This window comes from Macaca mulatta, chromosome 5, assembly GCF_049350105.2.
Source record: "Macaca mulatta isolate MMU2019108-1 chromosome 5, T2T-MMU8v2.0, whole genome shotgun sequence".
Lineage (NCBI taxonomy): Eukaryota > Metazoa > Chordata > Mammalia > Primates > Cercopithecidae > Macaca > Macaca mulatta.
Genome location: NC_133410.1, coordinates 44,870,713 through 44,942,801, shown reverse-complemented (window position 1 = coordinate 44,942,801; position 72,089 = coordinate 44,870,713). Strand labels below are relative to the sequence as shown.

General features: G+C 35.2%; 1 non-coding gene across 1 annotated transcript; it reads right to left on the bottom strand.

Moving 5' to 3' along the window:
• Window positions 1–40,066: 40,066 nt before the first annotated feature.
• On the bottom strand, window positions 40,067–40,173 carry LOC114678496 (U6 spliceosomal RNA). The gene has a single exon (XR_003729941.2). It is a non-coding gene; the product is annotated as a U6 spliceosomal RNA (small nuclear RNA).
• Between the last annotated feature and the right edge of the window lie 31,916 nt (window positions 40,174–72,089).

Genomic DNA, 72,089 nt, shown 5'->3' with positions numbered 1-72,089 from the left:
TTCCTTCTGACAGCAATTTACTCCTACCTTTAACTCAGCCTGCATATAATGATCTAATCTTCCAGAGCACCCTCTTTACCTTCCTATTTACTCTTTGCCTATCTATCCCTCCTGCTTCCTTGGATACGTCATACAATCACCCCTCCCATTCCACTAGCTCCTAATTACCTTCACAAGACTCTCAACTTAACCCACTCTCTGTTAAACCAGTCCAGTCCTTCCCTGGCAAATGACTGTTGGATTTTCATCTCTCTATCAACCTCTGCTTATATTGTCACTCCTACTCCTTCAAAAAATTGGGTCTTTACCAACTTAACCTACCATTCTCGTTATGAAGGAAAGAACCCTTTTGACTTCTAAATATGCAATCATTAGCTGACTTCCCCATCTCTGATAGGACCAATAATACCCTAACAGGACGTGCAATTCACCTTTTACATTCTTACATTTCCAGCCTCACCTATTACACAAGCAATGAAAATTCCATACACAGCCCTGTAACTATGAATACCATCTTAAGTTTTCAAGCCCCTTTATCCATCCAGTGCAACCTGTTATCAGCCCTGCCCCTAGGGCATCTTCTACCCCATCTGTGTAATTACACCCTACAACTTCAAGCCCCAACTGTTCATTGAAACTTCTGAGTCACCCAAACAGCTCCATTCAGATGGCTTGTCTGCTTCTCAGTGGCCCCCAAAATCATCACCTCCTCCTTGCTTAACAAACAGTCCATGTTCTGTAATGACAAACATACTCCCTGTATGACCATTCACCCCTGAACTCCCTGTAGCAGTGTTCCCAACACTAGTTAATGACTTCTCATCCCCTCTTTCAATCACTCTCTCAAACAGTTCCTAGTAGATACAATTTTTCTTTCTTTTTTTTTTTTTTTTTTTTTTTTCCTCCAATGGGAAAATAGAACACAGGGAGCTACTCAGTTTGCTCCCAACACCCCTTTCCAGCCGCTCACCAGAGCTACCTTTGTAAGTACTCTAGGAGTATGGGAAAATGAAAACAGCAAACTCACACACCTTTTTAACATGCACAACCAGTTCTGCCTACTCAGCCAAGTTATATTCTTCCTATGTGGAATGTCGACCTATATCTACCTCCCCACTAACTGGACAGGCACCTGCACCTTACTCTTTCTAAGTCCCAACATTAACAATGCCCCAGGAAATCAGACCCTATCAGTACCCTTCAAAGCTCAAGTCTGTCAGCGCAGAGCCATACAACTAATACCCCTACTTATAGGGTTAGGAATGGCTGCTGCTACAGGAACCAGAATAGCCAGTTTATCTACTTCATTATCCCACTACCACACGCTCTCAAAGGATTTCTCAGACAGTTTGCAAGAAATAACGAAATCTATCTTTACTCTACAATCCCAAATAGACTCTTTGGCAGCAGTGACTCTCCAAAACCACCGAGGCCTAGACCTCCTCACTGCTGAGAAAGGAAGACTCTACACCTTCTCAGGGGAAGAGTGTTGCTTTTACACTAACCCGTGAAGGATAGTATGAGATGCCATCTGGCATTTACAGGAAAAGGTATCTGAAATCAGACAATGCCTTTCAAACTCTTATACCAACCTCTGGAGTTGGGCAACATGGCTTCTCCTCTTTCTAGGTCCTGTGGCAGCCATCTTGCTATTACTCGCCTTTGGGCCCTGTATTTTTAACCTCCTTGTCAAATTTGTTTCCTCTGGGATTGAGGCCATCAAGCTTCAGACAGTCTTACAAATGGAACCCCAAATGAGCTAAACTAACAACTTCTACCAAAGACCCCTGCACCAATCCACTGGCCCTTTCACTGGCCTAAAGAATTCCCCTCTGGAGGACACTACAACTGCAGGGCCCCTTCTTCACCCCTATCCAGCAAGAAGTAGCTAGAGTGGTCATCGCCCAATTCCCCCCCTCTGTTTAGAGGGGGGATTGAGAGGTAAAGCTGACTGGGTTTCTGGGATGGGTGGGAACTTGGATAACTTTTCTGTCTAGCGAAAGGATTGTAAACGCACCAATCAGCGCTCTGTAAAAACACACCAATCAGTGCTCTGTGTCTAACTAAAGGTTTGTAAACCCACCAATCAACACACTGTAAAAACTCACCAATCAGTACTCTGTAAAATGGACCAGTCAGCACTCTGTAAAATGGATCAATCATCAGGACATGGGAATAAAAGCTGGCCACCCAAGCCAGCAGTGGCAACCCACTCAGTTCCCCTTCCATGTTGTGGAAGCTTTGTTCTTTTGCTTTTCACAGTAAATCTTGCTGCTGCTCACTCTTTGGGTGCACACTACCTTTATGAGCTGTAACACTCACTGCAAAGGTCTGTAGCTTCACTCCTGAAGTCAAGTGAGACCACGAACCCATTGGAAGGAACAAACTCCAGATGTGCCACCTTTAAGAGTTGTAACACTCACTGCAAAGGTCTGCGGCTTCACTCCTGAAGTCAAGAGATACCACAAACCCACCAGAAGGAAGAAACTCCAGGCACATCTGAAGGAACAAACTCCGGACACACCATCTTTAAGAACTATAACACTCACTGCGAGGGTCTGCGGCTTCATTCCTGAAGTCAGCGAGACCAAGAATCCACCAGAAGGAACCAATTCCAGGCACAGTATTGGAAGTGCTGGCCAGGGCAATCAGGCAAGAGAAATAAATAAAGGATATTCAATCATTTCTGTTTTCGTGCTCAAATGTTGCATTTCCCAAGACCACCCTGGCCCACCATGCCCCCATCCTATACCTATAAAAAATGCTGAGACTCTAGCAGGCACAGACACAGGTGGCTGGGTGTTGAGAGGACCACACCAGCAGAACAGCACACAGGCAACTAGATGTTGAGAAGAGCAGAAGAACACACTGACAGGCACCAGCAGACACTGCAGGCCATCGAACTGCAGAACGACCTGAATGCCGAGGGGTATCTGGCCTGGGTGGTTGGAGGAGAGTCAAGCTGCAGCAGCTGGACTCCAGGGGAAAATGACCTTCCCACTCTATCCCCCTTCTGGCTCCCTATCCATCTGCTGAGAGCTACTTCCACCATTTACTGAAATTTCGCACTCATTCTCCAAGCCCACATGTGATCCAATTTTTTCAGTACACCAAGGCAAAACCCAGGATACAATTATCCCTCCATTTTTGCAATAAAGCACAGCGTCTAAGTGAACTGATTAACACAAGCCACCTACAAATGGCAAAACTGGAAGAGCACATTGTAACACAGGCACACTGGGGCTTCAGGAGCTATAAGCATTCACCCCTACATGCTGCCCTGGGGTTGGAGCCCCACAACCTGCCCATCTGCATGCTCCCCTTATAGGTTTGAACAGCAGGGCACTGAAATTATGAGCCAGCCCCCCAGCACACTCCCTGCCAGGGGGATAAGGGAGCTTTACCTGTTTTGTTAGTTTATTAGTTTCCTCGTTTTAATAAGAAATTCAATTTCTGGGTCTGAGAGTGATGTCTCATCACTTTGGGAGGCTGAGGTGGGTGGATTGCCTGAGATCAGGAGTTCGAGACCAGCCTGGACAACACGGTGAAACCCCATCTCTACTAAAATACAAGAAAAAAAAAATTAGCTGGACTTAGCAGCATGCTCTTGTAATCCTAGCTACTTGGGAGGCTGAGGCAAGAGAATCACTTCAACATGAGAGGCAGACGTTTCAATGAGCCAAGATTATGCCATTGCACTGCAGCCTGGGTGGCATAATTACACTCTGTCAAAAAAAAAAAAAATCAATTTCTGATAGTATCTGTTTAACAACATTTATTTAGATTGACAATTCCTATGTCTGAGGATGTGATTTTATAAAATGATAAGGGTAAAATATGTAAACAAGCAGAATTAGATTATTTATTCCCAGATATACATTTCTGTGAATATGAGTATATTCCACATATTGTTCATTTTTTATTTTTTATATCTTTTTGTTGCTGTTGTTAGAGACAAAGTCTTTCTCTGTTCCCCAGGCTGGAGTGCAGTGGCACAATCATAACTCACTGCAGTCTTGAACTCCTAGTCTGAAGCAGTCTTCTCCCCTTCGACTCCTGAGTGGCTGAGATTGCAGGCACAAGCCACCATGCCTAGACACATACTGTTCTTTATAATTTGTTCTCTCTTCTTAGAATCAAACTTGAGTATGATAGACTAGGGTTAGGGTCAGGACGTGTAAATGTACACAATGACTACTTCCTCTGATATTTCCTTTGAGTGTGCTAACGGGTTCAATATTCATATTTTAAATATAGCATTTAAGGTGTATGTGTATCATAGAAGTATTTAATAGCTGTGCATTTTTCTTGCTCAAATATGTAAATCTGTAAATGCCTAAATGCCTGTTCATATTGCTCCAGACAATTCAGGGCATTTAATTCATTAATTACATTTAGGCACTAACAGTTAAATGTGTGTTTCAAACAGATGCATAGGAATTAAACTGACAATAAATTTTCTATTTGAAGTAGCATGGGCTAGTTTTTCAAACTCTTGTCTTAAAAATAGGGCTGTGATAACCCAGGGTCAAAAAGGAAGAAGTTTAAGATATATTGCCGTATTGCCGTCAGCCTCTTACCTTGACTTTTTTCTTTACTTTAAAAAATATCATTTCTCACTCTTGCAAGGGAACAAGAAGCGACAATAAAATATGATCTGAAGCAATGACAAGTAAAGGTCATATATATTCTGTAAAGAAATATCTACAATTTCCATAAATCAATTTATATAGGTTCCTGCCACAAAGACAATTGATGGTAAATTTTTTTAAAATTATTTTAAAAGCATCATTTGATATGGTAGAAAAAATATCAGAGAATCTAAGACAAGATGAATAATAACATCATTCTAGTTCCACACAATAAAAATGCACAACATGATTTATTTGCCAGAAAGGATATACAAATACAGTTAAATCACTTTATATTTCCCAGATGACGGAGGAGTTAGAATTATACCAAAATCTCACATCTAAAGCCTGTCAGAAAAACTAAAACAATAATGGCAAGAATTTTATAGGTATTCTATTTTATTATTTTCTGATAACTAACTGGAACTAAACTAACAAAACCTTTTTCTGTAGAAGTCTTAGGTGACTTGATTTCATAATGAGAATAGAATGATACATATTTATGATAAACATATTATGAGAAACTTAGAAAGGGTGATATTTTAGCAGACTTATTTATAATCCAGGTACCCATCTGTCCAGTGTATTTGTAGTGGTGATTTAGATTCATATATTTAATGTGTATTTATAGGTGCTTTAGGCATTAATTGACAACATATTAACTGCTTACTATAAACTGCAAGCAAGCTAAGTTCTGCCTAAACTTTTAAATGTTCAATATGACTAATAAATTCTCTCTTGAACTCTCAAGAAGGTATCTAGAAAGGATCTAAATTTGGATTCATTTGGTTTTTGCACAGACTCCAATGTCACTCTACCCTGAGGTCTGACATTGACCCTAAATTGTGTATGAGGTTTCTTAGATCACAGTAATTCCATTGGAAGAAGGTGTAGAAGTATTGACTGAATCACAAGCATAAAATTACATGTGTTAAATGTGTACATGTAAACCTGATAAATCTCATAGTGCTCATAATGCAGTATTGGAATGGCTAAAACATGGGGCCTGGTGGAGGTATAAAATTATGTTTTTTTCCCTCAGTGAATGTAGTGGAAAGCCCTTCAAATAAGGGATTAAATCTGATACTAACCCTTCAATAAATTAAATGAAATCAATAAAGTTTTGAAAGAAAGTGAAAATCCTGCATGAATCATTATCTGTTTTCTACATGTCAAAGGCTGAGAGATTCACAAGCCCCAGAGAACAATAATTCATGTAGACTTACAGACAATATATTAGATGCAAACTATTATATAAACCTACAGATGTAAATTCAGTTAATAGCACACACAGAAGACATGAAGAACACTTCACCAAGGACCATCATAATCAAATTGCTTGGCACTATAATCAAATTACTAAAATAAATTTTTAGCAGAAACCATGAAGGTGAAAAGACAGTGGAAAACATCTTTAAACTATGGAATGATGAATTCTGTCAACCTAGAATTTTCTCCTGGTAAAATACTGTCCAAAAAATTGAAGACAAAATAAATACATTTTGATATGCACAAAAGCTGAAGGAATTCATCACCAGCAGAACTGTGCTGTAAGAAATGTAAAGAGGAGTCCTTCGGGCACAAGGAAAAACATAGATAAAAAGCTGAATCTACACAAAGGAATTAAAAAAAAAAAAAACAAAAAACAGCAACTACAAGGTAACTAAATATATTTTTAAATTTAATATTTTCAAAATAAAATTAGCTATTAAAAATAGAAGTGAAGTGTTTATAAAATATGTTAATGTTTAAAAGTATGACAGTAGTAGCACAGATGCCAGGAGGGGAAAAATAAAAGTATACTATTATTGTAAGAATCATCTTTATATGTGAAGTAGTACAATACCACATGAAGGTAGATTGTGGTAAGTTAGAAATATATACCATGACTGTTAAGTAACCATAAATTAAACAATGTATTCTAGATAGTAAGCCACCCAACGAGATATAATAGAATCATGATATACAGTCAATTAAGATGAAAAAAGGTCAAAAAGAAAAGAAAGCTAGATAGAACAGATAAAATGAATAGAAAACAATTTCAAGATGATATACTTAAACCAAAGCATAACAGTTACCATCATAAATGAATAAATAAATGAATGTATGTATGTATATATATTTATATTTTTATATATTGGTGTTTGTGCATATATAAATAATATATGTCTATATATTTATACATATATATTTTAAAATATATATAAATTATATGAATGTATATTTAAAATATATATTTCTAAATAAATATATCACATATATGTATATTTTTAAAATATATAAAATAAATATATACATTTTTTATATACAAATAAATACATACACACACTTCATACACACACACACACCAATTAAAAGACAGACATTGTCAGAGTGGATAGAAAAGCAGGACCCAACTATTTGCTGGGGACAGCATATAGTCTGTAAAGCATATTTTCTATAAAAAGACTTGTACAATAAAAGTGAAAACATGAAAAACATTCTAAGATGAAGCAAAGAAAAGTAGCAGTGGCTATATTAAAATCTTACACAAGGTAGAACTAAAAAAGAAATTAATGATAACAATGAATTCATCAAAGGTACATATAATCTTCATCATTCATACACCTAGTATTGAAGCTTCCAAATACATGAAGCAAAAACTGATAAAGCATCAAAGAGAAAGAAGCAAATACAAGATTATAGTATTTGCTTACATTTACTGTTTAAATTCCCCCCTCTCAATAATTGGTAGAAAAAAAAAATAATAAATGGTAAGAATTTAGAGCTTGTAAACAATATTGTCAAACAAGTCAACCTACCTGAGATTTGCAGAATGTTCTATCCATTGACGGAAGACAAGTGTTCTTTCTCAAATGTATGCAGAATTTTTACCAATAATGACAAAACCTATCAAAATCTTTGGTATAAAGCAAAGGCAGTGCTAACAGTAAAGTTTAGTAGCCTTAAATGCCTACATCAAAATGTGTAAATGAGCATAAATAAATAATCTAAGATCACACCTCAAGGAACCAGAGAAACAAGAACAAACCAAACCCAAACTCAGGAGAAGAAAAGAACAAACCAAGGTAAGAGCAGAGCTAAATGAAATTCAAACAACAACAAAAATACAAAATAGAAATGAAACAAAAAGCTTGTTCTTTGAAAAGATAAATAAAATTGATAGAACATTAGAGATTAACCAAAAAAAGAAGACAGAAGATCCAAATAAGCTCAATTAGAAATGAAACGGGAGCTATTACAACCAACACCACATAAATACAGGCGATCATTCAAGGTTACTACAAAGACCTTTACACACAAAAACTGGAAAACCTAGAGGAGATGGATAAATTTATGGAAATATGAATATATAACCCCCTTAGCTTAAGCAGGGGAGAATTAGAAACCCTAAACAGACTAATAACAAGCAGCGAGATTAAAATGGTAAGGAAAAAAATTGCCAACACCAACAAAAACATCGAGGACAATAAAGATTCACAGCAGAATTCTACCAGACATTCAAAAAAGAATTTGTATCAATTCTATTAACATTATTCCACAAGATAGAGAACGAGGGAATGCCCCCTATATCATTCTATGAAGCCAGCATCACCCTAACATTCAAACCAGGAAAGGACATAAGAAAAAAATAAAACTACAAACCAATATCTCTGATAAGTATAGATGAAAAAATTTATGACAAAATTCATTAACTAGCTAACCAAATCCAACAACATATCAAAAAGATAACTCACCATGATCAAGTGGGTTTCATACCAGGGATGCAGGGATGGTATAACATCAGCAAGTCAATAATTGTGATACACCACAAAAAGAGAATTAAAAACAAAAATCACATGATCATCTCAATAGATGCAGAAAAAGCATTTGACAAAATCCAGCATCCTTCTATGATTAAACCCCTTGGCAAAATCAACATGGAAGGGACATAATGTAACATAATAAAAGCTGTCTATGACAAACATACAGCCAACATAATAATGATTGTGGAAATGTTGAAAGCATTCCCTCTGAGAATTTGAACAAGTAAGGATGCCCACTCTCAATGCTTCTATTCAACGTAGTACTGGAAGTCTTAACCAGAGCAATCAGACAAGAGAACAAAATAAAGGGCATCAAAATCGGTAGAGGAAGTTGAACAGTCGCTGTATGCTGATGATATGATTATATACCTAAAAAACTCTAAAGAGTCCTCCAAAAAACTCCTAGAATTGAAAAATGAATTCAGCAAAATTTCTGGATACAAAATGAATGTACACAAACCAGTAGCTCTTCTATACACCAACAGTGACCAAACTGAGAATCAAATCAATAACTCAACCACTTTTACAGTAACAACAATAAAATAAAATAAAATAAAATAAAATAAAATAAAATAAAATAAAATAAAATACAATACAATACTTAGGAGTATACCTAACCAAGGAGGTGAAAGACTTTTACAAGAGAAACTACAAAACACTGCTCAAAGAAATCACAGATGACACAAACAAAGGGAAACACATCTCATGCCCATGGATGGGTAGAATCAATGTCATGAAAATGACCATACTGTCAAAAGCAGTCTACAAATTCAATGCAATTCCCATCAAAATACCACATCATTATTCACAAAACTAGAAAAGACAATCCTAACAATTATATGGAATTGAAACAGAGCACACATAGTCAAAGCAAGACTAAGAAAAAAAAAAAAAATCTGGAGACATCCCATTACCTGATTTCAAACTATACTATAAGGCCATAGTCACCAAAACAGAATGGTTCTGGTATAAAAATCGACATATAGACCAATGGAACAGAATAGATAACCCGGAAGTAAAGTGAAGTGCTTACAGTCAACTGATCTTCGACACAGTAAACAAAAACATAAACTGGGGAAAGGACACCCTATTCAACAAATGATGTTGGGATAATTGGCATGCCACACGTAGAAGAATGAAACTTAATCCTCATCCCTTACCTTACACAAAAATTAACTCAAAAAGGATAAAGGACTTAAATCTAAAACCTAAACCCATAAAATTATAAAAAAAATAACATCAAAAAACACTTACAGACATTGACCTAGGCAAAGACTTCATGGCCAAGAACCCAAAATAAAGTACGACAAAAACAATGATGAATAATTTGGACTTAATTACACTAAAAGGTTTCTGCACAACAAAAGAAACAGTCACCAGAGTAAACAGATAACCCAAAGATCGGGAGAAAATATTTACAATCTCTGCATCCAACAAAGAAATAAATTCCAGAATATATAAGGAACTCAGATTAGCAAGAGAAATCAAACAATCTCATCAAAAAAATGGATGAAGGACATGAATAAACAATTCTCAAAAGAAGGTATATAAATGACAAACATATGGAAAAATGTTCAACGCCACTGATGATCAGGGAAATGCAAATGAAAACCACAATTCAATACCAGCTTACTCCTGCAAGAATGGACAGAAACAAAAAATTAAAAAATAATAGATGTTGGCAGGGATGTGGTGAAAAGGGAACTCTCTTACACTGCTCATGGGGATGTAAACTAGGACACCACTATGGAAAACAGTGTGGAGATTTTTTTAAAAAAAACTAAAAGTAGAGCTAACATTTGATCCCGCAATCCCACTACTGAGTAGCCAGAGCTAAAGAAGTCCTTACATGAAAAAATACCTGCACATGCATATTTTTAGCAGCACAATCTGCAAGTGCAAAAATATAGATTATATGTAAATGTATAATGAAATACTATTTAGCCATTAAAAAGGAATGGAATAATGGTATTTCAGCAACCTGGGTGGAACTGGAGACTATTATTCTAAGTGCAGTAACTCAGGAATGGAAAACCAAACATTGTATGTTCTCACTCATAAAGTGGGAGCTAAGCTATGAGGATGCAGATGCCTAAGAATGATACAATGGACTTTGGGGACTTGAGGGTAAGGATAGCAGAGGGGTGAGTGATAAAAGACTGCAAATTTGGTACAGTGTATACTGCTTGAGTGAGTGATGGGTACACCAAAATCTCACAAATCACCACTAAAGAACTTACTCATGTAACTAGTAACTAAACACCACGTGTTCCCCAAAAACCAATGGAAATTTTTTAAAAATGAAGAGCATAGAAATAGTAAAACTTGTCTTATCAATCATCATATTAAGTACAAATGTATTAAATACCCTAATTAAGATAGAAAGTGGCTGAATGCATAAAGCAAACAAAAAATCCAACAGTATTGAAAGACTTGTTGTCTTTCAGTATTGAAAGTGAAAAGATGAAAACACATATTCAACGCAAATAGTAACCAAAAGAGAGGAGGAGTATCTTTACTTATTTTTTATTTTTGTGTATTTTCAGACAGGGTCTCACTTTCTCCCCTGGGCTGGAGTGCAGTGGTGTAATTGCAGCTCACTGCAGCCTTGATTTCCTGGGCCCAAGCAATCCTCCCACCTCAGCCTCCCAAGTAGCTGGGACTATAGGCACATGTCACCAAGCCTGGCTAATTTTTTGGTACGGTTTGCAGAGATGGCATGTCATCATGTTGCCCAGGCTGGTCTTGATCTCCTAGACTCACGCAATCCAACTGCCTTGGCCTCCCAAATTGCTGGGATTATAGGCATGAGCCACCACACCAGCTACCTATACTTATATCAAACAAATTGAGCTGCATGTCAAAAACTGTCACACACACACACAAAAAAGAGATTTCAAATAAATAACCTAACTTTACACAAGGAACTAGAAAAAGAGGAAACTAAGAGCAAAGTTAATAGAATAAAGATAATAGTAAAGATTAGAGCAAAACTTAATAAAATAGAAAAATGATAGAAAAAAACAAAACCAAGAGGTGTTTCTTTGAAAAAATAAATAAAATGGGCAGGACTTCGCTAACCCTTACCTAATTTAAAAATGAGAGAGATGCTTCAAATAATTAGAAGCAGAAATGAAACAGAAAACATTACAACTGATACCACAGATATAAGAAGGATCATAAAATACTATTACAAAATCATAGGTTAACAAACTGGATAACCTAGAAGAAATACATAAATTTCTAAAAACCTATCCATACTAAATTATGAAAAAACAGAAAGTCTGAAAAGATCTGTAACCAGTACCGCAATTCACACTGTATTTAAGAGTCTTGTGACAAATAAAATCCCAGAACCAGACGGCTTCCCTGGTGAATTCAACCAAACATATAAAGAAAGATTGAAGCCTATTCTTCTCAACCTCTTCAAAAAGCAAAGAGGAGGAAACACTTCTAAAGTCACTTTATAAGGCCAGCATTTTTCTCATACCAAAGTCAGACAAATACATCACAAGATTAAAAAAAAAAACAACTGATTAATATTGTGACTTAAATAGGTGCAAAAACCCTCAATATCATACTAGTAAGCGAAATCCAACAACACATTAAAAGAATTATACACCATGACCAAGTGCGACTTATCCTTGGCATGCAAGCATGAAAGGATGGTTCAACATATGTATATCAGTTAATCTGATTAATCATCATGTCAACACAATATAATATAAAAATCACATAACTGTGTCTACAGATGCAGAAAAAGATATTTCAACAAGCTTTCATAGTAACAATTCTTATCAAATTATAAATGAAAATGAATTACCTCAAAATAATAGAGGCCATATATGAAAAGCACACAGTCAACATACTCAACTGTGAAAATTTGAAAACCTTTCCACCAAACTCAAGAATAAGGCAAAGATGTGCACCCTTGCTATTTATATTCAACACAGCCCTAGAAGTCCTAGGCAAAATAATTAAGCAAGAAAAGAAGACAAAAGGCCGCCAAATTGTAGAGGAAGTAAAATTGTTCCTGTTTGCAGTTGTCGTGATCTTATGTAAAGAAAACCCTAAAGACTCCATTAACAATTTTGAAAACCTGTTAAAATTAATGAACAAATTCATTAAAAGTACAGAATATAAAATCAACATACAAATTTAGTGGCATTTCTATACACAAGCAACAAACTATCTTAAAAGGAAATTAGGAAAACAATCTCATTTATAATAACATAAAAAGCATTAAAAACCTAGAAATACACTTAACTAAAAGTGAAAAACTTACTAAAAAATGTAAAATATTCATGAAATAAATTAATGAAGACACAAAAATGGAAAGACATTACATTTTCATGGATTGAAGCTTTTATATAGTTAAGAATGTCTAACCACCCAAAGAGATTCACAGAATCAATACAGTTTCTTTCTTTCTTTTTTTTTTTTTTTCTTTTTTTGAGACGAGTCTCACTCTGCCACCGAGGCTTGAGCCCAGTGGCGACATCTTGGCTCACTACAAGCTCCACCTACCTGGTTCACGCCATTCTCCTGCCTCAGCCTCCCAAGTAGCTGGGACTATAGGCACCTGCCACTATGTCCGGCTAATTTTTTTTTTTTTTTTTTTTTTTTTTTTGTATTTTCAGTAGAGACGGGGTTTCACCGTATTAGCTAGAATGGTCTCAATCTCCTGACCTTGTGATCCGCCCACCTCGGTCTCCCAAAGTGCTGAGATTACAGGCTTGAGCCACCGCGCCTAGCCTACAGTTTCCTTCAAAATCCCAATAACATTTTTATTAAAATAGAAACAGCTACTTTTCATTTCATATGAATCCACAAAAGGCAACAGAGCTAAACCAATTTTGAGAAAGAACGAAGTTGGAGACAACACACTTCCTGATTTTAAGATACATAAAATTACAGTAATAAAAACAGTATGGCACTGGCATAAAGACAGGTATAAACAAATGGAACAGAGTAGAGTACAAAAATAAATTCACACATATAAGTTTATAATCTTTGACAAGAGCGGCAAGAATTCACAGTAATAAAAGTATTGTCTCCTCAAGAGATGGTGCTGAGAAAACTGTATTTTCACATGCAATAGAATAAAATGTGACTCCTATCTTACAGCATACACAAAAATCAACTCAGGAAGGAGTTAAAGACTTGATCACAACATCTGAAACTACAGAGCTAGAAGAAAACATAAGAGTGAGGCTTCATGACACTGGTCTTGGCAGTGATTTCATGGATATGACAACTAAAACAAAAATAAACAAATTGGACTACACCAACTAAAAATCTTCCCCGAAGTGATATAAACAATCAACAGAGTGAGGAGGCAACCTACAAAATGAGAGAAAATATTTGCAAATTATATACTTAATAAGAGGCAAATATCCAAAACGTATAAGAAACCCCTACAATTTAATACCAAAAAATACTATCTCAAACAATCAGCTAGATCTTGAATAGACATTTATGTAAAGAAGGCATGCAAATGAATAATGAGTAAACGAAAAAATACTCAATATCACCAGTCATCAGGTTAATACAAATCAAAACCATAAGGAAATATAACGTTACAACTGTCACAATGGCTATTATCAAAAAACCAAAAAGACTCTAAGAGCTGATGAGGATGTGGAGAAACTAGAATCTTGTACACTGTTAGTGGGAATGCAAAATTATGCAGCTGCTCTGGAAAACATAATGGAGTTATTCAAAAATTAAAAATAGAACTACCATATTCAGCAGTCTCATTTTGCATATTTATCCATCACTTGAAATTATGATTCTCAAGAAATATCAGCACTCCTGTGTTTATTGCAGCAGCATTCCCAATAGCCAAGATGTGGAAACAACCTAAATATCTCTCAACAGATGAATGGATGAAGAAAATGTGTTACATGTATACAACAGAATACAGCTCATCCTTAAGAAAGAAAGAAATTCTGCAATATGTGACAAGTAGATGAAACTTGAGGACATTATGCTAAATGGACTAAGCCAGTCACAGAAAGGTAAATATTCCATGATTCCACTTTCATGAGGTATCTAAAATGTCAAATTCATAATTTCAAGGCAGAATGATAGTGATCAGCGGCTGGGACAAGGGAAAATTGAGAGTTACTAATCAATGTGTATAAACTTTCAGTTAAACAAGATGAATAAGCTTTAGATATATGCTAATACAATATTGTACCTGTAGTCAACAACAATGTATTTTATACTTAAAATTTGGTAATAGGGTAGATCTCATGTTAAGTGTTCTTACCACAGTAAAATAAAATTTATAGAAGACACCCCTTCCTCATCCACCCAAAATACATATAGAATTTTTAAAAATGTATAAAGTGGGTTATTTTGAAAATTATGAATATACTTTATTTTTTCTGAGTTTAAGATGATTCCTTGATGACACTGGTAATTCCTCTGATTTGTTATAAAAATAATGAAAACAATGGCTATAGTAATTGTTTCTACAAAATGAGATAATATCATTTCAAAAATATTCATGAATTGCTTATTTGCTAAATTTGCTAATTTTAAAAAATTCTTTACCTTCTTTGCCATTCTGCAATTTAGCATCTAGCAATCTTACTTGAAGCCATATAAACACAGAGCTTTCTAGAAGGCAGAGGAAATATCTTTAATTAATTATGGCTTTAGTAAGGCAAAATAAAGCAGGATATAATAAGAGAGAGTAAACTTAAGGCCCATTTCATTGGTGACCGAAAGTTATTTTGCAAATGAGATGTATAATAAGCAGAATTGGATAAGTTCTTTTAAGTGTCTTTTAAAATTTATTAAAATATTGGAATAATTATTTATAACTCCCTCATAGGCATGCTGAAAAGATTAAATTGCATTATGTGGCTTACACTCTCAAATATACATAACACATAAAAACTAAATTAATATTAGCTTGTATATTAGTATTATAACTTTCTATCCATCATAATATAAGTATATGTGGGTGAATACTCACTCATTCAACAAATATTCCTTGAGTTTCCACATTGTGTACATTGCTGTGTATGCATATAAACAAATGCTTTTTAGAAGCCATATTATGTGATGATAGGTTATTAAATTCCTTTACAGTATTGTATGAGACAGGTAGCATATGAAGTGTTTTATTAAGATATCTAGAAATGACGAAACATGAGCCAGACAATGAGGTGCTTACATTTTACTGAAAAGTGAAATGCCAGGGAAACATGAGTGAGGAAAATAGGAGTGTGAGGCAGAGAAGGAGATGCTACAAACAAAGAACCAGTTACAAAACTGTCCACAGATTTAGGACAAGAGTGTTTGATTACCAAGATACAATGGATGTCTTTAGAGATACTGTATGGAAGAAAAGAGAATTTCTTTGCTATCTTTCTTCTATCATCTGTCCTTCACTGGTCAAAGTTTACCTTAATTTAATTGACTCCCCTGGAGGGTTGTCACTTGGATTACTTGGACCCTTCAGCAACCACTGGGGAAGTTGTGGAGTGTGACAGTTTCCTTCAGATGTTTGTGATGCTGGGCCCTTACTCTAGTGGAATTTATACAAGGAAACTAGCAGAGTGTCATTATTAAGAGCAACCATTTTTTACTTAAAAATATATGAATTGAGAAGCTGTGTAAGCCTTTATATCTGTTCAACTTTGGACAAATTGCTTAACTTCCCTATTTCCTGGGATACACATTTTAAAATAGGAATGATAACTGTGCTTGATGCATAGATTTATGGTAAGAATTAAATCCACTCTCAGTACTTCACCCAGGCTGCTACACAGTAAACTCACAATAAGATTTGCTGATATTGTATTGTGGTACTCTAATATGCTATTATTGTAATGTATCCTATATAAGAACTCTAGGATAAATGGAAAACATATATAATGTCAGTAATGAGTGTGTCTTTTATAAGGGTATATTTGGAGCTTTAAACAGTTTCTTTGAAGGTATAATGATAGCACTTTGCAAAACTTCATATGCTGATGAGTTATCATCTTACCCCAGTCAGAATGGCTATTATTAAAAAGACAAAAAATAACAGATGTTGGAGAGGATGCAGAGAAAAAGGAACTCATACACTCTTGGTGAGAATATAAATTAGTACATCCTCTATGGAAAACGATATGGAGATTTCTCAAATAACTAAAAATGGAACTATCATTCAGTCCTGCAGTCTCACTACTGGGTACATACTGAGAGAAAATCAGTATATCAAAAAGATACCTGTACTCACCTTTATTGTAGCACTATTCAAAATAGCAAAGATACAGAATAAGCTTGTGTCCATCAATGGATCAATGATAAAATGTCACATATATACACAATGGAATATTATTCAGCCATAAGAAGGCATGAAATCATGTCCTTTGAAGCAACAAAGATGGAACCGGAGATCATTATTTTAAGTGAAACAAGCCAGGCACAGAAAGTCAAATATCACATGTTCTCATTCATAAATGGGTGCTAAAATATGTGTACACATAGATGGGCAAAAAGAGTGGAATGATATAGAATGGAAACTCCAAATAGTGCAAAGGTGGGAATGAGGTGGATGGTGAGAAATCAGTTAATTGGTGCAATGTGCATTATTTGGGTAATGGATACCCTTAAAGCTCTGCCTTAATCAATATGCAATCTACCCATACATTTGTACACATAAAAATATATAATATGATCCAAAAAATAATAATAAATACCAGCATGTGAAAAACAAACAAACAAACAAAAAAACTACCTTGACATGCTGAAGAAAAAGCTTCAACCTGGCTGTACATCTATAGTCCTGGCTTCCCTACTTTTAACATCACTTCATCTATTTGTTGAAACCTTTTTGGAAAGCACTAAAGTAATAAAAAAAAAAAAACCCTTCTTGTTCAGATAAAACTCTACCACAGATTAAATAAGAATGAGCTGCTTTTGAATTTTCCCTGTGAAATTGTTTTTATGTACTTCAAGTCAGTGACTGTTATAGTAAATATTGGGCCAAAATTAGGTAAAGTATAGCCTCATGGAAAGTCTTTAATATTTATAGGAGTTTTAAATCTCATTTCCTTTCCAAAAGAAACCTTCTTTAAAGTAACTATTTATTATAGATATAATAATGTGATTTTCATACACATCGAATTTAATTTGACTTGGTTTTCTGAGGAAATACTAAGGTAATTAATCCTGAGACTTACAACAAAATAATTGAAAGAGAACACTGTAGCTGTACCTTATTATTCTTTTCATGGGAGATGATATTTTATGCATAAATGATTACAAAATGCTGGAGATTCTGAAGGGAGTCACCCAATATAATAAATAGTTTTCGTGTCATAATTCTGAACAGATAATACATGAAGAAGTACAGAATGAAGTCCAGAATGTCCCCTTTATCACTGATAAAGACAGCAGTATTAAGAAGACTCCCGTGAGAATTAAATAGGCTTTCACACCTAATCCCTACAACGTGGGTTGGGGTTTACTTTTTCTTTTCTTTTTTATACTCTTTTTAAAATTATTATTATTATACTTTAAGTTCTAGGGTACATGTGCATAACGTTCAAGTTTGTTACATATGTATACTTATGCCATGTTGGTGTGCTGCACCCATCAACTCGTCAGCACCCATCAACTCATCATTTACATCAGGTAAAAGGATTATAAATCATGCTGTTATAAATCATGCTGCTATAAGGGGTTTACTTTTCATGTAGTGAGAGATAACATGTCCCTGGAGGCAACATGCATAACCTGTTACTTTTCCCCAAACTTACCAATCAGAAAATGTCTCTCGCTGTTTTCATAGGCATCATGAGTAAGAGGAAGAGGAGGGAGATGAAATGTTCCAGTGAAATCTCTCCACATCTTTCTAGAGAAATCAGGAATAGGGAACAAATACTACCCTCTAATACACATTATCCATAATGCATTGGGATCCGTGCTAAAAGTATATTTTAAGTAAAATCCTTTATGACTGCAAAGCTGTAGTAGTTTCCCCACAATTTGGAAATTGCAAGCAAACCAAACCAAAACAAAAACAAAACCCAAATCTTAGAAAAATGGCGAGGAAAAAATCTCCCCACAGCAGTTTCAAGATTTATTGATAGTTTTTATCAAAGTATATTTTTCAAAACCTTATAAATATGACTCTAACACAAATATAGAGTGACCATGGGAAACATTTAGATCATAAATGAATGACAGAAACTGCATAATAGTACTTTGGTTCAGAAGAAATGTTTAGCAGATTACGTATATAAAGATACTGAAAAAAATTCTAGAGACAGATCAGTAATTTAGATACAAACTTAGTTAATACGATTATAAGACAATGAAACTATTACTTTTGGGATTGTGTAATGCACTGCATAGAAATAATTTGTATCTCTACCAGACACAAATTGACAAAGTATTATGATATTTTAGAAAGTCTGATTCCAAACTAATGGTAAATAGAAAATGAATAAAAGTCACGTTTCCTTATTAATTAATTATTAGATGTACCTGTTAAGACTTCACTTTCACCTAAAAAGACATGCAGTCATCATTTTGCCTAATTTTTAATTTCTGCCTAACCTTTTAAGAGTTTCTGCAATGCGTTACTTCTTAAAGGGGTTAAATTGAAAATAACATGAAGTAGAACGCATAAGTGGTAGGAGAGAAAATAAGACCCTTGAATTGCAAAGCCAGTACCCTCTCAAATATATTACAAGCCTTATAAGCAACTTTCCAGCAATATCATCCTGAAGATAAAAGTATCTAATTCTTAATGTCAAGTAGGCAAGAGCCAGTGTTTAAACCTTAAAGAGAAGAGGAATCAAGAATTCTATTATTATCATAGTCATAGTTAAAATCAATGTTTTAGAATCCCAAGTCATTGTTAATTATTTAGTATTTACCTTTGATCAAGTACAGAAAAATCAGATTTTATTTTTAATTATAAAAAGTAAAAATGAGTTACTAACATATTTGAATTAAGACAGTGTTGTAGGATGCAGTGAAAAGAATATATGCAATAGCACCTAGTGTGTGGGGACACACTAGGAAATTGATGGATGAAGGCTCTGGGCTTAAGTTAGTTAACATGTGAGAATTATGTATGTGAAATTTTCTGCTAGAAATTATTTATATATAAACGAATTTGTATAAGTATAAGCATACTCGGGATGTTTTTAAAAATGGGTGCATTTATGCACTCTGCTATATAACCTTTTAATATGCCAGATGGGACATTTTAATTCAAGGATCCACTCCCTGAAAGCACCAACAGTAAGTACCTATTCAACACAGTATCCGTAGTTTTAAACGTTTACTGAGATGATTTTTAAAGACTGCTCAGTTTACTCTAATTTATGATGAGATTTGAGAATCATCAGGAGAGGATGTCATATCACATTGCATCCTCTAAAAACCTTGTAGACATTATTCTTAAAAAGGTCTGAAGTCCCCTTAGAAACATCTGCCTCTTCAGGGCATTTTCACGGTATTCTGAAAAGATAACAGAGACACATTCTCAGATATTCAGGGAGAAACATAACAAGCTCATCTTGGAGGAAATTTTATAATTTCAACTCTATTAATATTTCAAGGACAGTAGGTTACATTCTAGGGAGCTGCAGAGCTTAAGCTTAAATGCTGCAATTTATATTGCAAGTACAATAATAAAAAATCTATTAGTTTATTGAACACTTGTTCTTCATGTGAGAATAAAATGCTTCCCAATTACATGATTTCGAGTCACTTAAAACATTCATATATTGACCAAATGAAGTCATAGTGAATTTATTTAAATGTTTTTTGGTAGAGTATTAATTGGGATTTAGCTCTCAATATATTATTGGCAAAGTTGAGAGTGAAAACTTCTATAGAGTGAACTGTGTGGCTTTCAAAATGAAGGACAAAGTATTTTGAAAACTAGGTTAACACATACCAGTGGTTTTTCAAAAGGTTTCATGAAACCCATAGTGTTTTACGTTGATGTATCAGGATTTTTGCATTGTATAATTCAAATTTAAATATAAAATGTATTTTTTTCTTGAAGTATAAGAAGAGTTGAAATTTAAATTAACTTATATTAAAACAATATATTATAGATAATAAAAGTGTAAACGAGCTACAAAATCAACTCAGAATAAAACTTTTCTAGTTATCTCTGAGACTATATTCAAACTTCTTGTAAATGCCTCACTGATTTGAAAGGTTACAGCTCTGCAATTGTCTATTATTAAAAATGAGGTCTGGATACGTCCATTCATATACAGTTTTACAGACAGCACCCTGGTAGGGCAAAACTCTGTTTATTCAAATAACTGGAACAATTTAGATGCATGTTATTGAAGTATGTGTTTACCACGGTTGCATCAAAACTCATGTAATGACAAGATCATATTATAGATATATAAACCATTTAAGTTTTGTGCATTTATCATTTGGCTTTCATGGTTACAACAATTCTGATAAAGTTTTATGTATTTTATTTGCCTGTTTCTAATATATTCTACTATTGATACAAGAGTCTGACTAGTTTAACTGCAAATTAGCCTGAAGTTGCAAGATAGGGCATTAAAAATGAGTGGTTTTCAGTTTCATGTGATTTTTCACATAAATTAGCAAAATATGAACAAAAAGTAGTCACTCTGCTTTCTACCAATTTATAGGCTGTTCACATAGAGTCATCTCTGACCTTCTGCCATGTGCTTCATTATTCCTAGTTTATTCTCAATCCATAACTCAAGTAGCCGTTCTATTAAGTGCCTCAGATTACCCTATGTACAGGTTTATTTTCTTCATAACAGATACATTATCTGAAATTAACTAAGTATCTATTTGTTTCTGTGACTTTTGTCTATCTAAATTTGTTTTGCTATAATTCCCATGAGGGCAAGGATTTTGTTTATCTTATTCAAGTGCCTGGAATTAAATATGCTAGGAAGAAAAAATAAGGAGATGAGGACAATAAGCAATGACACACCAGATACTGTCTTCCTGTTATCTTATAGACACTGAAAGGAATTTGACTTTCACCAGGAAAGAGATTGAAAGTCACTGGAAAGTGTGATGCTATTCATGTTTCAAAGCGTTGATTTTGCCTTTTTTTTTTTTTTTTTCTGAGAAAGTTTGTGGACAAGCAAAAATGGACAGACACAGGAAAAACCACTTAGAATTATGAAAGCATAATAATTGTGATTTTATTTACACTGATTGTGTTTAGTTTCTGTCTTCACCATTATAATCATTGTTTGTGGAAGTAAAATTGGCAAAAAAAAAAAAAACTCATAAAGATATTAAAATGTCCCTGAAATGTTAGTAGGCTACAAGACTATGACCTTTTCTTGACTAGTTTATTATACACATTCTGTTTCACAGTTCAAGTTATATACACTACAGGTATCATAGTATATGTCAAAAATGATATTCTCACTAATAACCAGTGTGATAAATTTAATCCATCAATAATTCAGAGTAAGTTCCCAAATCATTGGCTGTAAAGCGCTGTGTGCTTAGTGTTGTAGTCCCTAAAGATGGACTTTTCTTAGCCACATATCTATCCTGCCCTTACTGTGCTTAATGCTATGACTGCTTGTCTCATCTTACTCATCTTACTATACTTACTACACATTTTACATCTTACTCATCTTACTATACTTACATCTTACATCTTACATCTTACTCATCTTACTATACTTTTTGTCAATAAGACATATTATAATTACAAATATTTATCTGTGGAATGTATGCAAAAAGCATGATAGTTTGTTGAATGTCTGCATTTTGTCAGACACTTGCCAGGCACTGCACAACCCAACAACAGGAGTTCCTCTCTTATTTACAAATGAGGAACACTAGATCCATAGGAATTAAAGCGTGTGTGCATAGCCATTCAACTAGCAAAATTTGAGGGATTTTAATATATTCTCTCTGACCTCAAATTTAATGATATTTGTTTATTTTTTCTATATAATATTGACCAACCTCAAATGATTAAAAGAAAAAAAAAACTTAAAATGGCTCATTGGCTGGTGAAAATAGACAAAGTCAATATTTATATTCTTGGATCTCCTCAGTTTTCTAGTCTGAGGTGAGGAATAATTTATAAATTTAAAACAAATAACTATGAATTGTCTGGATGCTTCTTGCAAACACATGTCATTTTTCTTCATGCTCTAAGTTACAAAAAGCAGATATTTCCAAGTGCTACCATAGAAACAAAACTACGGAATAAAATAGGGTTTTAAAACTAATAAAAAGTCATAATCACATACTTATTATAAATAATTTAAAAACTATTTGCTTTGGTTTTCTTCAGAAAAAAAGCTAAGGATTTAAATTGACTTAAGAAAGTTACTTTGAAAAAAGACAAAGAAAAATTATATTTAATCCCTTTATTGATAAAAGGAATTTCAAAGTAAATCCATTCAACTCAATTCAATCTGAGTCTCAATGCTTTTATTTTTTGTTTTACTTATCCTTAAAAGGATAGTTCATTAACTTCTCATGAACCCCTTAAGTAAAATCATATAGATTATAGAAAGTTACTATCAGTGTGTCTGTTATGTGTGTGTGCATGCTGCAAAATGCTTCTGAACATGTATTTTCCTCTAATTCTAATGTTGTTTTTCACCTTTTAAATATATAGAGATATATTTTTGTCAAGATTGTGATCTCTCGTCTCTCTAAAGTGAAATGTTTGGGATAGATTTTGAAAAATTTCATAAAAATGAGATTGTTATGAGATATAGGGTATAGGGTATGGGCTGTCAATATGTAGGCAAAATTTTCTTTTATATACCATTCTGCAAAGTTATATACTTTGATCATTCTGTGTCAATCTATAACAAAGTATTTATTCTATTTCCTAGTTTTAATTTTCTAATGTGACATACTTTACATATACTCAAGTGTAAAGATCTTAAGGGCTTAGGTTAATAAAATTTATCACCCCGAATAAAATTGAAAAATAAATTCAATCATCCCAGTAAGTTCCCTTGTTCTCTTTATAGCTTCTGCCATCAGGCAGACAAAACTTTTTCCTGGTTTCTGAGATGTTGAGTAATTTTTAATTTTTAATAGTTCATACAGATGGAATTTTATGCATTCAGTTGACTTTTGAGGAACATGGATTTGAACTGTGGGTGTCCACATATTTGTGAATGTTCTTCTGCCTCCACCACCCCAGTGAAAGCAAGACTACCCACTTCTCTTTCTCCTCCTCCTTAGCCTACTCAATGTGAAGTTGATGAGGATTCAGACATTTATGATGATCTACTTCCTAAATGAATAGTTAATATATTTTCTCCTCCTAATGATTTTCTTAATAACATTTTCATTTCTCCAGCTTACTTTTATTGTAAAAATATAGCATACCGTAGTTATAACATAAAAATTATGTGTTAATCAACTATTTATGTTATCAGTAAGGCTTCTGATCGACAGTAGGCTATTAATACTCAAGTTTTTACGGACTCAAAAGTTGTATTCATATTTTTGACTGTGCAGGGGTTCAGTGCCCCTAACCCCATGCTGTTCAAGGCTGAACCTGGTGCGTCTGAGTATATACATGTATATACAACATTTTGTGTCTAATTTATTTTGCTCAGCACAATGGTTTCCAGATAGATCCATGTTTTAGAATATATGAATCAATAATTTGTTACTTATTAGATATGAGCATAGCTTTCTTTAATTCATTTTTTAAAATGATTTTGACTATTTCTAGCTTTAGCCTTGACAGAATAAGGTGATTAAGAACATTTCTTTACATATTTTTGTAAGAAATATTTTTAATTCTTTTTGACAAGTAGAAAGGAGAGAAAATGCAGAATTAAAGATGCATTTTTAATGTTTTAAGAAAATGTCAAACCATAGTTCAATGTGGCTGTAATATTTTATACTTGTACAGAATGAATTATCAGTCATTTTGTTTTGAGAATTCTACACTGTGAAATAATTTATTTTTGTTTTATTTTAGATTTTTCTGATTAAAAATGTTAAATGCCATTTTATGTATACATATATGTGGTGTATATGATATTAGAGTATCATCTTTTGAGAAATATTTATTCATTGTTTGGCCAAATTTTAATTTGTTGGGTTTTTTTTAATTGCAGATCAATATGCATTTCTCATGTATTAAAGATTAAATCTTATTTCAGATTTATGTATTGTAAATATTTTCTATTCCAGCTTGTTAATTGCCTATTTATTTTGAGTAATGTTTTGGGAGATAATAAAATTTCAATTTTTATAAAATTCTATTTATTCTTTTTGAAGTGATTCATGATTTGTAGAATTAGTCTTTAAAAAATCTTTGCTTACTCTAAACATGTAAAATTATTTTTCTATATGTTCTTCTAAAATTTTGAAGGCTTTGATTTAACACCTATGTCTGCTTTATTTAACACCTATGTCTGTTCAGAATTGGTTTCAATTGCTTAATTTTTCTCCCCATTATGAATCACCTTTCACTATATTTTTGCATGGCTGGCAATTTGTTTTAGTGCCAGAGATTTAATTTGACTTTGTTGAATGCTGGATACTTTTGTGTTTCCCATGAATACTCTTCATATTTACTTTAGGATGCAGTTATGTTACTTGGAAAGTGTTTCATCTTTTCCAGTCTTGCATTTGTTTCGTTAAATAGAGCCAACATTGGGGTTCCAATACTTTCTTTCAGGCTTAAGATTGATCTCAAATTATTTGTCATGTATAGGGTTATAAAGAGGCTAAATTTTACTTTCTCTATATAGATGTCCAATTATCCAGTAAAATTTTTAGGAAGTATGTACTTTCTTTGATAATTTATTGCCTCTGTTTTATCATCAACTGCTTCTTCATGGAGCCTGATATGGTAAGGCTTTTTGACCCCACCCAAATCTCATCTTGAATTATTGCCCCATAATCTCAGTAAGCCCCACATGTCAAGGGAGAGACCAGATAGAGGGAACTGGATCATGGGGGCGCTTTCCCCCATAATAGTCTCGTGATAATGAATGTGTTCTCATGAGATCTGATGATTATATAAGGGGTTCTTCCCCCTTACCTCCACACTTCTCCTTTCTGCTGTCTTGTGAAGAAGGTGCCTTGTTTCCCCTTCATCTTCTACCATGATTGTAAGTTTCCTGAGGCTGCCCCAGCCATCCTGAACCATGAGTCAATTAAACTTCTTTCATTTTTAAATTACCCAGTCTCACACATTTCTTTATAGCAGTATAGAAATGGGCTAATGCAAAGCACTTGTTCATTTTACTGGGGAGTTTTGTTTAGATGTTAATATTTGGTTCTATAGAGGCTCATTGCTCCTGAGAAGTCATTGTTACTAGACCATCTCAGTAAATAGAAGAAAGAGATACAAGAAAACTATTGCATGATCTTGGTAGCAGGGGGTGGAGGAAATGAGGAGATGGAGGTAAAAGTGTACAAAGCTACAGTTATGCAGGATGCATGAGTCTAGAGATCTAATGTGTAGCATGAGGACTGTAATTAGTACTATTGTATCATAGATAGGACATTTGCTAAAGGAAGAAATTTTAGGTACTTTTACCCTACCCACATAAAAGGTCTATGTGAGATATTGGATATATTCCCATGTTTGAATGAAGTAATCATTTAGCTATGTTCATGTATATAAAAACATCATGTGTACCTTAAATATATACAGTATAATCAAATATAGATTATATATTTGAAATAAATATATGAGCTATATCTAATAACTTTATAATAAAACATTTTTTATCAATTATTATGTAAGAAATACTACTGCTATTTTAGTAATAATGTCATTACTTACTTTATGTTTAATTACAGAATAAGAAGTACAAAAATAGTTAGAAAGAATAAATAAGACCCAGAATTTGCTAGCATGATAGGGTGACTATAGTGAAAAATAATTTAATCATACATTTAAAAATAACTAAAAGAGTATAATTGAATTGTTTGCAATGCAAAGGATGACTGCTCGAGGTGATAGATACCCCATTTACCCTCATGTAATTATTACACATTGCATGCCTGTGTCAAAATATCTCATGTTGCTTATAAACATATACACATATTATGTACACACCAAAAGTAAAAATTTTTTAAATAAAAAATAAATAAAATATGAATTTAAAAAAGAAAGAAACTATTATATGCAATATTGGTTAAGAACAGGTTCTTGGTGGGATGCGGACCAGATTTCAGTTCCCGATGATTCTTACTAAATATATAAGCTTGATCTTGTTTTTAGCTTTTCAAAATCACCATTTGTTCAGCTCTAAAATGAGCATTGCTATAATAATGATTTCTTTATTAAATAATAATTATAACACGAAACAGTACAGTTTCCAAAATAGTATTAACTCAGTAAATTTCAACTATTTCCATTATTAATAATATAAAAACTTTGGTACACAGTTTTCATAAATATTTTGAAGAACAGGTGACTTTTTGGGAGATGATGAATATGCCTGGGCACATTAACCACACTCCAAACAATATGCTTAGAAAACTAAAATCCAGATTCTCAACATCCATATTATGCTAATACTTCACACTTAAAATTGTGTTTTACTACAGTCTTTCTACTTTACAAAAAAAAAAAAAATGATATATTTTTGAAACATCTTGAACTCTACAGTGCCAAACTAAAGACAGTTTAAAAGATTGGTGTGGCTGAAATATTCTTTTTTTTTTTTTTCTTTTTCTTTTTTTTTTTTTTTTTTTTGAGACAGGGTCTCACTCTGTTGCTTAGGATGTAGTGCAGCAACCTTGACCTCTCAGGCTCAAGCAATCTTCCCACCTCAGTCTCCCAAATAGCTGATATTACAGACACACAGCACCATGTCTGGCTACTTTTTGTATTTTTAATAGAGATAGGTTTTGCCATGTTGCCCAGGCTGGTATTGAACTCTTGGACTCAAGCAATCTGCCTGCTTTGACATCCTAAAGTGCTGGGATTACAGGTGTGAGTCACCATACCTCGCCCGAATTATTATTTATTTAAGGCACTGTGTCTCTGCACTTTGGTGTTGTTTATTTTCTTGTCTTATATCTATTACTTTTAAACTGAAATATGATGCTAACAATAGTCTTTCATTCATACTGATATTCTGAATTGAAGGTATTGGGGCATAAGTGTGACAATAACTGATCTAATTAATTCCTAATCAATCTGCTCAATTCTAGTTTCTCCATTTTACTCCTCACGTATCTTCCTCTGATATATTCATACTGCAAGTACCAGTTTCAAATTCTCATTTCTTCTCAACTAAAGTACTTCAATGTTGATAAGCTGACTTATGTGCCATATTGTCCAAGATAGTCCTTATTTATGCCTGCTGTCCCAATATCCAATATGGTTTAGCATTTATCTCAGACAAAAGTAATCTGAAGTGTTCAATTATGTAGTCACCCTATTACTAGGGAATTAGTGTAGATAGTTTAGAGGAGAAGAAGAGACAACTAGTATTAGGGTGATTGGGTAACTGTAAATGAGAAGATTAAAAGATAAGTTGGGCTTTTGGAATGAGTTACAGGATGTTTGTACTTTTTTTTTGAGATAAAAAATGCAAGACATTGAATATTTTTTGGAAAATTGTGGGAATGATGACTCTGCTTCAGTCATTTGAACTAGCTTTGTGTGTATGTGTGTGTGTGTGTGTGTGTGTGTGTGTAAAGTCCATGTAATCTTATCCAGAATGTAGGGCATATAAAAGCCATAAGAAAGAATAGAAATGTGGAAGCTTTGGCAGTTGGTAAGAACAGCAGATAGCAATTATAAGAGAACTGAAAACAAAATATTTTCAATAATAATATAGTAAATAATGCGCGTATTTCACACGTTCTATGCTACAGGTTTCTATCTTGTTTAATCCCCATAATAATTCTATGAAGTGGAAACTATTGTTTTTCCATTTTTGCAAATAAAAATTTATGCAGCAGGTTAAGAGGAAATAAAATGTTACCTGAAAATATTTTTAATGCATTTGGTTTATATAATTTAAAATAAAAACTTATTTTTCAATTTCTACAAGTCAAATATGTTTATTTCCTTATAAATGTTTATGGAGGTTTAAAATACACTTTAGACTCCTAACAACAGGAAAAATCAGTAGTCAAAGATGAGTAAACTAATTTCACTTCAAATTCTGCACTTGATATTTTATCAGAATTCACATTCTACTATAATATGACTGTGGGAATTATCCTGATAATTCACAAAAAAAGCTTTTGCCAAATAATCATATATAATTTTTCCATATTGAAGATTAATTTCAGTAACTGGGCTTAAATTAAATAGAATGATATTATTTTATTCAAGTAACTTGCTTTTAGAAGGATGATCAAAATAAACTACCCTTCTACCGAAAAGATATGCTTTATTATTTAAACTTACTCTAAATTTCTTTTAAACTGGTCACTGATATAATGGTAAAAGTTTTAGTAATGAAAATGAACACACTGAATTGTTCCTTTGAAGCTTAAGTTTCTGTAAATATTTAGGGAAAAGAGAACACAATTAGGAAAGCAGAAAGTAAGGGTCAAGATTTTCACTATCCACTATGGTAGTCACATGCAGCTGCTGTGCACTTGAACTGTGCCTGGTCTGAAGTAAGATATGCTGTTAACATGAAATATATGCTGATGTGAAAAATGATTATAAATACCTCGATGAGCTTTACATTTATTTAATGTTGAAATGACAATTTGGATATAAAATTAACTTTACCTGTTATACTTTTTAAGGAACCTGCTAAAAATTTAAAATTGGGTGTGTGGTTTGTATTTGTGGCTCACTTTATGTTCTACTGGACAGCACTTATCTAAATAGTAGGTATAGATGTAGAAAGCAACCATAAGAGGAAGGCAAAGTACATCTTAGAATCACACTCTGCATTCATTTATAAGAGAGATAACAAATCTATGACCTAATTGTAAATTTTAAAAAGAGGAATTAAATTTACTGACTCATGTAAATACACTAAGGAAAGAAATCTCCCAGTTTAACAAGTGAGAATAAATATGTCTAGAGTGACAAAGTTTTCTGTAATTGGTCTCAATTACAATACGGGGAAAGGGAAAGAAGAAAACAGTATCAACATATCAGATGATGGTGAAATATATTGACTATACTTAATTAGTATGAATCACCATCCCTTATTCTAGAACACCAAGCATTAGGCCTCAATTGTTTTTTTTTAAAAATATTTTTATTTTTGATGTACTCGAAAATTTACTTATGCCAGTACATGAAGTATTTATTTATTTGGGGTAGCTTTAAGCAGAAATCAATGTATTAACGTGTAATACAATTTATCCAAGTTCCAGGCATTCAATAATTTCTGTGGGAATTAAGAACTTTATGGATCTAGTATCAGTATAAAAGCTTGTGTTTAATAAAATTATTCATGTCTTTATTATACGAGAAACCAGATTCTCTAAAAAAATAAAAATAATAATTTTCTTTTTCTTTATATTAAGATAGATCTCTTAGAAAATACAATCAGGATGCAAAGACTTGATAGTTGTATTTAGTACACAATGGTAATATCTGAGCAGGTTCTGACAAAATAAAAATGCTAAAATATGATCCGTTTATATTTTGACTTGTGCTTTTAGAGATGTATTTGATGGAAATCAGTCTTCTGACTGATTGCACTCTGATCTTATCTCTAAACACAAAGTCTTAAGCAGCCCTTTCCCTTACAAATGAAAGTAGCATGCAATTCAGCTAATATATATTAATCATATTCAAATTTATTAAAACTCTATTGTTTTGCGTCAAGCACAACAATGCCACCTACAAAGGAAAAAAATCTGTGATAGCTAAGTTACTGTCAGAGCACTACCCTAGACAATTTGCAGAAAAGAGTGAAAGAAAGAAGTAAAAAAAGAAAGGGAAAGGAAGAAAACAATATAAACTACTTGTTCCAAGTAAATTAAAGAAAAAAAAGCTTTCATTAACTTTTAGAATAAGCACTTCAAAATAATTTAAAAATAATTCAACAACTGCTGCCTTAAGCACAGATATAAAAGCTGTTGCTGAAAAATAAAAACAGCTGGCAAGTCTGTGTATTGGAAAACAAAGGCAATCAGTTGAAAACACTAATTTCACTAGGAGTAAATTAACAAAATTCCAAAAATAGTTTATTTTCTATTAGGGTGATTCATCACAGTCCTTGTGTACAATTTTGGGAAAAAATCTTTTCGGATCATAAAAAAACGGTAAAATAATATGAGTTTAGGATCTGGAAGATGTTTTCAGGCCATTAACTCACAAAACTTTAGTGTTCAGAAGCACATTTTTGTTGTGCTTATTTTTGTAAGATAAAAAAATACCATATTAGCAAGTTTTTAATGTTTGACATTTGTCTTTAAAAAGTGGCTATTGGGCCGGGCGAGATGGCTCAAGCCTGTAATCTCAGCACTTTGGGAGGCCGAGATGGGCGGATCGCGAGGTCAGGAGATCGAGACCATCCTGGCTAACACGGTGAAACCCCTCTCTACTAAAAAATACAAAAAAGTAGCCGGGTGAGGTGGCGGGCGCCTGTAGTTCCAGCTACTCGGGAGGCTGAGGCAGGAGAATGGCATAAACCCGGGAGGCGGAGCTTGCAGTGAGCTGAGATCCGGCCACTGCACCCCAGCCTGGGCGACAGAGCAAGACTCCGTCTCAAAAAAAAAAAAAAAAAGAAAGAAAAAGAAAAAAAAAAAAGTGGCTATTGAAGATAAAATTTTCCAAAGCCTGAGAAAAATTTGCTCCATCTTTTTAATTACCTATTGTTTATTTGATTATAAAGTTTGTCATTCATATTGATCAAGATCTATTTGTAGGCTAATATTTTACCTGAGTAAAGTGGTATGGTAATTTATGGTAATTTAACTCACTGTTAAAATGTTAAATTAGGCCAGGCATGGTGGCTCACGCCTGTAATTCCAGCATTTGGGAGGCCGAGGTTGGCAGATCAGTTGAGGTCAGGAGTTTGAGATCAGCCCAGCAAATATGGCAAACCCAGTCTCTACAAAAAATACAAATGTTAGCTGGGCATGGTGATGGGCACCTGTCATTCCAGCTACTCGGAAAGCTGAGGCAGGAGAATCACGGAGGTTTCAGTGAGCCGAGATCACGTTGCTGCACTCCAGCCTGGGCAACAGAGCGAAACCCTGTCTAAAACAAACAAACAAACAAAACAGTGAATTATTTCTTTTCTGCTACTTGCCACATTCCTCCCTCCATTCTCCACACTACTTTGATCACACTGAGGACCTCCTCCCATCAACATCCAGAGGATCAGAACCTTTAGGATTAACACCACAGGGTGTGTGTTGGGGTGCCAGTAATGTATAATGCCCTCACTCTGACTGGTTTGTGATGGTATCATACAAGTTTTAAATGTTTTGAATAAAATTGCATATTTGAATGAGTGGGTTATGTCGCTGTCTGCAACAGTTTTGACATCTCTATATGCATACTTTCAGAAATGCTCACTTGTTTAAATGGCAATAATTTAGCATTACAGAAGTATAGGTCTTCATGAGTTAATAAATAAATAATTGTGTTACAAAAATATTCATCCTTAAAGAATAATTCTTCTATTTATTCATATAGTTTCTGAGCACCTATGTGCCAAATGCTGTACTTGTTAGATAGAATACAGTGTTGAATAATCAAGACATTTTTTATTATAAAACATATTATATTTTATTTCTCCCTTCAAATAAGCTTTTCAAAGCTTTCAAGTGCCATAATCACAAATATGTAGCAGATTATATAAATATGTCATGTGCTTTTTACCAGTGCTTTTTTCTTTTTAAAATTTATTAGCTAAATAAGCAATAATGAATTACTACCTGCCCGATATTAAATATGATATTATGAATATATCAAAAAGTATTGTTTGCTTCTGTTCGAAATGGCCTTTTCTGTACATGTGAAATACACACACACACACACACACACACACACCACCCAACATTGAACGGCTTGTAGTAGGCAATTAATGACTGAAGACTAAAATTACTATTCAAGTTGTGTCATACTTAATATGCTCCTTTAGTTAACCTGCACCAAAGAAAACAGTTTCTCTTATTTTTTTTTCCTTGAAATACCTTCCAAGGTTCAAACAGTGCCTCCAATTTTACAATTCTACAATTTTGTATATAAGACATTGTTCAGATTATGTATATTGTGCTTGTGTTTATTATGCATCAGCAACTTTGCATAGTAATTCATTCACAGAAAATGATATAAAAATTGAATTGGAATTAACTGAAAGATACAACATATTCACATCTCCAGACTTATTCTAAAAGCCTACACATTCTTTAGTTTTGAATGTGATCATCTTAGACATTGATATAAAATGTGGGAAATTATCAATTTATTTACACTGTCAGCCAAACTTACTTTGGGAAATTATCTGAATTGTCTACACTGATCAGCATTAAAAGAAAACCATTTTCTGCAACAGTCCCTAAATGAACTCGTTTGATAAGAGTTACAACTTTGAGTATTCCTTAATGTTAATTCTAGATTTAGATTTATTCTCCATCACTTTCATTACTTTGTTCATATATTCATTGAGCAAATATTTTTAGTACATTATAAACAATAGGCATTACATTTTTGAACTACGGTGGCAAATTCAAGCTTCTTCCCTATTGGCATGGGAGACTTGAAGAGGAAACAAGCATTACATGTAGAACATAGTGAAAGTGCTATGAATAAAAATAAATAAAGGAACGGAATAGGATGTACCAGGTTTGTGAACAGAAGATATTATAGGTAGAAGAAATGTCAAGTGCAAGTGCCCTGAAGAACAGCAAGTAGACCAGGATGTGGATCACAGAAGTAGTGAAGAAAGTGAAGGGCAGAGTCAGAAAGGTAACAGATATTGGTTATGATGGGTACATATGGGCTTCTGTCCCTGTATTGATTGATAAGAAAACACACTGAAGAGGGGGAATTTAAAAGATTAATAGCATGAAATAAATTTTTAAAATGTTACGTAGCTGCTGTGTTTAAAACAGAAATGCAGGGTCAGAACTGGGGAGAAGATTTAGAATGCAAAAGCAAGAATAATCCAGGTGAGAAATGATGGTTTGGACCAAGATAGCAAATATGACAGTGTTAAGAGGTGGTAGAATTATTAATTCATTTGCAAAATAAAGCAAATAGGTTACTGGCGAATTGAATTTGAATGAGAGAAAAGGGAAACATTCAAGGATGAGTCTAAGTTTTGGTATCAGAAATTAAAATTGGGAAGTAGTCTATAATTGAAATAGCACTGGATGGAAAAGAAACAGTTTTCGAGATATGAAAGCAACCCATTTTAGGATATGTTAATTTTCTAACTTCTGTTAGACACCTAAATGAAGATACCAAATAAATAGTTGAATATAACAGTCTGGAGTTCAAAAAATAGTTATCAGCCAGTGATATAAATTCTATGAACATTAGCTGCGAAATGATTCTAAAGCAATGGAATTGTATGAGATCATCAAAACGGTGCAGGCGGATGATTAAGAGAAGAGATTCAATTACTAATCCTTGTAGTCCTTGAATACGAAGTGGTCAAAGTAATGCAGAAACACCAGCAAAGCAGACTTGAAGGGAGAAGGCAGTGAAATACATGACCTAGAGGCCAAGTGGAAACACAAAAACTCATCAAAAAGAAGCAAATGATCAACTATGTTTAATTTTCTGTCAACTGCAATAAAGATAGAGTGTTTGACAATGTGGAAGCCACTAAAGCTTTTATATAGCAATTTCAAAAGAACAGTTGTAGAAAAACCATTCATTGGAATAGTCTTGACTTAGAATGGCAAGAGAGGAATTGAGGACATACAGCAATTTTTTTTTTTTTTTTTTTTTTTGTATGGTAGGAGTTGAAATAAAGGTAATAAATGTGGTGGTTGATTACAGAGAAAATTAAGAAAGGTGATAATTTTGAAAAATAATTTGAAAAATGTAAGCAAATTTGAATGCTATTAGGAATGTTCTAGTAGGCAGGAAAAAAATTGATGATGTAGGAAAAAGATAGGAGAGATAGTAATATTGATAGATCTATGTCCTTGAGTAGGAAGAAAAGGATGGAATAATGGGCACAAGTAGAGAAACAGGTTTTAGATAGGAGCCCAGACAGATTGTTGTTGGTAGCAGAAGGAAATATTGAGTATCTGGGCAAAGCTTCCGGTACACGCGTACTGTGCTGATGGCGTTGTATTAAAGTACTCTTCCACCAGCTCGTAAGTTTTTAGTCAAATAGGAAGAAAATGGTCAGTTGAGAATGACAATGACAATGGGGCTGTGACTGGAAGATGTGACAAGAGAAAAATTAATAAAGTTACTTCTAGGAGTGTGTGAGAGTCAATGGACCACTAAACTGAAATAAGATTACCTGGCATCACTATGAGCATGCTTTAATGAAATGATCATTGATTTAAAGTAAGCCCTGAAAGTATGGTGGTGTTTTTCTCTTGTCACATTCAGCTTTCCCAGGATAGGCTTAAAGTAGGGAAAGGGGCCGATTTACTGACATTTGCAGTTTCAGTCATACTGAGAGGTGCCAAAGGGCTAAAATTAGATGCAACAGAGTCATTATAATACTATAAGATGAACAGAAAGAGGTGTGATGAGTTGAGGGAGTAGCATGGGTAGTAAAGGTGTAGACTCAGTAGACTGTTGATGTAATATAAAAGAAATAGTGAACTATAAAATCAAGAAGTCCTGATAGAGAATGGGAGGACCCAGTTAGAATACTTATTTCAATTAATTAAAGAGTATGAGTTTTGTTCTCAAATAAAACTTGGCAACTTACTAAAAATCAATTCTCACATATGTAAACCAGAGAAAATAAATTTATCTGTAAGACTTATTAGGAGGAATACTTGAGATAATCCAGGTAACATGCTTAGGCCTGTGTCTATATATGGTAATTATTGTGCAAGTGTTGCTAATATTATTGGCACTATATGATGACTACACTGCTATTGATCAGGATGTAAAACAACATTGATCTCCATTTTAATAATGATATCTTAGATTCATAGGCTGAATTATAATCCATACCTTAAGGGTAAAAACTGTTAATTTTAAATATTTCTTGTATTTTATTTTTCATATTTTCATGAACATAGAATACTAATAATAAAAAACTTCAAAGAATTGTATAGAAATAGATGATATTACAAATAAAACCATCATTGAACTATTATGACAGGTTAGTTTTATTGCATTCAAAAGAAAAAATTCTATAAACAATTGCTAAGTATTAATTAAATATATATTCCATATTTAATACTGGGCTAGATGTAATTAAAAAAATAAAATATATGTACTTTAATATCTTAAAAAGTTTATGACATACTTGGGGAGAAATATATCCACACATGAGTGAAATGAAAATAAAATCAATTATACATACTTAAATAAATTATGTGGGAAGTATTTTAAATCCACTGTTTCTTCTCATTAGCTTTTTCTGGTGAAAATATTAATCATTTTTAATGCTCTTGTTTTATCCCTTCGGAAATGACAGTTTAACTTGAGCAAATTCCAGTACTGTTAATTTTCAAATAGGAAAATAACGGAAATTTACTTTCAATCATATTAAGCAAACCTACTTTTTTTCTGGAGAAAACGTATTTGTGGTTGTAAAAGTCAAAACAATGCTAGAGAATATCCTTTAAAATATTTATCAGATTTCCCAAAGGCAAAAATTGCAGCTATACTGTTTTTGACTGATCCTAGAATGCCCTGCCCACTACTCAATATTGATTGTTGAAATATATTTAATCTAGCAATATTTCCAAAATTTTCAATATGTGAGGCAATTCATTCTCAAGAAAGCATTTTAAGTTATAAAAATGGAGAAGATAGAGATTAATTGAAGTATTTATTTTATAGCATTTGTGATGACTAGATGACTATAGAAAAACACTAATGTTTCACATCACATTTTTTGGCAATATTATGAGGTTTTTGCAATCTTTTTTATGAAAGCTAGTGAGTCATCATCTACACATTTTTCTCTGCAATTTAATGAATGTTTAGAACTCTAGCCATCTCTTGTGCAACTTATTTTGCCAAAGAAGTACGAGAAATTAGCTGATTAAGCTCCAAAAAGTTTCTGAAGTTTATGTTTAAGACCCAAATTTTATAAGCATTAATTTATATAGGTTATCAATGAGAGTAGTTATTTAAAAATCTGATTTATTTTTTATTAGAATGTAAACTAAAATATTGTATGGTGAATTTATTAGTTTAGTGGTACAGATAACAGATAACAAATATGTATTTTTTTTTTAGTTGGAGAGTTTGGGTCATGACCCCTAGCCTATTAAATTCTCACAAGAAAAATCCTAGGCAGATTAAAATATAGATATTTAGTCAATTTTCTGAGGGAAATATAAGACATTTAGTATGGCTTGTAAGAAAAAATTTTGAGAAGGACTTGAGATCAAACAATTTTATTTATTAAAACTCAATTCCACTTTCTACCCCCTTCCTCTTTACAGCCTAGCACAGTGCCTACCCCATTTTTGTCCGTGAGTACTTGCTCTGTATCTCAATAAAGATAGTTAGTGGAGGCAAATGCCTGCAAAGTATCTCAACTAATTGTAAACATTCCTACAATTTTGGCATAAAGCATTGATATATACATTTTGCTAGAGGCTGGAAAGTTTTCAGAGAAAAAGGAAGATTGAATTCTTGAGATTGGAATGATTGAGATAAACTTTATTTCTCCTTCATATCCAGCATAGGCTCCAATGGTGATGGTGGATTTGCAACACAGCAGAACATTAGCCCAACTACATTAGCCACATTATTTCAGCCAGCATTCTCAAGTGCTCATACCTACCTACACATTTCCATTCTTAGTGTATTTCCATTCAGATGAATTTAACTCACTCAGATATTTGCTTTAAAATTACAATACTTAATCTTATAAAGCCAGGATTTTTTTTTTCTTTTCTTTTCTTTTTTGAGTAAGAAAATCAAAACTATAGAGACAGGGAACGGTCACTGGTTGCCAGGGGTTTCAGTCTGTGGAGAAGGGACCATTAGGTGTGTAGCAGAGGAGATTTTTACAAAGTGGAGCCATTTTTATGATACTACAGTGGTGGATACATAATATTATTCACATGTTTATCAAAATCCATAGAACCATAGAACACACAGAGGTAACTCTAATGTAAACTATGGGCTTGTTAGCAATAAATTATAAATAATGTGTCATCAATTGTAACAGATGTACTGCAGCAAGGCGTAAAGTTAATAACAGGAGAAATTGTGATTGGGGGAAAGGTGAAGAGGGGATATTTTGGAATTGTCTGCAAATTTTGCTTAATAATTTTATAACCCTAAAACTGTAATCCCAGCACTTTGGGAGGCCGAGGTGGGCGGATCACAAGGTCAGGAGATCGAGACCATGGTGAAACCCCGTCTCTACTAAAAATAGAAAAAATTAGCCGGGCGCAGGGGCGGGCGCCTGTAGTCCCAGCTACTCGGGAGGCTGAGGCCGGAGAATGGCGTGAACCCGGGAGGCGGAGCTTGCAGTGAGCCGAGATTGCGCCACTGCACTCCAGCCTGGGCGACAGAGCGAGACTCCTTCTCAAAAAAAAAATAATAATAATAATAATAATAATTTTATAACCCTAAAACTGTTCTATAAATAAACCCTACTTAAAAAAAAAAAAAAAGAAGACACTAACTTGGTACTTACATAATCTCATTATTTTACATTTGTAGAAATTTCATCTTAAGTGGTTTCAAGAAACATACAGTATCACTAAATTATATGAAAAATCAGAAAACAGAATCATACATTGATACCGTATTTACAGAATTAATTGAAAGAATAAGCAGTAAATAATAATATTTATAGCTACTATAATAAGATAAATTAAATTCTACAATATTTAATGTAGTAGATTATATAGAATAAATAGCATATAATAAGTGGTAAATATGATAAACAAGATAATAAAACAGTTTAACAATTTCAAAAATGCAAGGATGAACTAATGTTTTAAAAAACCTTAATATAAGTCAATATTTTTATAGATTAATATACAATAAGCCATAGGGTGATCTGAATAAAAATATAAAATCTTTTAAAAACTTAAAAAAAAGAATATCTCAATATAATTAAAATAATTAAAAACATATATCTTGTTGTAAAACCTAATATTTTGCCTAATAGTGATATAATCAAATGTACCCATTAAAGTAAGGAATACGATCATGAGTCCATCAAACCTATTAGCTACATTAATATGGCAGTATACACTAACACAGTAATATAAAATACTATAGTAAAGAAATTATAAAAATTATTGTTATGTATGGTTGATATCATTGTATGCTCATGAACTATAAGAAAATAGAGCAATAGCTGTATGAGGAATAAGTCAAGGGACCAGTTAGAAATTATTATAAGAAAATAAAGAGAAATATTTTGATGTAAATTTACCTTATATGAGGAAAGTTTTAAATCTTTACTAATTCACATGAGAGCCTATGTTAATTAATTGCAAATCATATTTTATTCCTAGCCAAGACACATACACTTTCTAAATATATTGTCTACAAATTTGTAAACACATCCACTGTAATTAAAGTTCCTAATACAATTTGTAAAATATGTTTGCGACCTTAAACAAATACTCTAACCTCTTGCTTAAAAAATACTCATGTGAGGGTGATACAAAAAAAGGTAAAAAGTAACATACTTGTGGAAAACTTTTTGTATCTGATATTGAACCTTAGTGAGGTCTTAACAATGAAAACAGTGTGATGCCAGCATACGAACAAAAGAATGTTATCAGCTTGGCAGAAGATAATAAAATATCTGAGGGACCACAGTTTAAGAGATAATGTTCTTTATTATTTACTTAAACTGTCTGGAATTGGGTAGTTTTGCATTTTTTTTTTTTTTTCCAGTAGCTCTGGATCTGTGTCTCCTCATTACAAGACGCCTTCCAGGGTAACAGACAAGTCCTAAACAACAGCAATCCATGAGGAAAGGAATCGGTGAGTGGAAAGAAAATATTCTTCCTGCAGTCATCTCTAATATGGAGAAAGGCAATATTCTTTCAATATGTCATTTACCAGAAGTGGGTTTACATGCTTACCCCTTGTCTTAACACTAGCAAAATGGCGGGATTATAGTGACTGATGTAGGCCTATTAAGTTTCATCCCCTGATCTTTCCTCACATATCTGTTCAGTAGACGTAGCTGGGATAATGTTAACAATATCAAGAGCCAGTGATGGATATCAAATAGGCCAGTCACACTCTGTGCCTACATTTCAATCAGTGGATCAGAATTGAGAGTATGGAGACATTTACTGTAATATTTGATTAAAATATATTTTTTAATCAATGGAGTAAGGAATGAATATTCAATAACTGGTAAATTTGGAACAACAGTTTAAAAAAATTAAAATTCATTATAATTTGTAATAAAAGAAATGTCAAATTAAATACTAATTCCAAAGTAGACTTTAGAACAATAAAATGAGTAAAACAAGATAGTAAAAAAATGTTTTAAAGCTTTAACTGGAGAGGGTTATTATGAAAGGACCATAAAATCTAGTTTTTATTTAATTAATTGGTTTATTCATTTATTTATTATGTTTATTTTTGAATAAATTTTAATGGAACACCTCATGAATTTGTATGTCATCCTTGTGCAAGGGCCATGCTAATCTTCTGTGTATCATTCCAATTTTAATATATGTGCCACCCAAGTGAGTACTAACCATAAAATCTTAGTAAAAAATAACAATTCCTGTGAATATTTGAAAATTTAAAATTATTTTAAAGCAAAGGAAAAAGTCATTAAAATAAGACTAGATTTGTTAAATGCTACATCTGTGTAAGAAAATGAATGTATATTAGCTCATGCAATCAACACTGACAATCTAATCAGATACTTCTACTGCAGTAGTTTTCTATATGTACATAGAAAAACAGATACACAGAGGGTTAAGAAATAGCATAAGGATATGGAGTAAGTGGAAGAGTTAATATGAGTTCATATAAAAATTGCATACTCTTTTCCATTAGAAATTACTTTCACTAGGAATTATACTAAAAACAAAATCAGACTGCAAAAATATGGGTGCACAAGAGTATTTACTCATAATACATTTTAGAATAACACTATTTAGAAACTGCATAAATGTACATCATAAAGATTGGATAAGTTAATGTGATATATCTACAGCAGGAAAATGGGGAGAATAGAAGACAACTAAAATAGTTGAGTGCTGGGGATGAGAACATGGAAACTGGGAAGAAATGAAGCAAGAGATTCATTTCATTCCATTTTTTATTTTTACGTTTGCCCTAAGCTATGGATTGCCATTTAAGTTTAAAGATTACATATTTTGCTTTATAACAAATTTAATTATTTTGCTTAAAGTCACTGCATTGCATGAATCGTAGCCCATTTATGTAAATTGTTACGTGTGTATAAAAAGATGTCTACAAGAAAAATTGTAGAAATGTTAGCAGTGATTTATTTATGGATGAGATTTCAGGTGGTATGTATTTATGTTTTCCATATTATTGGAATTGCTTTATGTTGATACATATAAATATTTATAAATATGTATGTATTTAAATTTAAAACATAAAACATGACTTATTGTTTCAAACATGAAAGAAGGGCATGCAATATCACATACATTAGATTCAATAGGAAAATGAATTAAGTTGACATGCAAATAAGTTTATCACAAACCTAAGGTTGTGTTACAAATTGATGTATGTAATTTTTTTTTTTAATTGTACAAGGTGCATTGTAAGAAAATATACAGGGGATTAATTTTTTTAAAAACTAAATCTAATAAGAACTGAGCTGTTCTACTAAAGGAAAATAATTGCACATTTAATGAATCTCACATTTAAATTTAAATCAGTCAAAATGTTAATCTGCCATAACTTATCCTGCATCTGATATAGTCTTGAGTGTTATAACTTAAACATAAAATGCTGGCATATAAATTTTGATTTTTAGCTATATTTACTATAAAATACAATAATAAAAAAAGTCTATCTTGAATTCACTGAGGTATTAATTAATTAGAATATATGCTGAATTCATACTATATGTCAGGCATGGTATTAAATGTGAAATTTTAGGATGAGCACAGTGGCTCACCCCTGTAATCCTAGCAATAAGGTAGGTGGAGGTGGTTGGATCACCTGAGGTCAGGAGTTGAGACAAGCCTGGCGAACATGCCAAAACTTTGTCTCTACTAAAAACACAAACATTAGCCAAGTGTGCTGGCACACAGACATAATCCCAGCTAATTGGGAGCCTGAGGCCGGGAGGCAGAGGTGCAATGAGCTGAGATTGTGCCACTGCACTCCAGCCTGGGTGACAGAGTGAGAGTCTCAGAAACAAACAAACAAAAAAGTGAGATTTTAAATATACAAGGTCCCTGCTTCTACTTACATTCATCAAATATGCCTGTGTTTTACTAAGTTTGAACTGTTATAACATAAATCCTATAAATTGGGTGGCTTAAACAACAGATATTAATTCCACACAGTTCTCAAGACGGAGAAGTCAAATTTCAAGGTGTTGGTGGGTGTCTGGGTCTCATTCAGACTTATACCATCTTGTGTTAGCCTCACATGGTGGAGAGAGAGAACTCTGCACTCTCTTTTTGTATACCAATCCCTTTAGGGAGGCTGCATCCTGGTGGTCTCATGTAAACCTAATTTTCTGCCAAAGGTGCTATTTCCTGAAACTGTCTTATTAGAGGTTAGGGTTTCAACTTATGAATTTGTGGGTGACACAAATACACAGTCTAGTATAGCTTGCTAATGAATGCATAATTGAAATTGAGAAGGCAATTCCATAGGAAAGGAATAAAATCCCAAGGGTGTTTGATTTAGAAACATGGTGAAAAATCTGATTTAGACTGTGAAGCAAGGAAAAATATTCTGAGGGAATTACTACTGAATTACATTACCTAGGATAATTATAATATAGGTGTGTGAAAAATGTAAGAATTAAGGAAAGAGAAAAGAAACATGAAAGGTGGCTAGACAGTCAAGGACAGGTTTATTTTAAAGAAATACACCTGAGAGGGGCTTCTGGCCGAGTTTGGTCAGAGGCACACTCTCTTACAGATTAAGAATTTTTAAGAATTTTGGGTAGAAGAGTTAATGAGAGGATGGAACTGCTTCTGTGTCTTTTTGTTGTGCTTATCTGGAAGGGGGAGTTGTGTGCCTGTTCCCATTTATCTTTTTTTTTTTTCTTTTTTATTATACTTTAAGTTCTAGGGTACATGTGCACAACGTGCAGGTTTGTTACATATGTATACATGTGCCATGTTGGTGTGCTGCACCCATTAACTCGTCATTTACATTAAGTATGTCTCCTAATGCTATCCCTCCCCTGTCCCCACAATAGGACCTGGTGTGTGATGCTCCCCTTCCTGTGTCCAAGTGATCTCATTGTTCAGTTCCCACCTATGAGTGAGAACATGCAGTATTTGGTTTTCTGTTCTTGCGATAGTTGGCTGAGAAAGATGGTTTCCAGCTGCATCCATATCCCTACAAAGGACACAAACTCATCCTTTTTTATGGCTGCATAGTATTCCATGGTGAATATGTGCCACATTTTTTTAATCCAGTCTGACACTGATGGACATTTGGGTTGATTACAAGTCTTAGCTATTGTGAATAGTGCCACAAGAAACATACATGTGCATGTATCTTTCTAGCAGCATGACTTATAATCCTCTGGGTATATACCCAGTAATGGGATGGCTGGGTCGAATGGTATTTCTATCCTTGAGGAATTGCCACACTTTTTCACAATGGTTGAACTAGTTTACAGTCCCACCAACAGTGTAAAAGTGTTCCTATTTCTCTACATCCTCTCCAGCACCTGTTGTTTCTTGATTTTTTAATGATTGCCATTCTATCTGGTGTGAGATGGTATCTCATTGTGGTTTTGATTTGCATTTCTCTAATGGTGAGTGGTGATGAGCAATTTTTCATGTGTCTGTTGGCTGTATAAATGTCTTCTTTTGAGAAGTGTCTGTTCAAATCCTTTGCCCACTTTTTGAGGGGTTGTTTTTTTTTTTTTTTTCTTGTAAATTTGATTGAGTTATTTATAGGTTCTGGATATTAGCCCTTCGTCAGATGAGTAGATTGCAAAAATTTTCTCCCATTCTGTAGGTTGCCTGTTCACTCTGATGGTAGTTTCTTTTGCTGTGCAGAAGCTCTTTAGTTTAATTAGATCCCATTTGTCAATTTTGGCTTTTGTTGCCATTGCTTTTGGTGTTTTAGACATGAAGTTCTTGCCCATGCCTATGTCCTGAATGGTATTCCCTAGGTTTTCTTCTAGGGTTTTTATGGTTTTAGGTCTAACATTTAAGTCTCTAATTCATCTTGAATTAATTTTCGTATGAGGAGTAAGGAAGGGATCCAGTTTCAGTTTTCTACTTATGGCTAGCCAATTTTCCCAGCACCTTTTGTTAAATAGGGAATCCTTTTCCCATTTATTGTTTTTGACAGGTTTGTCAAAGATCAGATGGCTGTAAGATCAGATGGCTGTAGATATGTAGTATTATTTCTGAGGTCTCTGTTCTGTTCCATTGGTCTTTATCTCTGTTTTGGTACCAGTACCATGCTGTTTTGGTTACTGTAGCCTTGTAGTATAGTTTGAGGTCAGGTAGTGTGATCCCTCCAGCTTTGTTCTTTTGGATTAGGATTGTCTTGGCAATGTGGGGTCTTTTTTGGTTCCATATGAACTTTAAAGTAGTTTTTTTCCAATTCTGTGAAGAAAGTCATTGGTAGCTTGATGGGGATAGCATTGAATCTATAAATTACCTTGGGCAGTATGGCCATTTTCACAATATTGATTCTTCCTATCCATGAGCATGGTATGTTCTTCCATTTGTTTGTGTCCTCTTTTATTTCACTGAGCAGTGGTTCGTAGTTCTCCTTGAAGAGGTCCTTTACATCCCTTGTAAGTTGGATTCCTAGGTATTTTATTCTCTTTGAAGCTATTGTGAATGGAAGTTCATTCCTGATTTGGCTCTCTGTTTGTCTGTTACTGGTGTATAAGAATGCTTGTGATTTTTTCACATTGATTTTGTATCCTGAGACTTTGCTGAAGTTGCTTATCAGCTTAAGGAGATCTTGGGCTGAGACAATGGGGTTTTCTAAATATACAATAATGTCATCTGCAAAAAGTAACAATTTGACTTCTTTTCCTGATTGAATACCTTTATTTCTTTCTCTTGCTTGATTGCCCTAGCCAGAACTTCCAACACTATGTTGAATAGGAGCGGTGAGAGAGGGCATCCCTGTCTTGTGCCAGTGTTCAAAGCGAATGCTTCCAGTTTTTGTCCATTCAGTATGATATTAGCTGTGGGTTTGTCGTAAATAGTTCTTATTATTTTGAGGTACATTCCATCAATACCGAATTTTTTGAGAGTTTAGCTTGAAGGGCTGTTGAATTTTGTCAAAGGCCTTTTCTGCATTTATTGAGATAATCATGTGGTTTTTATCTTTGGTTCTGTTTATATGCTGGATCACATTTACTGATTTGTATATGTTGAATTAGCGTTGCATCCTGGGGATGAAACCCACTTGATCATGGTGGATAAGCTTTTTGATGTGCCACTGGATTTGGTTTGCCAGTATTTTATTGAGGATTTTTGCATCGATGTTCATCAGGGATATTGGTCTAAAATTCTCTTTTTTTGTTGTATCTCTGTCAGGCTTTGGTATCAGGATGATGTTGGCCTTGTAAAATGAGTTAGGGAGGTATTCCTCTTTTTCTATTGATTGGAATAGTTTCAGAAGGAATGGTACCAGCTCCTCCTTGTACCTCCGGTAGAATTCGGCTGTGAATCCATCTGGTCCTGGACTTTTCTTGGTTGGTAGGCTATTAATTTCAGAGCCTGCTATTGGTCTATTCAGGGATTCAACTTCTTCCTGGTTTAGTCCTAGGAGAGTGTAAGTGTCCAGGAAATTTTCCCTTTCTTCTAGGATTTCTAGTTTATTTGCAAAGAGGTGTTCATAGTATCCTCTGATGGTAGTTTGTATTTCTGTGGGGTCGGTGGTGATATCCCCTTTATCATTTTTTATTGTGTCTATTTGATTCTTCTCTCTTTTCTTTATTAGTCTTGCTAGCAGTCTATCAATTTTGTTGATCTTTTCAAAACACCAGCTCCTAGATTCATTGATTTTTTGGAGGGTTTTTTGTGTCTCTATCTCCTTCAGTTCTGCTCTGATCTTAGTTATTTCTTGCCTTCTGCTAGCTTTTGAATGTGTTTGCTCTTGCTTCTCTAGTTCTTTTAGTTGTGGTGTTAGGGTGTCAATTTTACATCTTTCCTGCTTTCTCTTGTGGGCATTTAGTGCTATAAATTTCCCTCTGCACACTGCTTTAAATATGTCCCAGAGATTCTGGTATGTTGTATCTTTGTTCTCATTGGTTTCAAAGAACATCTTTATTTCTGCCTTCATTTCATTATGTACCCAGTAGCGATTCAGGAGCAGATTGTTCAGTTTCCATGTAGTTGAGCAGTTTTGTTTGAGTTTCTTTGTCCTCAGTTCTAGTTTAATCGCACCGTGGTCTGAGGGACAGTTTGTTATAATTTCTGTTCTTTTACATTTACTGAGGTGTGGTTTACTGAAGTTTGTGCATTTGTCACATAGTTCTCGTGTTATGGTTTTCATCTCTATCAGTTCTTTTAAGGTCTTCTCTGCATTGATTATTCTAGTTATCCATTCATCCATTCTTTCTTCAAGTATTTTAGTTTCTTTGCCCTGGTTACATAGTTCCTCCTTCATATTTATACAGCAGCAGGCATTTCCCCCAAGTCTGCTCTTAGCTTCCCTATCTCAGTGCACCTGAATGGAAAGGAATGTGCTTATTAAAGCCCACTGTTTTACTGGGGCCCATTGTATGAGGGTGAAGTTTGGCAGTTAACCGAGAGACTTTCTCCCCCACTCCCTCTGTGCCTGAGCTGTCTTATCTGTGTTTTACTGTTGGCTGTTTCTGGCTGAGGGGCTACTTGTAGTTAGAAGAGAAATGATTTCCTTGAAATGCATGAGGCTAGAAAGGGAACTGGAACTTAAGGAGGTGGCGTTTGTCCGAGATGATGGTTCAATACTCCTGCTCTGTCAAAAAGAAGGTTAGGGCAGAAGCATTGCCCCTGCAAAGGAAAGGCCCTATACTCTTGGATGGAATATTGCATAGGAAAAGACTACGTGAAAAATTCAAAGTCCAAAGGCTGAAGTGCACATCAAGGGGAAATGTGAGAAAGTGTTTGAAGTTCATGAGGCAGGCAGGCAAGTCACAAATGTTATACCGTGTTGTAGGTCACACTGAGAAAGGCATGGAATGTGGGTTTAAGTGACAATTATGCAGAGTAAATTAATGCATTTTTAATTTAAAAAATTACTCTGGCTGCATTGTGGAAAACAAATGAGAGGACGCATGCTGGTCATGGAAAGCCCAGGTGACAGGCTATTAACACCTTTCTTGTGGACTATGTATATCCTTTGCTTCTGTTCTAAATCACAGTTAGAACCAGTTTACCATCATACTGTTTCTGTCACATGATAATTGAGTCAAATAAACCTGTGACACAGAGTTGATTGAACTTTTCCTAATTGCCATATTTTTAAATTTTTGAAAATTAACCTGCTGCAGTTTTAAAAGTCCCACCAAGATGACCAAGGAGTTTTTTGGTAAAGCCAATTACACTGGCTGGCCTTGTATAGGAGATCGGTCAGGGTGGTGGGAGAAATTGTAGGAAAAACACAAGCCTTCTTTGAAGGCTGGTGAGGGTTGCAAAGCTTCCGGAAGAATGAACCAAAGGTGGTGGTTCTTATGCTGGGGCAAAGGGAAGAAGTAAGGACAAAAGCATGCAGGAGAGTTTTTTCTAAATAGCTTGTTTACTCATGTCTCCAGAAACCTGGTCTTTAATCATCCATGCGCAATTACCTACAAGCATGTTGACTCAAGGCCTTTGTCATTAGATCTATAGTGATTAAATACCCACAGCGCCAGCTGTTTAGGGCTGTGGCTGCTGACTCTTTACAGCAACCTCCTTGGTGTCTGTTGGCAGCCTGGTCCCCTAGTCCATTTTTTCACTGGATATCAGTGTCAGAGTGCATTTGTTCATCTGCTTTTCAGCCAGGGTCTGTGGGATGGACCTGGCAGCCTTACAAGGACAACTTATGAGTTCTTTAACTATTGGCACATTATTATTATGATTATTATGTAGTCTCTGGTGTGAATACTTATAGGCAATAGAATATTACATTTTCTGTCTTTCTTTTACTCATTTTCTTTGACTCTGTGTTTTCATTTCTAGTTCTGGTTCTTGGCCAAGTTTGATTCTTGTTCTGTTTTTTTTTGTTTTTTTTTTTTTTTTTTTTTTTTTTCCGTGGCCAGTTAATGATTTGTCATTGGTTACAGCAATGATGAGGAGTCAGGTTTTACAGTTTAATCATTTGGTGATTTTTGTCAGGTGGCTATTGAGCATCTATCCTATTATGTGATAAAGACCAAGAAATATGGTTTGTGGGCTTTCTTGTTTATTTGTTTCTGTGGTACGCAGAGTTGTAAGATGGTATCTGGGCTTTTCTCTCCCTGATGTTACCCTGTGATTACATTACGTTACCTAGTCAGACAGAGTTTTGTAGACATAACTTAGATCTCTAATAAATTGCGTTTAAATTAGAGAGATAATCTGGGTAGGTCTAACCTAATCATGTGAGCTCTTTGGCAACTAGCAGAAGAATACATTAGAGAGAGTTCAACATCAAAAGCATTTGCCACAAGAGAAAGATTTGGTGCAAGCTTTGAAGGTGCATGGATGGGGCTAGGTAGAAAGAACTTGAGAATGAATAACATTTAAAAGCTGAGAGCAATCCTTGGCCAAAAAGCAGTAAGAGAATGGAGACCTCTGCCCTACAGCAGCAGGAAAATTGATTCTGTCAACAACCTGAATGAGCTTGGAGGCAGATTTTTTCTTAAAACCTCCAAATATGATTCCTGCCCAGCCAACAACTTCAGCTTGACTTTGGCCTTGACAGACCAAGCAGGAGAACTCAATTGAGCAAGCTCAGACTTTTACCTACTATGAGATAATGAACAGATGTTTTAAGCCACTAAGTTTATGACAAAATTTTCCTTAGTGGTAGAAAACTAATTCAGTTTGTCCATTTTATTGTTTGTGATCTCAATTAAAAAAATACTCTGACTACTGAAAAGGGACTCCATTTATTAATATTTGAACAAATGTTTTCAGCTTTTCTCTTAAGCCTGCCTGAAACTTCTGCTATAAGGTTCAAGGAATACAGTGTACAATCTCAGAGTCTACTAAAAAGTACTGTACCAAGTGCTATCAACTATTGATACATCGAAAATTACAACATTGGACACAATTTTCCAAGTTGACAAGTCTTAGACCACTTCTTGTACCAGGGAGCTGAGTCAGGATTGTTAGGAATCTTTTTGGTCCAGAAGCACTTAACAGTGTGAAAGTAGACTGCTGACCCATGATCCAGTAAAAATGATAATAATAATAATGTATTACACAGAGATGAAGGAACAAATAAGAATAATTTAGTAGCAGGAACTTTTTGAATTTTTATATTTATTTATTTTCTAATCAATATATGAAGGATTCCCTTTTTATTTTTCCTTTATCAATCTGTAATAATCATTTTTGGTCAATTGTGCTTTAATTAACTGAAATAAAACTTTAAAAGGTCACATAATTCTCAGTGACTTCTCAGATTTCTGAAACAAATACTTTTACTTTTACTGAATATTCTAACTTCTCATAGCAATATAGTTATTTGTGTATGTTAAATGGGAATCTGTTCTTTTTTTTTTTTTTTTTTTTTTTTTTTTTAGCCAGGACACATAAATTATGCAACAAATGTTACAGGATCTTTGGTGTGTTGTTTTCTGGCTGAAAACTTCTGTGGCCAGTGGCTCTTTTGCCCAGCTTTTCCTTGGACCCACTTGGCTTGTCTGCCCACTTAGCCTGGCAGGCTACACTCAGCTCACGCTACTGGCCTGAATCACATGCCTACCAAGGGTGAGCCAGGTACAGAGCAGCGAGAAGTGGGTGAGTGGATGAGTGTGGGGTCTGGCCACTGCACAGTCAGGCATGCTGGCTGCTGAGTGGGGCAGGCAGCTCCAGGTGCCAGCATAGGCACTGACTCTCTGCGAGGCTGCAGTTGGACCAAGTACACTGCAAGTTGCTTCCCTTGCTGCCACTGTGGAATGCAGTGGTGTCTGGAAGCTCTGAGATGCTGGGAACTCCCAGGATCTCAAAGAGGGAGTAACAGCCCTGGCTCAGGGAGTTCCCAGATCTGGGCTCCCCAAAGGAACACAGCTCTTCTCTCCCTCTCTTTGTCCACACAGTGGTGAGCAAGGGGAATGTGCTTCTGTTACAGTTCTTCTAGCCTTGCCATTTGGTGGGCCCCAAGTTCTTGCCCTGCAACAAGAAAGAATGAGGCACACAGACAAGTGGAGGATGAGCAAGATGAAGAGGAGCTTTAATGAGCAGTAGAACTGCTCAGAGACCTGCTATGGGGAGCTCCTTTCTGTAGGCAGGGTGTCCTAACAAGTGTTCTGCCGTCAGCAGACAGTAGGAGGCCCTGAGGTGGATGGCTCCTCTTTGCTGGCAGGTGTCTCATTGGCTCAGCAGCTCTTGGCAGAGAGGAGGCCCTGGAGTGGGTTTCTCCTCTCTGCAGGCATATCATACCTGGAGTGGGAAGTTCCTGTCAGATGCTGGTCATCCTGAAATTCTCCAGCTATCAGCAGAGAGGGTAGCTCCTCTCTGCAGCTGGTCATCTCATCATGTTGCCTGCTCTGGCTGAGCCCGAGGTTTTCATGGGCCTCAGAACGGGGAAGTCCATGTTGATTGGTCCATGGCAACCATGGTTGGGCCCAGTAAAAGGCACCATGAGATCCCCCTCCAGTCCACAGGACTGGCAGCCCAACCCCCAGACTTTAGGCCTTCCCTAGCTGAAGGTGAGGCTTCTGAGGACCCATCCCCTTCTGCCCAGAAGTCTTTCTGCTTTCTGCTGCTGTCCATGCATACCAGGCTACTGGTAACAAAATGCACCTGCAGGCCAGTGCCAATCTGCCCTCAGTGCCCCCCTGGTTTCCCCTCCCATGCTTGTCAGTGCCCAAAGCCCAGAGTGGGCTAAGGTGGCAGGAGGCTGGTGTGTCAGCACTGCCCTGAGGATGTGCACACCTGGTCAGGCTGTGACAGCACCCAAGGTCAGCCACAATCTTGCTCTGAGATTGGAGCAAGTGCCAGGAGTGGGCAAAGGCCAGACTGTGGGAGCAGATGCCCCTAAACATTCAAAGACTTGGTGAGGACAACTTTCCCAAACCCTAATGATGCAGACTACAGTGATGCTGAGTCTTGTACTTCAGAGGGTGGCAGTGTACGCATAGAGGGCGGGGCTCCTGTCTGATCCATGGAGCGAGAGGACTGGGCCTGTCTCCCTGCAGCAGCCTGCATCTTGGCAGCAGCCACTCTACATGGACCTCTGCTGCCATCAATAATGGCCTTACCTGGAGTGTTACATTTGAAAATAAATTTTATTTAGTAAGGGATGAAAAGTCTTTCATTAAGGAGCGAAGATTGTATTTTAAAAGTAAGCTCAGTACTTACAAAATCGTTTCAGAAATAAAACTAGCTTGATACTTGTTTTATGGGTAAAGGGTCCCAGCTTCACAAAAGGTAGGAAAGATCCCTTTTGGGCAGGCCAGAAATTTCAAAATCTGTTAAGGATCTCAAAGAGAAAATAACTCACTAAAATCTTGTGAGTGTGTGAAGTTTCAACAATAGAGTTTCTTGGGCTTGGTTTCTAGGTTTAGGATGAAAAAGCAAATAATAGAGGCATCATGAAAGTCCAACTCTATGTTACTGAACAAAATTTCCAGTTAGAAGTTAATTCTCTGCACTCATAGTCTCCCATAATAGATTTACATGACAATAACCACCTCTTGTTTCACTGTGAACATAATCAGGGCAAACAGAATCAGCTTCTTGTGCTATAGAATAATCCTTGACAAATTTATATGAGCAAAATGGGCAAAATTTTTAGAAAAATATTAAAAATTGGTCAGCAAAATGGTAGACTGACATAAGTATTATTTAATTATATAAGAAAATGTACTTGAAGTTCACTTTATATCTACTATAAAGAGCTCAGAATCCACAGAATTACATGCTAACATGTACTTTTCTGTTTGGTAGGGAATATAATCTTAAAATTTACAGTTTTATGATCTTGCAGGATACAAATAATCAGTTTTATACCTAACTCAGTAAACCTGCTTTAAAATGCCCTTTCTGGGATATTCTAAATACTTTATTTATCAAAATGTTATTTGATCCAGTTTTACTTTCTTATTAGTTCCCTCAATAAATCAGGAGTCAAATAAAATACTTGACATATGTTCACCTTGTATTTACATAGAAGTCATGTTTTTAACTTATTAGAAAATTATAGTAACCTATGTGTTATCCCTGTAAAGGGAGTAAAACAGATAGATTCAAGAACAATTACAAAGGTAAAATTAGGAGAAATTGGTCTGCCATTTGATATGGGGTTTTACAGTGAAGGAGAGGACAGATAACAATTCCTAGGTTTAGACACATAGATGGATTTGAATACAATTCAGTGAACTATAGGCTGGTAAAAAAATAGAAGCAAAGTTATTGGGAGAGTAGGGGAATGATGAAAGGCAATGATTCTTGTCATAGACATGTTTGAATTTGAGGTACATTAAACTTTTCATGTTAAGATTATAAATTTACTCTTGGCTATTCATGGATGGAGCTCAGAGTAGAGATTTAGGATGCAGATATAAATTAGACAGTTTTATATATATATATATACACACACCCACACAAACACACACACACACACATATATATATATATGTCTTAGTTGAAATTATGGATATGGGCCATGGAAAAAGGGTGAATCTGGAATATTTCAGTCATGGCCTCTATCCAAACACTCTAGGTAAAAGTGAAAAAAGATACTCAATTAAGAGGAAAAGTAGGATTTTTTTTTTTTTTTTTTTTTTTTTTTTTTTTGGCTCATGTAAGTGAAACACTCAGTGAAACATCTCGTTTTGGGCTAGGGTTAATGCACACAGCCACATATTAGAAATCTATCTTTTCAGCTCTGACTAAACTTTTCCTTAATTTTGGGCAGGCATTATGGAGTGTGATGAAGATGCCTTGGTAACACCAAGATTACTTTTGACAAGAATAAAAGAGTTTCATCTTCAACCAAAAATTGGCATTGGAAAAATAACCAGCTGAGGATATGAGGTAATCAGGCCTGGTCACCTGAGCACCTCTGTTGGTGGAGAAATCACCATCTCCTGATTGAAATCTCTGTCAGATAAAACATGACAAGTTCCTCAGAGAAAAAGCAGTTTGTCTTTCTAGAAAACAACAGAGGATATCTTCCTCAGGAAAAAGCAGAAATATACCATAGATTAATTCAGAATATCAAAATTCCATAGGATTATTTGTTTGGTGGATAAATTGTAAATTAGCTACATAGAGCTGAAAAGAGAAATCTGATCAATTGCTAACAGTAAAAAATATATGTGTTCATAACAAATTGGTGTAGATTTTTATAAAGGTCTTTGAATAAATAATTTTATTGAACAGCAGCAGCAACAACAACAAACTCACTATGTAATGAGTAAATATTTCAAGTATTTTTAACAAAAATAAAGAACTACTGTTTTTAACAAAATTAAAATTATAATGGTCCTAAACAAAAGTGATAAACCACAAATTCTAGCTAAAAATGTGTTTACACCAACAGATAAAACCAAAGATTTTTAGTATTAGCATTATGATGGACCAGATACTCAGAAAAAAGAAAATACTGAATAAGTACAAGTACACTTTCAGTGTATTGTGGAGCTAGAAAGAACATGAAAATCTGCAGATGACAAAAATTAGAGGTAATTTAAAATCACAGTGATGATTTTAAATTAGGAGTTGTGTTGCCCTGATTGTGGCTGAATGTACTAGGTTAAAAATATCCTGAGGTTATACCCGGGAGAGAATAGTCATTTGGCACATGAAAGAATGTGATGGATGAAGCTAGAGCTGAAATCCCCCACTTAAGACATAGTCACCTTAAAACGCTGCATCTTTAGCAAATGTAGTATACATTTAGGGTGTCTCTCCCATAAATCAGCTCACTGGCAAAGAGATGACAAGCAATGGATAGTTTCTAACTTCTAGGCAGTAAAACACAAACAAATGAAAAGGCTATCATGAAAATTTAAAACCACAGATTTAGGGGATGCATTTACACTATCTGTAATTTCTAGGACATCTTAATCTGAAAAACTAAATTTGAAAATGTCTGTCATTGTGATCCCTCACGTCCTGACAGGAAGAGAGAAATGGGATAGAGAAATTCATTCATTCAGGCCCCAAGGATTTCCTGATTGCATTTACCCAAGGAATTGCTCTGCAGTCTCCCAGCTACTTCAGACCTTCAAATGCCTTTTCACTCAGTCTCTCTACACATTTGTATGACCATGATCACTTAATGTGCAATCATAAAATACGGTGCTTATTCATGATATAGGGGAACAATTGCATAGCTCATAGAACAGAAACATTCTCTAGATATTCCCTCATTACCAGGATACTTACTACATTCAAACACGGAGACAAGACTGCACCCACTTCCTTTCAGTTCAAATTTCCTTTCTTACAAATTAATTGCATTTAAAGAAAGCCTGTCAATTTGTATATTCAAAAATTTCCTATAACTGTACATTTCTCTAACCCTGAATTTAGTCTTTATGGTGAATATAAAATGTGGTAGAGACACTTTTAATTCCTAGCGCAAATGACAATAATTTTTTAAGCAGCTCCAGGGTTATTTAATGAAAATTAGTTTATATAACATTTGATTTAATACCGATTGTAAATGCTTTAGTGCCAACTCCAGTGAAACTACATTAATCTTTATGAGCTGTAGGTGTAGACATATAAGAAAAAAATCATAGAGATTCATAATAGTACATGCAATTATAGTGCCATGTTATTTTATATGTGAACTGAACTAAGAATTTATATGACAATAGAAATGAAGCAGATTGATCACATAAATTTTTATAACTTAATTTCACTGCAAGATAATCTGAAAAAGTCACATTCTTTATTCATCTAGTAATGTTTTAATCTCTAATATGTACCAGACTTTGTGCTGAGTAGCCAGAGACAATCTTCCTAAGTACGCCATTACTTGTTTCTTTTGCGTATTTTCAGTAAGCATATGATTCTGAGATATCACTAAGATAATTTTAGTATTATTTCAGACCTTTTAAAAAGGGGAGGGGATGACTATGAGTTCATCATCATGTGTTCTCACATATTCAAATATCGGTAGAAAAGTTGCAATCTGGAAAGCAAGGGAATGCTGCCTGAGTGTATATCACAGAGTGATATTTTCGTTTCCATGCCATAGTGTGATGGTGTGATGCAATTTTGTGGGCTAGGCATTTTCACTCATTGTTACAAGGTCAAATTTGGTTGACTCAAGGAGATTTTGAAGGACTTCATTTGAACAACATATCCACAATAATTCTATGATGTGTCACCTAAGACTATTCCAAACTATTAAGTTAAAGCAGAAGTACAGTTGGAGAATCTGAGATAAGACTGAAATGTGGCTCTTACACTTGCTGGTTGTACTAATTTCATGGCTGTATTTATTTTTTGAGACTGTAACAAACTACCACAATATATAGTTTAAAGCTACACAAATTTATTTTCTTAAATTTCTGGAGGTTAAGAGTGAAAAAAAAGTGGGTCAGGGGACTTACAGAGCTAAAATCAAAGTGATAGCAGAGTTATCACTAAAGCTTCCAAAAGTGAAGCACGCCATTATAGACAACCAGATGGATAAATAAAATGATGATAAATGATAGAACACAGTGTGTGTATGTGTATATGTACATTATTACTAACATAAAAAGCTGAGAAGCTCTTTTTGGAGGCTCTAGGAAAGACTTTGTTGCCTCTTCCAGCTTCTAGAGGATGTCTACATTCCTTAGCTGGCTAGTCTCTTCCTTCAAAACAAGCAGTATAATATCACTGAATTTTCTCTCTCTCTCTGACTTCCGTTCTTCTGTCATTCTGTCATCACATTTTCCTCCTTCACAGAACCTCTTTCTCTGACTCTGACCTTCTTGTCTTTCTCTTATGAGAATCCTTGTGATTACATTGGATACATTCAGATTATCCAAGATAATCAGTCTATGTCAAGATCCTTAATCATATCTGATATGGTTTGGCTGTGTTCCACCCAAATCTCATCTTGAATTGTAGTTCCCATAATCCCCCCGTGTCGTGGGAGGAACCAGGTAGAGATAATTGAATCATGGGGCCCGTTTCTCTGATCTGGTTCTTCTGATAGTAGTTCTTATGAGATCTGATGGTTTTTATAAGGGGCTTCCCCCTTTCCTGGGCACTCATTCTTATCCTTCCTGCCACCATATGAAGAAGGATGTATTTGTTTCCCTATCTGCCATGATTGTAAGTTTCCTGAGGCCTCCTGAGGCATGCTGAACTGTGAGTTAATTAAACCTCTTTCCTTTATAAATTACCCAGTCTTGGGTATGTCTTTATTAGCAGTGTGAGAATCAACTAATACAACATCTTGTGCTCTTTTGCCCTACAAGGTAATATTCATAGATTCAGGTATTAGAATGTGGACATCTTTGGGGGCCATTATTTAGCATGCCACATTGTGTGAACTAGGACAAGTTACTTTAGCTTTCATGGTCTTAATTTCCTCATCAATAAAATAAGTTATTAATAGCACTTATGTCCTGAGTAAAATGAGTGTGTGTGTATGTGTACATATGTATATGTAAAACCATATGTATATTGCTCATGTATATATACACACATATACATAACTGTGTTCTATCATTTATCATCATTTTAACTCTCTGTTTACCTGGCTGTCTACCATAGTACTGTGCTTGACTTATAGTTATTCATGAATATGTATTTTAGACTTTTAAAAAAATTATATTAAATACTATTAATAATAACAATGATAGCTAACATCCTGAGCACTTATTTGCTCTCTACTTAATTTTATTTATTGTTTGTCTCCTATTCTCACTCCTATTCATCTCCACCACTCCTTATAAATTTAATATTCTTAAGTTTTTACATATCCTTGAGAAATATGTAGTGGTGCTGTGAGAGTAATTTGTTTTTAATTTATATAAATGATATTTTGCTATCATATTCATTATCTTGCTTACATTTTTCACACACTGCATTGGTAGAGAGCTCTAATTAAAAGCACAATCTAAAGGATATGACAAGAGTTTGTAATTGTGCTATCCCCTAATATTCATGTAATGCTGGAAAAATTGCCAGCATTTCTGTTTCTCAGTGTTTCTAGGTTATTGCCTCAGATCACATCTCCAATATTTAACATGCTTTTTCTTCTGGTGATAGACAAGTAAGGCTTCTCTAACTCACTTCTACCATAAATGGAACTATGATGGAACTTGTTTATACCTATTCCATTATGGAATGTGCATCAACTATTATGAAAGAGAGACATCCTGGTCTTTAATTTAGGCACATACTTAATTTCAATAACTAATGCCAATTTGTCTTCATGTATTCATAAAAATATATGTTCAAATTCACAGTCTTTTTATATCCTAATCAACTCTTGATTATATGACACTTTACCCTCCGCCAGATTAATAGGTATACACTGGTGAAATATCTTATTTTAAATTTGGACTTTACTTACTTCTTGGCTATTTGAGTATTTAGTTAAGCACTTGTTAAAAATTCAAATGTTTACTTCTGAGATTTTAGTGCTTTTTGTTCATTTTTCTTTGGATTTTCTTTTTTGATGTTATTTTGTAATTTTTAATATATTTGTACATGATATCTTCAATTCTGTCAGTGTCTTTTGTTAATTTTGGCCATTATGTTATTTGAATTCATGTTCCTCTGTGTACTTATTTCTTATTTTCATTTTAACACAGTTGTGGCTTCTCATAGAGCCAAAAGTTTTTTCCATGTTATCAAAATAGACCTTTTGTCTATAATAAAAATACACTATTATTTCTTTTTTTTTTTTTTTTTTTTTTTTGAGATAGAGTCTCACTGGGCTGCTCAGGCTGGAGTGCATTGGTACAATCTTGACTCCATTCACTGCAACCTCCGTCTCCAAGGTTCAAGGGCTTCTCGTGCCTCAGCCTCCCAAGTAGCTGGGATTACAGGCACACATCACCACACCTTGGGTTAAATTTTGTATTTTTGGTAGAGAGAGGGTTTTGCCATGTTGACCAGACTGATCTGGAACTCCTGGCCTCAAGTTATCCACCCAACTCTGCTTCCCAAAGTTCTAGGATTACAGGCATGAGCCACGGCACCTGGCCTAAAAATGAATTCTTAAGGAGCAAGCAACCAGTAATAAACCACCACTACCAAAGAGAATAAAGAAAAACAAGCTCAGTTTCAAATCTATGAAAAAAGTAATTTTAAGGTGCATCACTCCAAAAATCTCACTTTAACCTAAAATATATGCAGTGCAAAACCAGAAAAATGTATTAGAAAAAATACCTATTTTATTTTCATGCAATATAAGAAAGTATTTATTCTCTCCATTAATTAAGAAGAAATTGTTTGGTGGAGTCAATAGAATGTAGGGAAGATTGCTTTAAAAGAGAATCATGATTGTCAAAGAAAAACCACACTGGGAGTAATAAGAGTGGAACTTACACTTTAGAAAACCCAATTAGAAATTCGCAGACACACTTGAAATACGCTCAAAACACAAAAGAGGAAAGTGGAGAAATGCAACTGAAGAGAAAATGAAAAGGATATGAGGGTCAGATCTTAGAAATTCAGCATAAATATAATAGATGTTTTCAAAGCAAAAATACACCAAATGAATGAGGCAATAATCAAAGTTATACACCTGGGGAAAATAGTTGTAAATTTTGAAAAATAACTACCATATGTTAGGAAAATTTCAGGAAAAAGTATTTTCATAAATGTAAGTACACATACATATACTTATGTATATACACGAACTTATTATCTATATGCATATAGTTATTTTCATTCTGCAATATCCAAGGAAAAATAAAAAGACATATGATTGCAAAAGAAAAAATACCAGATTTTCTTTACTTTTTCTAAATATTAATAGAAAGCAATAAAAAACTACAAGATTCTTAAAGAAAATTATATATCTGTTCTAAGACTTTGCAGTAAACATATTAAAGATTTGAGTTTTTTCAAATCGTACCAAATAATCATAAGTTGTACAGATTATTATTTAGAACACACACAAAAATGTGACTTGAATCCCATTTATTTAAATGAAGTACCCAATCTAATCATGACACATCACCAGGAAAATTGTATGAAGAGGTAATTATATAAACTTCACAGTTCACATATGGATATAGGTGAAAATTTATACAATATAATGTGAAATAAGATTGAGATGTAAATTAAAAATTAAAATCACTATGATAGAACATTTTTTCTAGAAATTTTATTAAAGATCATACATCATTACATTAAATAAGAAAAAATATCCAAATGTGTGTGATACGATTCATAACAGATTTCTCATAAAATAATTTAACAGATAGAAGCACATATACTTTTATACATGATGAAGAAAATATCTAATTTCATAAACACATTTATTGATCTAATAAAAACTGGACATATAAAATTATGCTTCTGACGGGTGTGGTGTCTCATGCCTATAATCCTAGCACTTTAGGCGGCTAAGGCATGTGGATCCCCTGAAGTCAGGAGTTCGAGACCAGCCTCTCTAACATGACAAAAAACTGTCTCTACTAAAAATACAAAAATCAGCCAGGCATGGTGGTGGTCACCTGTAATCCCAGCTACTCAGGAGGTGGAGGCAGGAGAATCACTTGAACCCGGAGGGCGGAAGCTGCAGTGATCTGAGATCATGCCACTTCACTCCAGCCTAGGCAAAAGAGTGAATCTCTGTCTCAAAAGAAAAAAAAAAGTATGCTTCTATGTATATAATATTTTTTTCAAGAAGTTCCAAATAAAGAATAGATAAAGGGGCAACACTATCTATTATTACATAAAAGGTGAATTGTGATTAAAAGTTGGGCTCTTAAATCAAGCCACCTAACTTCAACATTTAATCTCTGTGTATTCTTAAACTGATTTTTAAGCCTCAGTTTCCTCATCTAAAAAATGGAATAACAATTATACCTGCATCTTAAAATTATTTTAATAATGAAATTGAACACCCCATATAAAGTCTTTAATTGTGATTTAAAATATTATTGGTGTAATTTTTATTAAAAATTAATAAACTGATAAACTCAACCAGAAAATTCAGAAATTGGACTAGACACCCCCATTTTCAAAAGCTTTTCATATATGCTAATTTCAATTAGAAAGTAGATTCGAAAACATGTTTCTTTCATTAATTGTGTTTGATAATACAATTTTTGTTGTTGATGTCTAAATTATTATACAAAAATACAAGTTATTGCAGAATTATATACAAATGTAAATAAATGGAAATAGTCAATATATTTCTAAACACTAAGACTAAGTCTCTCTATCATTAATTCTTTCTATTTAAACCTCAATGGAAAAATTATTTTCTTGCTGGTTATTTTGACATTTAACCTAAACACCAATTTCCAAAATTCATTTGTTCGAATAAAAAGGTAAAAGTAAATAAATGAGAAATATTTAAAGGGATAGATTATCTTTTCATTTATTACCCATATAAGTATTAAAATATTATCCATGCAATATAATATTTAGTAATTATTAACACTGTAAAAAATAATAAAATAAGAAGCCACAAACCCGACACCCAACTCAAGAGAATATTATAACACCGAGAGTCCCTCCGTGCTCCGAACTCCCAGACTCTTGCTTTATGCCAACTATAGAAGTAACAACTATTCTGTAACTTATTTTTTTATTCCTTGCTTTTCCTTAAAAAATGACCACATAGCACATGCCTCTAAACAAAATTTTAAGATTTAATTTAAAATGTATTGAAATGTGATACCATATTCTAAGAATGCTTCAAATATATGGCTTTTTTTTCACTGAATACTGTTTCTAAGATACAGCTAAGCTGATATGTCTAGACAAAGTTATTTGCTGTATAATTTGATATTTTATGATGGCATCACAATGCATTTGTTCATTTTTCCATAGATGGACATTAGCAATTACTAAGAATGACAAGCTGAGCATTATTATACGTATCTACTGCTGTAAATATAAAAGAGTTAATGTACATGAAATAACTGAATAGATTGCCTGTCTTATAGTTTGCTGTTGTGTGTGTGTGTGTGTGTGTGTCTATCTTTAAAATTGTTTTCCAAAATTGTTGTACAGTTGGCCCTCTGTATCTGTGGGTTCTGCATCTGCAGATTCCTCCAACTTTAAATCAAAAATAGTTGAAAAAATAGTAACTATATAACAATAAAAATAATACAAATAAAATACAGTATAGCTATTTATATAACATATTTCACATGAGGATATATACTTTCCCCTACTATGCCTTGACTAAAAAGTCTATTTTGCCGCATTATTTTGCTTTAATATCTATCAAAACATTTGAGAAATATCTCTTATTTTCTTTTATGACCTTTCTCTGTCTACCCATAAGTGAAAATAACATTCCAGGATATAACTGAAAATAATGAATATAATGAGTACTTAAAATCAACCAATATTGAATCCACAAAGTTTAAAAGGAAAACAGACTGACAAAGTTTTAACAAGTTTTATTGGAATTAGATTTAAAATATCATAAATACCATCAGTAGATGCTCAACAAATCATGTAATAGGAATTTAACCTTCATGAATAGGAGTTAATCATTAGTTTCAAGGTTTCTCAAGAGTGGGAAAGGGACTATTTTAGAATGTCAAGCACCAAATTTGAAGAATTCACATATTTCTTATATTTAATCTGACAAAATAGCATATGGTATGCAATCTGATATTATGACCTACATTTATGGATTATAGAATTTAATTCATTATAGCTATATTTATACTAGAATTGTCAGTTGAAAAATCACAGGGGTGCCTGTCATTGAAGAGAGATGTGTTGCAGGCTGCTCTGCCCTCCTAATAAAATAGTTCTTGGAAATAGATGTCAGATATGTGGGGTTTTTACCCTTATTTCAGTATATTCTTTCTCAAAAAATTACTTTCCTTATTTCAACATTATCAGAATAATGGAAAATGCAGTAATTTGTTGTTTATAAAAGTGATGCAGAATATGAGTAAAATTCCTGTATTGTTTTTGATGCTCAATTCTCAGAAGTACTAATTGCTAACAAAAAGCACGAGTCACAGCTCAATGTTTCTTTATTTGCCTGTTTGCAACTATGGAAAACATTGATACAAAACATCTAAATCCTGTAATGATTTGGTTTGTATCTTTTGTGTTTTGGCTTAATAGACTGTATCTGTTCCTAATTTTTTCACATTGGGTTCACATGGCTTAGAGTGCAAAAAACCAAAGTACTTCAAAATAATAAATTCCCTTTTTTTGGGGGGGGGCAGGGGGAATGGAGTCTTGCTTTGTCGCTTAGGCTGGAGTGCAGTTGCGCGATCTTGGCTCATTACAACCTTCACCTCCCAGGTTCAAGGGATTCTCCTACCTCAGCCTCCCGAGTAGCTGGGACTACAGGCACGCAGCACCACGTCCAGCTAAGTTTTGTATTTTAGTAGAGACAAGGTTTCACCATATCGGTCAGGCTGATCTTGAATTCCTGACCTTGTGATCTGCCCGCCTCGGCCTCCCAAAGTGCTGGGATTACAGGTATGAGACACTGCGCGCAGCCAGAGCCAACATTTCTTATAAGTACCACATACACTTAAGAGGTAGAAGTTGTAGCACTGTACTCAAAAGCATTTAGAAGCAGGCCTTTAAATATGTCATCCATTATGCTATGCCATTGTATGCCTGTCCATTCTTCCAAAAATACATTGGTATAAATATTTTTCATCTCAATACCTATTAGAATGGTACTAATCAATGTGTAGTAGATAAAGCTTGTTTTTTAAAGTACTCATTTTTTTTAAAATAAAATTCTTGAAACTATCTGTTAAATAATTTGAAACACACTCCGATCTAATTATCCTTTAAAAATACATGTAATCAGTTAAAGTTATGGATCCTTTTGGAGAAGTGGGGTAATTTTGATTTTTAGACAGCATTGAATATAATGGATATTTCTTCAGAAGGCAAGGAAAAGTCTTACTTTAGACTGTACCATATTCATAGAGAACACAGAAGTACTGGTAACATTCTTGTATTGATGCTAATAACAAGCAGTCATTATGATGTTTTAGGGGCACTGCACTCAAACCACATTTTCATAATTAATATTCCAACATAACAAAAATGAATGAAGCAAAAGTTACAGAGAAAGGGAAGTAGACATAGAGTCAAAAAAATGCAGAAGCAGAAAGATACTGGACAGAGTGTGTCATAGGTAATTATTATTTTTAAAAAAGGAAGAAACTTTTCTGAAAATCAATCTAAGCCATTATAGGTAGGGGGTCTCTATCTCTGTCTGAACCGAATATTGCTTCCTGCTGTTCCTGTCAAGAAAAGGGACATTGTGATTTCCAGTGTAATTTCAAACCTTGTGATATGAGGTTGGCAGTCTGTTTCTCCAGCATGCTGGAAGATCTCACACCTGAATGAAAGGCAATTTCACCTCTGTCATAGGGTGACGCTAGAAGATGTGCTCTTCACAAGGAAGGATAATATAAAATCTTATCTTACAAACACAAAACATTGCAAGATGCTTATTGAATCTTAACTTTGAATTACGTTATTACATTATGTCTCCTGTGCTTAATAGACAGTCCAGAAAAAGTGATGAGTGGGGAAAATTGCCAGCGAATTTGCCAAATGTAATTAAATTAACTGCTAAATAATTTAAAATAGTTACCCAGATAATGACAATATGAGAAACTATTGTCATATTATGTTGAAATATTGGGGAGAAAATGTAATAATCAGCTTCAAAATCTATGAAAATGGGACATATTTAGTTACGAGCACACAACCAAGAGTCTAGCAATTAGGTAACTTACCCGATGGAAGGACAATCTTTAAAAATCTAGTTTAAATGCAAGAGTAGAGAGCAGTTGTTTTTCCTCATGAATTCCTTTAGACAACAGTGACTGGCATACTTTGATACATAAATTTTTAAAATATAAGATTATGAATACATTGTTTTAATATTTCACATTTCCTACTCAAACAAATTTCAAGTCAATGTCCAGCAATTCCCTTCCTAGTTATATTTCCCAAACAATTGAAAACAGGGACTCAAACACTTACTTGTACACCAATGCTCATAGTAGCATTTTTAAAAATTCACCAAAAGTCTGTTTTCTACACAACCCAAAACTGCAACAGATGAATAGATACAAAAATATAGCATATCCATACAACAGGAGGTTATTTAGCCATAAAAACATGTAAAGTTCTGATATATCTTATGATATGAATAAACCCTGGAAATGTGTTAAACAAAATAATTCAAGATTCAAAAGGATAAATATTGGATTATTTGGATTATGCTGGATACCTAGCAGACAATTTTTAGATACAAAGAGTAGCATAGGTGTTACCTGGGGCAAAAATCAGGGAAAAATGGGGATGCACTGCTTAGTGAATTTAGCATTTCTGTTTAGGATGTTTAAAAATTTCTGGAAATACATAGTGGTAGTGGTTTAACAACATACAATGTATTCACAGAATATATTTAATGTAGGGAAAAGAAAGATCAGACTGTTACTGTGTCTATATAGAAAGAGGTAGACATAAGAGACTCCATTTTTTTCCATTTGATCTTCTTTTGGAGTTTGTACTTGTTTAACCTGCATTTGAGGTTGTAAAGTTACAGGCATCTGAGCTGCTGTAAGAGGAGTTGGCCATCGTGGTTTAGACTCTGATGGCTCTGCTAATTCTGGACCTTTTTCTTCCAATTTTAACGTTTCAGGATATATCACCTCCTGTAATTGATTATCCTCAACATTTTGTGTTGACTGAGCCATTACCGGCTCTGCTGCACATTTACAGTGTGAACTTCCTGTTCCTTTCTGGGATTCTATCCTTGCCTCTTTTTCACGATCTACTACACAGCTTTCAGGGACATCAGAAACTGAAACGCTATCTTCTTCTGTTTGAAACAGTACTAAGGGTACTTTAATAATGACCCAATCATTCCATACTGTAAGTGGGATGATTTTACCTTCCCTGCTTGCTTGTTTTAATTCTTTTCTATTTTTTTCCCAGTCTTTTAGATCTAAAGTTCCCTGTTCCGGAAACCATGGGCAAAACTGTTCTATTGTTTGAAATAGTGTAATTAGATTTTTGGTAGAGACTTTAACTCCTCCTCTTTTTAAGAGAATTTGAAAAGGCATATTTACTTTTAGTTTGCCCCATTGTTACCCTAGGTTCTTCCGAGCGCACAAGCTTACCACAAGGCTGACTGTAGACGTACTGGGGAGTCTCTCGTTGACTCGTCCTCAATGACCACACTTGAGCGTACCTTCACCTTAGAGAAAAGCACCCACATTGGGCACCAGATGTAGGGGTGGCCTGGTGCTCCACACCTGTGTGCATTTCTCGTTAGGTGGAGAGACTTGAGAAAATAAATGAGACACAGAGACAAAGTATAGAGAAAGAAAAAGTGGGCCCAGGGCACCGGTGCTCAGCATATAGAGGACCTGCGCTGGCACCGGTCTCTGAGTTCCCTCAGTATTGATTGATTATTATCTTTACCATCAAAGAAAAAGGGAAGTGGCAGGATAATAGGATCATCATAGGGAAAAGGTCAGCAGTAAGACATTTGAATAAAGATCTCTGTGACATAAGTTTAAGGAAAAGTGCCATGCCTTGATAAACATATGCAAACATCTCCATAAACCTTTTTAGTGCATAAAGAGCAGCATTGCTAGCAAGTCCCACCTTTCACCCTAAGGCGGTTTGATCCTTTCTCAGTAAATAGAACATACAATCGGGTTTTACACGGAGATGTTCCATTGCCCAGGGATGGGTAGGAGACAGATGCTTTTCTCTATCTCAGCTGCCAAGAGGCCTTCTTTCCTCTTATACTAGCCCTCCTCAGCACAGACCCTTCATGAGTGTCAGGCTGGGGGACGAGCAGGTCTTTCCCTTCCCATGAGGCCATATTTCAGACTATCACATGGGGAGAAACCTTGGACAATACCTAGCTTTCCTAGGCAGAGGTCCCTGTGACCTTTGGCTGTGTACGTGTCCCTGGGTACTTGAGGTTAAGAGAATGGTGATGACTTTTAACCTGCATACTGCCTTCAGGCACTTGTTTAACAAAGCACACCCTGCACAGGCCAAAATCCTTTAAACCTTGAGTCACCACAGCACATGTCTCTTGCAAGGACAAGGTTGGGGGTAGGGTCACAGATTAACAACCTCTCAAATACAGAACAAAATGGAGTCTCTTATGTCTACTTCTTTCTATATAGACACAGTAACAGTCTGATCTTTCTTTTCCCCACATAATGTCTTCAAATTGTACACTTGGAATGTTTAATATGGGAAAAATTACATAATTTATATTTTATTGCAAAAACAAATAAAAAAGTATACATGGCAAAATCTTCCTCACTGCCTGAGCACCACCCATCACAATTGGGAAACAATTTTTATCATTTTCTCCTAAAGCCTTCTAGAGTTTCTTCCTGTCTTAATTTAATTTAATTTAATTTGGGAGAGCTAAATAATTAAACATGAGGCCAAAGTACATAAGAAAGCGGCAGCCTTTTATTGCAAATACTCACACACTCTCGGGCGAGGTTCTCCAGTCCTCAGGTATGGGGCCAGGGAAGTCGCGCCGGTGCTCTCGGGTGAGGTTCTCCAGTCCACAAGTAGGAGGGGCTGAAGAAGTCACTCCGGCTCCTGCTGGTGGCAGACTTTTATGTATTGTTACTGGAAGGGGGAGGGCAGTGGGCAGGATAAGGGCATGATAGGGGCATCTCTGTAGGCGTGGCCGGGTAAGTTTCGATCTCTTCGGATTGACATCACCTGGCGCATGCTCGGTTGTCCTGCACTTTCCTGGACGCGGGAAAGTTGGTGATGAAGAACCCAGAAGCAATCAGGACTGTGCCATCTTGTTCACATTCCTCCATTTTGTCCCTTCTCCTTCTCCCAAACAGTCCAACCTCTTATTCATTATAAGAATTTGGGGCACTGTTGTCTGTCTGGCTGCTTCCTGCTGTTAGGGAGCGTAGTTAGGGTCTGAGGTTGGCAGTTGGGTGTAGGGATGCAGGAGCATTTGGTTGAAGGTGACTTGGGTGATCTCTTGGACCTTGGCTCAGATTAATTTTATTAAAATGAGAGCAAAACATAAGGCAAGGCAGAGGATTAGTATGGGAATTAGGAAATCACAAAGGGCACCTTGCCAAGCTAGGTCTTCTATGAGAGTAAAAAGTTGGGAAACCCACTGGTTGGGGGATGGGTCAGGAAGGAGGGTGTCTATGGGGTTTATGAGGGAAAAGTCAGTTAAGTTAAGATGAAGAATGGTGAGGAAGTGGGAAAATTTGAGGAGGGTGTTGATCCTTGAGTAGAACCTGGTCACCTGGAGAAAGGGAAGGGGAATAGATGTTTTGAGTTAGGTTAAGATGTCTCCTCCCAAGAGTGGGGTGGGACAAGAGGGCATGATGAGGAAAGAGTGGGCAAAGCATGCATAGTCTGGGCAGTAACTTAACATTGGGGTCTGGCGAAGGTTAGACGGTTTACCGTCTACCCTAACTACTGAGATAGTGGATGGCTGGCTAGGACCTCCATAGGTTGGCAAAACAGAATAGGTAGCCTCCATATTGATGAGAAAAGAAATTGGCTTACCTGCTATCTGTAGAGTTACCTTAGGCTCGACGGGGGTGACCGGGGTCTCCAAGTGTGGGCACTGTCAGTCATCGTCCAGGTGTGGGAGCTGGAAGGAGCCTTCCGGCCTTTGAGGAGAGGCACCACGTGGAGGCGCAATGCCTGCCCTGCTGGTGGGGCAATCAGACTTCCAATGTCTCTCCTGTTGGCAGGTTGGGCATGGTGTGGTAGGCAGGTGAGGATTTGGACACCTTTTTGCCCAATGCCCAGTTGTGCCACACTTAAAGCATGGACCAGACGGAGTGGCCGGCTTGGCCTGGGGACACTGGTTTGCCCAGTGTCCTGGGTCTCCGCATTTATAGCAGGAGCACTTAAGAGACTTATCTTTGGTTTTCCTTGCCGGCAAAGTGGGCAACACGGGTTGGAGGGCAGCCACTAAAGCTTGTGACTGAAGGGCGGCCTTCTGTTCTACTCTGGCTTGTCAAAGAGCCTCAGCTGTTTCTTCTCTAGAGTTAAAAACTTTGAAAGCTAGCTTGACTAAGTCTTGAATGGGGGTTTGAGGTCCATCTTCTACCTTTCTTAATTTTTTTTTTTTTTTTTCCGGATGTCAGGGGCCTACTGGGAAATAAAATAAGTGGCAAGGACAGTAGCTCCTGCGGAGAGGTGGGATCCAGTCGGGTAAATTGGACAAGTGCCTCTGTAAGGTGATTTAAAAAGGAGGCAGGATTCTCATCTGAATGTTGAATAACCTCTTGCAATTTATCAAAATTTACAATTTTGTTAGAGGCTGCGGCATGCCAGCTAAGAGACATTGTATCATAATGTCTCTTCTGTGACACCTGGGTTGTTGGGGTTGGTAGTCCCACTCAGGATCTACAGATGGGACAGCTATCTCTCCTAATGGGACGGTGGCGTCGGTTAAATGCCATTGATCTGCATGTTGCCTGGCGGCTGCGAGAATGCACTCTCTTTCCTCTGGGTTAAGAGTGGAAGTAAGGATAACATGTGGGTCATGCCAGGTAAGGTCATACGCCTGGCATAGGTATCGAAACTCTTTGGAATATTGGGTGCGGTTGGCTGAGAAATTGCCGAGCCATTTTTCAATTTTGGAAAGATCTGCCAAGGAAAAAGGGACATGGACTCTAACCAGTCCTTCGGCTCCGGCGACCTCTCAGAGGGGGGCCAACAAACTAGCAGGGGAGGTTGGAACAGATTGACCAGTAGGGTAGGTTGAGACAGGCTGACTGGTAGGGGGGGTTGGGGCAGGCTGACTGGTAGAGGGCTGACTAGTGGGGGCCGCTACCACGGTCTTGGGGCGAGTGTGGGCGGAAATGGGAGAGGTAAGAGGAGTGGCTGAGGGAGGGGCGGTGGGAGAAGCATAGGGAGGGGGGTTGGAAGGTTGGGAGGGAGGTGCCCCGCCCTTGGCCCCATCTGAAATGGAGGTGGAGTCCTCCTCTGATGCTGAGGTGGGGGCCGAGGGCTGGGTTTTGGCTAACAAGACCTGGGCCATGGAACACTGGGCACACAGGTCTGGGCGAGAGTGTAAGTCCTAAAAGCCTTGGACATAATTGATTTCTGACCACTTTCCTAGCCTTTGACAGAAGTTAGAAAGGTCTAGTAAAATATTATAGTCAAGCGTACCTTCCGGTGGCCATTGAGATTGGTTGTCCAATTTATATTGTGGCCATGCCACCGTGGAGAGGAAAATTAGTCATTTTCGTTTTAGATCCTGAGCCAAATGTAAGGTTTGTAAATTTTGGAGGAGACAACCCAAGGGGGTGTTCCTAGGGATTTTTGACTGTGAGGTTCCTATTGCCCTAGCCAACAGAAATGGAAGCCGGTCTAGTGCAGCGGCAAAGCGTCCTTTGCTGCTGTCAATGACCAGGGGCCCTTGGGGCCACTTACGGAAAAGAGGAACTCCAAGACGGACATCTCCGAGTTGGAGCTCTCTCGACAGCCACCTGGTGGCCTAAGCCTCGGGCATGTACACGACTTCAGGCTGAGGGGACTATGAGGGGACTACGGACCAGACGCACTAGGGAAGGGGAACACTCACCGAAGATGGAGCGGCGGCGAAAAGGAGCCAGAATGCTTGATGTACCCAGGAAGGTCTCTGGAGTTGGGGTAGTAGGTTCGTGAGGGAGGAGATTCCAAGGATCCCCCTGAGGGATACCGAGGAAGGATATCCTCCCGGGTTTTCGGCACCAACTGTCTTAATTTAATTTAATTTAATTTGGGAGAGCTAAATAATTAAACATGAGGCCAAAGTACATAAGAAAGCAGCAGCCTTTTATTGCAAATACGCACACACTCTCAGGCGAGAACACTTCCTACTTTTAATTAATTACTTTTAATTAAGCAATAATTTAATTGTTCTCATATTTTAACATTAGGGATATAATAAATCGTGCCAATTTCAGCAATAACAACAAAATAAAGATCCTAAGATACACAACAGACTAAACTAATAAGCTGGTTCAAATCAAGACTTAGAAACCACACAGTGAGTAACACAGGAGGCATATAATTAGGGAAAGTCTACTTAGTGCCCTAGAACTGAAGGAGAATACCTATGGAAGGACAACTTTGAAAGTGCCTCCCACCACCCCTCAAACCGCCACTACCCAGACTCTTGAAGGCTGGTGTCTAGACTTTATTGGAGAAGGTATAGTTTTACCCATTGGATATCAGAAAGATTCACCAATTTGACTAGACCAAATATTAGCCTGAAGTCAATGAACAGGAAAAAGAAACACTCGAGATAGTAGGAGGGGTGCCGCTCAACAGCACGGGAGCAAGTGGATGTCAGAGACATGCAGAAGAGTTCAGGATGCCAAGGTAGAAAGAAAGCCTTTCAGGCACTGGTTTGTGGGTTTAGAGGACAATCTGAAGGTGATCACTGGGCCACTTTGGGGCTGCAGTGTCACCAAGAGACCATGTATTCTGGCCAATACCAAAGCTGGAGTTGAGCTTCACCTGATGGCTTCAGCCTGCACTGTTGACTCAACAGGGAAACTTAAGGAGAGCCCTTTCTTTTGCAATATCCCTCTAGTGCCCTCTACTGAGAAAGCTGAATAGTGTGTTCACTCTCAAGTAAGGACGCTTAAAGGAATTCTGTGCATTTTGAGAGAGAGAGACAGAGTGTGTGTATAAATTTGGAGCTGAGAGGCAACAAATTGATATGCGGGGCAGATACTATGATTAAACTTCCTACATACAAATTCAACTTAAACTCTGAGAGAGTGGAAGGAGGAGGGTAGTTGGTATAATTTTACAAATACAGAGAAAAACAAGATGATTCCTTTTTGGTAACATTTAAGTGAATGTGGTGTTTTGGAACTAACCATATCATCACAGGGATACCAAGCAAAGAAAACAAGCCCAATAGATGTCAGACTCTCCCCCAAATTATGTTCAATTAGGCGTCCCTCCTTTCAAGGGAAATAATTGGGAATAAATGACGTATAGATTAGGACTGATCTATGTGATTCATTTCCTACTGCTCTGTGATATGTTGAAGAACCCATTTTCTTCCCACTGACTTCAACTACCTTGAAGTCCACATGAAAAATGAACTCATGTGCCAAACTTTCTTTGTCCTCAACTTAAGTGTAGTTTTACAAACTCAGGGCTGCTTTAAATCACGTTCACGACTAAATGACAAGGAATAGCATTTATGCACACGAATAATAACCTTGATTAATATATCATACGAAAGCACCAGTTAACTCTTTTTGCCCTTTTATGGTGCTATCATAGGAGGTCAGATTCTTAATTATAATTCCATATAGAAATAGAAGCTATTGGGTGTAACTATTAATTGTCCCTTATATTATAATAAAAATCTCATACATCAGATGCCCTCTCTGAAAATTTGATATGGAGATATAGGTAGCAATTTATGAACTAGAAAAAAAATGTGTTAGACAGACAATGCAAGTGTGCCAGTTGTCTACACTTTAGAGGTAGAAATGATATGAAATGTTTGCTCATTTTAAATCACTTTTTAATTTTTATTTATGTACAATAAGTGCATTATTCAATGTCATTAGTCCATTTATAAAGTTATGTAACCAAAATCACCACGTAGTTTTAAATCATTTCTATCACCCCAAAATGTTCCTTTGTGTCTATTTTCAGTCAGTCTTCACTCTGAGCCTCAGCCTGAGGCAGTTACTGATCTTCTGTCTTTATAAGTTTGCCTTTCCAGGAAATCCCTTATAAATATAATAAATCTTTTGTTTCTGCTTTCATCCATTCAGCGTAAGGTTTTTGAGGATTTCCTGTGTTAGATGGATGTATATTTAGTTTGTTCCTTTTTATTACTGAATAGTGTACCATTGCATAGATATGCAACATTTTGTTTACCCATTCACAGTTGACAGTCACGTGGATTATTTTCCTGGGTGTTTTGTTGCTATTATGAGTTATCATGATGTGAATATGTACCTACAAGCCTTTGTGTGGACGTATATTCAATTCTCCTGAAAAGACATGTGAGAGTGAATTTGTAGGTTCATATAGTTGGTTTATGTATAATCCTTTAAGAAACTGCTAAAACAGTCTTCAAAATTTTAAATATACTTTAATATATTAATAAAGTTGTGCAACCATCACCACTACTATAGTTTGGAACACTTTATTATCACCCCCCCAAAAAAAAGCCATTGTCAACCGC